This window comes from Muscardinus avellanarius, assembly GCF_963383645.1.
Source record: "Muscardinus avellanarius genome assembly, chromosome: 5".
Taxonomy (NCBI): Eukaryota; Metazoa; Chordata; class Mammalia; order Rodentia; family Gliridae; genus Muscardinus; species Muscardinus avellanarius.
In genome coordinates this window covers 86,732,627-86,804,715 of record NC_137790.1, presented here as the reverse complement: position 1 = coordinate 86,804,715, position 72,089 = coordinate 86,732,627, and the positions used below count along the sequence as shown (strand labels likewise).

The following is a 72,089-nucleotide window of genomic DNA, read 5'->3' as shown; positions in this document are numbered from 1 at the left end:
TAAAGTGGAAAGCAGGAGACAGAACAATACTTAGCATATGAGCCCACTTATATTAAATGTTTAAGTTTCTGGGTATATATGCAACACATGTAGAAAAAGGCCAGAAGGAGAAATGTCTCAAATGGATGGTAGTGGTCTCTCTGAGAAGGAGAGATTTGGATTTGAGAAGGGTAATTTTTCACACTGTACTTGATTATGTCTATATATTTGAATGCTTTCAAAGAAATGGTGTTCACCTTATCACTTGTGGGATACATTTCTTTGTGGGGGTACAGGGGACTAAACCCAGGATCTTGTGTGCACTAGGCAAGTGTTCCATCACTGTGCTACATCCCCAGCCCTATGTATTTTATTTTATTTTGAGACAGGGTCTCACTAAGTTGTTTGGGCTGGCCTCATGCTTGTGACCCTCCTGCCTCGGCCTCCTGAGTAGCTAGGATTGCAGGTGTGTGCCTCCATGCCCAACTTATGTGATATATTTTTAAAGGGCAGAAACCATAAGAAAAAATGGTGCTTATTGGTTATTTTAAGCCTTGTAGTGCTTCACAATATACTATATAGTAGGTATTTACTGCTTTATTTCCCTGCTTTTTCTGTTCCTGAAACTATGTCGATTTTATCTGTTCTAGAGAGGAGGGGAAAGAACAGGTTACTATGTGGACTTCTCTGTGAGGAACTGCTCCATGGACCATTTCCACAGACACCCTAAAGTGAGTATAACAAAGGTCTACAAAATACTAATTATCATTTACAGAATGCTTTCTACCTGCTAGGCACTCTTCTAAATGCTTTATGCATATATTAACTTATAAACATGAACACTACCCTATAAAGTAGATACTCTTTTGATCCCTGATTTTCAGATGGGGAAATTGAGGCACAGAAAATTTAAGGAAATCATTAGAATATGATTTTAGAGAACATACCCAATATACAACTACACCTAAAACTTAAGTTTAAAAAAATCCATTAGGAGTAAAGGCTTAGTTAAAACTAATACCCATTGTGTATTAAGCCCCTCCCCACCCCATGCTCTTCTTCTTGTCATCGCCGAGGCCACAGGGATCCCATTTCACAAGTGAGGAGGGAATAGGTTAGACAAAGGAAGGGTTTTGCCAATGTTCACAACTGAGCTGAGATCAGAATCCAGTTATTCTCATGCCCAGTCTCATGGATTTTTTCCCCTGATCATTTACAAATTAGTTCATGTACCTACTGGAGGATCTTGTTAAAAATATCTGACATTTGCATGAGAGTTTGCAGTTTAAAAAACACCACCACATACATTATCCTCTCATTGGATCCTCGTAATAACCCCACTGAGAAGGAGAAGCAAGTGTCTGCCTCCATTTCTCTGGGACAAGAGGGCTTAGAATTTTAACCGTTTGCCTAAGGGCACTCAGCTAGAAAGTATCTGGATGCAGAATTTTGATTTCAAGTCCAGGTTTTTTTTTTTGTTGTTGTTGTTGAACAACACGTTCTCTCTGACCAGAAGGGAGATGTTTATAATTTCCTTCTCTGACTATTCAAATTTTCAACCTGAGTCAATTCTAGAATCCTGCTTAGTGGTCACCAGAAAAGAGCTTCCTGTTCTGACACCCCCAACAACCTCTTAGATATCTTTGTGTGGCTAATAAAAACTCAATGCAGAACCAAGAGGACAGAGAAATGAGCTTTCTCTCATTTAATGAAGCCCTTTCACAATCAGTGGGCAGATAGCATTATTTTACAGACTGAATTTCAGAAATTTTGTGTGACTTGTGTAAACTCACACAACTAGTAAATGGTAAAGCCAGGATTAACATAGGGTTGCTGACTCCAAAAGTATATTCAGGGCCTTAATACTTAGTTTGTTATTGTTGTTGTTGTTGCTGCTGTTGTTCTGGAACACAATTGTCTTCTCAACCCAGTGTAACTTTGGAAGCTGGGCTGGGATCCTCTGTGGCATAGGAATGCAACCTGTTGTGTTCCTCATACTTAGGGTGGGACCAGTAGACACTTTCCCTTGACAAGGTCTGTGCAAACCCATCCTTATACTGGCTCCCTTCCTCCCAGCTCTTTCAAGGAAGCAGGTAAAATTATGCAAATTCATCTTCTACACCATTCCTCACTCTCTCCAGGCACTGGCAACTCAGATCTTCAGTGCAGAAGTGCTGGCCTAAGGAAAAGCAGCATGGCATGAGCAATCACCACACACGGGGAAGCCTGGTGCTGGAGATGCTCAGGGAAGAGAGCCCCAACAGATTGCGAGGAAACGTGCTTTCCCCAAGGGTCCACTAGGAAAGGTTGTGAGATAACTGGTGGGGATGCCTGATAATAGTACCCCCATTTTTCTACAGCTCTTCTTCCTTTCCTGAAGTCTGGAAGTTCAGAACTCTGGCTGGTATTTCTCTCACACACACTTCCTTCTCCTTTGTAGGTCTTTGGATTCTGCAGAGCAGATTTGTTATATAGCGTAGAAGACTCTGACTTGGAAACCCCAGAACGCCTTGATGTAAACTGCGAAGTCTTTGACTTTGAGGTAGGCTGTCTGAGTGTGCTTTGTCATGAGCCCTGCCAGGCTAAGTGATATTTTCACATGCATAGTACATTTGGTTCTTAGAGCTGTGTATGTGTGTGTGTGTGTGTGTGTGTGTGAGAGAGAGAGAGAGAGAGAGACAGAGACAGAGACAGAGACAGAGAGACAGACACAAAACAGGCCCTTGGGGAAAGGAGTGTCATTTTTGACACAAAAACTAATAAAATTTTTCCAAGAATTGAGAAGGGCTAAGACTTGGACAAAAACTATAATAAGTAAAATTCAGCTGGGCGTGGTGGCACACACTTGTAATCACAGCATTTGGGAGGCTGAAACTGGAGGATTGTGATTCACAGACAGCCTCAGGTACTTAGGCCCTTTGCAACTCAATGAGACCCTGTTTCAAAAAAATAAAAGAATAAAAAACAGGGCTGGAGGTGTACCTCAGAGGTAAAATGCCCCTGGGTTCCATCCCCAGTACCACATACACACACAAAGAAAAATTCAATGAACTTTGAATAAATTTGAAAACAGTCCTTATAGTCTAGATGTCAGTGCCAAGATTAATAAGTCTTAGCTTTTATTATTAAGACATAGAACGTAAGAGGAATTAGACTCAATTTTATCATATACAGGTATACAATGTAACAAACATACAAAACAATACTTTACATTTGTCCTAATGCTACTTTATAAGACAACAGAATGATGTCCTTCACAGTGATTTTTATAATAACAATAAATAAATTAATAAATAATGAAAATGACAAAAAGGATAGGTTTGTCACCACAAACATGGCTCCACAGATTTTTTTTAAAGTTAAAATCTGGGCAAGTGTGGTGACACACACTTTTAAACCCAGTGGCTAGGGAGGCTGAGGCAGGAGGATCACAAGTTGAAGGCCAGCCTGCAACTTAGCAAACACGCTATCTCAAATAATAATAATAATAATAATAATAATAATAATAATAATAATAATAATATAATAACTATAATAATAGGTCAGGTATATAGTTCAATCCCCAGTACTGAAACAAAACAAAAGAGAAACAAAAAAATAATTGGAGTCTGATCAAGGAGAGTGAAGAGGCCAAGTGTACATCCTCAAGGAGCAAGGGATGTTTTTATCATCAAGTGTGAGAACTCTGTTGAGAATATCAGTTATGAGACAATAGTTTTCCAAATATCAATCACAGGTGGGTACAATTACTTAATGTAGTTTTACCACTTTGTGTTGGAATTAAAAAAATAAGAATAAAATAAAGTATTTCTTAGTATAGCATGGTTTACGTCTAAAGGATTATCCTTTACTCTGAAATTATCTTCTTGACTCCTGTTGTCAAACTATTTCTTTTGTAAACTATGATGGCGTTAATGATAGATTTTGTTTGTATTTTAAATATTAATTTGGCTAGACCCAAATTAATATTTAATTAATTTTAATCTGATTTAATTAATTAACTTTAATATTTAATTAAATTTAATATCTAATCTGAGTCCCTTTCTTGGTATCCTACTTTTTAAATTGGTTTGTATAATACAAAAGTGTGGGAAGCACTGCTATAGATCAAGCGAAACATCTAATTTCTGCTTTTGTGTTATAGAATGATATTCACTTTTCTGTGTCCTTTACTAGGAACATAGAAATTTCAGCAGTGGGCGACCCCATTGGGGCCATCCCCACCATTCTGGAAGGCATGGACATTTTGCTGGCAAGCATCCATTTAAATCCAATGGATCCAGAGGTCATGAGACCCATCAACACCCTCATAATCATAGTTCCAGTGATCAACATCCCCATGGACCCCGTCCCCATGGACACTGTCCTCATGGGCCCCCTCCCCCCGGGCCCCCTCCCCCGGGGCCCCCTCCCCCCGGGCCCCCTCCCCACGGACCCCATCACCATGGGCCTCCTCACCATGGACCCGATCACCATGGACCCGATCACCATGGACCCGATCACCATGGCCCCCCTCATCATGGACCCGATCACCATGGACCCGGTCACCATGGGCCCCCTCATCATGGACCTGGTCACCATGGACCCAGTCACCATGGGCCCCCTCATCATGGACCTGGTCACCATGGGCCCCCTCATCATAGACCCCCTCCCCATGGTTTCCATGACTATGGACCCTGTGACCCACCACCCCATAGCCAAGGTCCCCAAGATGACCATCATTATGGCCATGGCCCACCACATAAACACTCAAAGAAAAGAGGTCCAGGTAAAGGCCACTTTCCTTTCCATTGGAGACACATTGGATCTGTTTACCGACTCCCTCCACTAAATAGAGGCGAGGTTCTTCCTCTTCCTGAAGACAACTTCCCCAGCTCCTCTTTTCCAGGATGCAACAGTCAGCCAGAGGTTCAGTCCTTCCCTGAGTCAGCCTCTGAATCATGTCCAGGGAAGTTCAATAGTGAATTTTCACACATTTCCCAGTTTTTTGCATAAACATTTCTGAAATAGAATCTGAGTTCTTGATGTAGATAAAAAATAATGCTCTGAGTTAGAAGCACAAGTAATATGTGATTGAAATAAATGAAAAGGGCAGTTATTTTAACCTCAATTTCTTACTCAGAAGAGGGCAAAATGTGGACGGTGAAGGAGATGGCACAAGAATAGGCAGACAAATGGAAAAGGAAGGAAGATCTCACTGCTGCAAATCAGAACTTAATTTTGTCACTGGCCACTGCCAGTGTCTCATCGCTTAAGACAAATTTGGATCCTCAGAATTCTTTTCATTCTTGGACTTCTCTAATTCTAGAGTATATATTACTGCTTGTGCCACAGCTAAATATACTAACAATGTGTCATTAATTAAAGAGTTGTTATAAAAGAGACTAGCTTTTATTGTCTCCTAGTGGTTATTTCTAGTCATCTAAATTTTCTTTTGGAAAATAATTTCTAAATTCAGTTATGAAGCAAATAAAGCCCTGTCTATAAATTGAAAAAAAAGTTGAAGGCATGAATTCTGACCATAAATTCAGGTGCACAATAAATATCACTTAACTTTCAAAACAAACTAAATTGTACTTGAGATTGTCATCCTACTGGGCTAACTGAAATTTAATCCTAGTCCTTCGAATCCTTCTGCCCTGCTATCACACAAAGTTTTGTCTCAGTCTTAGAATTTCTAGTGGTGCCAAGGGTGGACAACAGGAAGGTCTGATTCTCGGTACTGGCCCAACAGGTCCCCTGTTGAAGGATACTCACTACCCTGTTCACATTGCTCTTTAAGACTCGTTCAGCTGCTACTTCTGTATTCAACTAGTGTAGATGGAAGCCACATCCCAGCATAACCCCAGAAGGATGCGGATGTTCTGCTGAGAGGCCTGGTATGATCTGCATATGGATCAAGTCAGGACAGAAAGAGCTTCAGACAGTTCTTAGTAGTGGCAGAATCTCCTCAAGGATCAATAAGAGCAAATATCTGCCTGAGACTCATGTGAAAGGCAAAGTTCTCATGCTGTATTTAGTTACTTAGAAATGTAACCAGGAGCTGGGTGCGGTGGCGCACAGTTGTAATTCCAGTATTTGGGAGGCTGAGACTGAAGGTTCACGGCTCACAGATAGCCTCAGCTACTTAGTGAGGCCCTCTGCAACTCAGTGAGACCCGGTTTCAAAAATAAATAATAAAAAATAGGGGCAGGGGGTGTAGCTCGGAGGTAGAATGCCCCTGGGTTCCATCCCCAGACTGGTAAAAAAGAAAGAAAGAAAGAAAGAAAGAAAGAAAGAAAGAAAGAAAGAAAGAAAGAAAGAAAGAAAGAAAGAAAGAAAACCAGGTAGTTACATATGGTCTCCAAATAGCACCAGAAAAAGTTCAGTGGAATGCCCTCTGGAAATATTTAGGTCAAAAGGTTCAAATAAGAAGACATTGTTTAAAAACTGAATGATTTTCAGAAACTCTTAGGTGATATTAATTGGCTGCATCCTTCTTTAGGCATTCTCACATATCTGTTTCAAATTTTGGAAAGGGCCTCACAATTGAATAGCTCTAAACAATTAACCCCAGCTGCTGAGGAAGAACTAAACTTGATAGAGAAAAGAATACAAGAAGCACAATTAGATTGCATAGATCCCTCAGGCAATATCCTTTTGCTCATTCATCCTACTCTTCATTCTCCAATAGGGCTGTGTGTGTGTGTGTGTGTGTGTGTGTGTGTGTGTGTGTGTGTGTGATACTGGGGTTCATGGAAACCCTTCTACCTCTGGGCTATACTCCCAGACGTATTTTATACTTTTTATTTGGAAACGGGGTCTCTTAAGCCAGCGTGGGGATTACAAGTGTGCGACACCATGCCTAGCTCCAATAGGGCTTTTAATTCAATCTGAGAATATTATACAATGGATACTTCTTTCTCATAAAATTACAGAAAGGTTAGAGACATACTTACAAAAAATGTCACCTGATTGTCAAAGGTCATTTGAGATTAAGACAACTCATTGGACAGGATACTCAAGATATAGTTGTTCCCTTTACAACTAAGCAAGTAAAAGATCATTGGCAATTATCTGAAGATTGGTAAAATGCTCTTAGTTATTTTTTTAGGAAAGATTCACAATCATTATCCAACATCTAAAATATTTCAATCCTAAAAAAAAAAACAACATGGATCTTACAAAAAACAAAATCTTTAACAACTTTTAAAAAAAAGCAAAAACTTTCTGTACCAATGCTAACAAATCAGGAATGGCTGGTTATACTAATTTAAAAATACCCGAGGTTGTGCAATCTAATCTCCCTTCAGTACTGAAAGCAGAATTATATGCTGTTATTTTGCTCCTGATATTTCTGACATATCTATAAACATTGTAACTGATTCTCAATATACTGCTTTTGTTGTACAAAATATCAAAACTGCTACCATTCTAGATGATAATCTTTAAAATCACTGTTTTTGCAATTATAAATTTTCACCCATAAAAAATCATTTGTATATTACTCAAATTAGGTCACATATTTCTTTGGTTGGTCCACTGGCAAAAGGTAATGAGACTATAGACACTTTGGTTGGATTGTTTCTTGAGGCTCAGAGAGAACATCAATTATACCATATTAATGCAAACACTTTAAAATCAGTTCATGGCATTACTTGGACAGAAGCAAAAACTATTGTGAGAACTTGTCCTATTTGCAATGTCATTCTCTATATAGCACTCCCTATGGGTACCAATCCCAGAGATCAACTAATGCATTGTGGTAAATGGATGTTATGCAGTATGCTCCTTTTGAAAAGTTAAAATATGTCCATCATTCAGTAGATACATATTCCCATAAGTCCTGGGCTACTCCCATGCCTTCAGAGTGTACTGATGCTGTCATTATTCATTTATTAGAAGCTTTTGCAGTTATGAGAAAGCCTTCTACAATAAAAATGGGTAATGGCTCTTTATCTTTCAAAAAAAAGTCAAGCTTTTTTTTTTCTTTGTATAATATCAAACATATTACAGGGATTCCTAGTAATAGCACAGGTCATGCTATCATAGAACGCCAAATCAGAACTTTAAAGAAAATGTTTGTAAAACAAAAAGGGAAGCTGGACATTGTGGCACACACTTGTAATCCCAGAATTCAGGAGACAGAGACCAGAGGATCAGGGTTCTTAGACAGCCTCAGCTACTTAGGGAAGCTCTTTGCAACTCTGAGACCCTGTTTCAAAAAGTAAAAGGGACTTCCAGGAAGATGGTGACTGAGAGAAGCAGCATTTACGAGTCCTGCTGACACCTCATCTCCATTGCCTCAAAAACAGCATTCTGCAAAGCCAGAAAATACTATTCCTCAGTAGAGGAATAAAAATGATAAATACAAGAAACAGAGAATAAGAAGATTAGAAGACTGACTAGAGAATAGAAAAAAAATCTACTTGCCTTGCTGCAGCAGGCGCCATGCCAGTACCATCTTTCTTCACAGCTCCAGACTCTAGAAACGAAAAGGAAAACAAGGACCTGAACTGAGCAGCTGCAGATCCACGGGTTATACGTCATCAGTTCTTGCACAAATACCAGCTACAACTTTCAGCACCTGAGCTCACCAGCCCTCCAGGGATCCAGAGCAGAGCTCAACACCAGAAAAGAAACTCGCACCCCTCGTGGCCAAGGATGCGGCAGCAGTGCCATCTTACCAGTGGCAGCTGAGCTCACCACGCCCACCAGAGATCCAGACCAGTGTGCCCCAAAATAGTAAGTAAAACTGTGGTCCCTATAGGAGAACTCCCATCACTGTACCCCTCCCCCTCCAGAAACTCATGCAGCTGTGATACTCCCTGGATCTGAGGTTTTGTGGTTTAACCCACTGAAGGAGTAATGGCGGCTGAGAGTACCACACTCTCCAGAGATTCAGAGTGGCTCTCAATAACACCATAAGTGAAGTCGCGGTTCTGTGGGAAATCACCCATCCCGGCACCCCCAGAGTCTCCCACAGCCCAGATAAATTCCCTAAATCTGAGACTTTGCATTACAACCCAGAGAGGTGGGTTAGACATAGAAGAGGCTCAGAGAGACTCAGGCTCTCATCAGTTGAAAGTGTGGGGTGAGACCTACGCTTAACACCAAACCCAACTATTAGGATCTCTGGGATCACTACAGATCTCCCAATCATGGCAAATGGGAGAAGTGAGACAAGCCCAACTTTAGCTGTGGAGAACAGAGACTCCTCTGCTTACCTGCTGATGCCTCTAAATTCCTACTACTAAGATTGGATCAGATATAATATCCACAAAAGACAAGATGCCAAAACATCAGGAAAAAAATCCTGAGAATCCTGAATATATGAGAACAAGGAACAATGAATAAATAATGGAAATCATGAATACTGACCTACAAGAAATGCAAGAAGAATTCCAAATCCGGATCCTCAATATAATGAAGGCCTCAAAGCAAGTGTACAGAAAATGAAAGAGAAAATGGAGACACTAAAAAAGAATCAGAAATAGGTCTTGAATGAAATGAAAGAATCAATAAATAAAACGAAGACAGCAATAGAAAGAAATTCTAAAGATTAGATAAAATAAAAAACAGAATATCACTTTTAGAAGACAGATAATTCAAAACTGAAAGCACAGTCAGCAGTATACAGAAGTCATTACAGCAACAAATCCTAAATATCCAACAACTATGGGACAACATGAAACGTCCTAATTTACAGATAAAAGGCATTGAAGAAGGGATAGAGGTTACAGACAAAGGGTATTCAAAAGGGTATTCAAAATCTCATCAGAAAAATAATCTCAGAGAATTTCACAAACATGGAAAGAGATTAGGCTTACACATTTAGGAGACACAGAGATCACCATTAAAACAAGATCAAAGGAGGACTTCCCTATGCCATGTAATAATCAAAATAACTAACATAGAGGCCAAGGAAAAAATCTTAAAAACAGTGAGAACAAAATACTGGGTGATATATAGGGGAAAAACAATAAAAATCACCCAAGATTATACAACTCAAGTCATGAATGCCAGAAGAGACTGGTATGATGTGATCCAGACCCTGGAAGAAAACAACTTTCAACCAAAATTTTTATATCCAACAAAGTTATTATTCAAAATTGACAGAGAAACAAGTGTTTCTCAAAAAATTATTGAATACAAAGCCAACACTAGAGAAAATACTTAAAGAAAAAAGTAAAGAAGAAAAAAGAAACAAATTTCAGAACCACAGAAGAGATGAAATTGATCAGTGGGCCATCTAAGTAAAGAAGAAATAACATTATACCAAACAGAAGATAGAACACAAATGACAAGAAAAAAAATCATATTTCAATAATAACTCTGAACATCAAAGGACTTAACTCACCAATCAAAAGACATAGGCTGGCAATGTGAACAAAAAAACATAACCCAAATATATGATGTTTGCAAGGAACTCACCTTACAGCAAAGATATTCACAGACTGAAAGCAAAAGGATGGAAAAAGATATATCATGCTAATGGAGACCCAAACAGGCAGGGATAGCAATGCTAATATCCAACAAAACAGAGTTTAAGCTAAAACACATAAGAAAAGACAAAGCAGGGCATTTCCTTTTATTAAAAGGAACAATCCACCAAGACAATATAATGATAATAAATGTTTATGCCCCAAATGTGGGTGCAGCCACATTTGTAAAACAAGTCCTCCAGAACATCAGATTTCAAATAGACCCAAATACAATATTAGGAGACTTCCACATACCTCTCATGCCTCTAGATCAATCTTCAAGGCAAAGATGAGTAAAGACTTCAGAACTAAAGAAAACTATAAACCAAATGGAACTAATAGACACATACAGAATATTTCAACCAGGAACAGCAGAATACACATTCTTCTCAGCAGCCCATGGAACCTTCTAAAAATAGATCACATCCTGGGGCACAAAGAAAGCACCAGCAAATTCAAAAGATGTAATATAATTCCCTGTATCTTTTCAGACCACAATGGAATGAGAGTAGAAATCAACAACAGGAAGACCAAAAGAAACTTTAAATGCATGGAGATTGAATAACACACTATTGAATGATGACTAAGTAAGATCAGAAATAAGGGGAGAAATAAAAAATTTCTAAAATTAAATGACAGTAGAGACACAACTTATCAAAATCTATGGGACACTTTGAAGGCGGTGTTAAGAGGAAAGTTTATAGCATTGGACACACACATAAGAAGAACAGAGAGTCACCAAGTAAACAACCTAATGACATCTCAAGTATCTAGAAAGACTGCAACAGTCTAATCTGAAAGGCAGAAGAAGGCAGGAAATTATTAAAATTAGAGCAGAAATAAATGGAATAGAGAACAACAACAAAAACAAAAACAATTAAGAGAATCAACAAAACAAAAAGCTGCTTCTTTGAAAAGATTAATAAGATTGAGAAACCCCTGGCCAACCTAACCAAAAGAAAGAATCAACTCAAATTATTGAAATCAGAAATGAAAAAGGAAGCAACACCACAGGCAGTGGGGAAATTCAAAGGATTATCAGAAACTATTTTGAATATTTATACTCCAATAGACTGGAAAACATGGAAGAAATCAATAGATTTCTAAGCACATATAACCTACCTAAATTGAGCCAAGAGGACATAGCAAGCCTAAACCAACCAATAGCAACCAAAAGGAAAACCATCACAAACCTAAAGAGAAAGCCTACAGAATGGGAGAAGATCTTTACCAGCCACCACTCCAATAGAGGGCTAATATCCAGAATATAAAAAGAGCTCAGAAGACTCTACACTAGCAAAACAAATAATCCAATCAAGAAATGGCCTGATTAGACACTTCAAAAAAGAAGAGATACAGATGGCCAATAGATACATGAAAAGATGTTCTACATCACTGGCCATCAGGGAGATGCAAATCAAAACTCCACTGAGATTCCATCTAACCCCAGTCAGAGTGGCAAGCATAAAGAAATCAAACAACAAATGCTGGTGAGGATGTGGGGAAAGAGGAACTCTTTTACACTGTTGGTGGGAGTGCAAACTTGTTCAGCCACTATGGAGATTACTGGGAGGTTTCCTTAGACAACTGAGAATAGATCCACCGTATGATCTGGCTCTACAACTCCTGGGTAAAATTCCAAAGGCATTGAAACCAGAGAACTACAGTAACATATGCATACCCATGTTCATAGCAGCACAATTTGTAATAGCCAAAATAATGGAACCAATCTAGGTCTCCATCAACAGATGAATGGATTGTAAAATTATGGGAACTACACACAATGGAATTCTATTCAGCTATAAAGAACAAAATCATGTCATTTGCAGGAAGATGGAAAGATCTGGAGAACATTATGTTAAGTGAGATCAGCCAGGCAGAGAAAGAGAAGAAACCTGTTTTCTCTAATATGCTCAAACTAGCAAGTATTAGGAATACCAGAGGGACTCCAGATAATAGAGGGGAAACCTCAGCAAAGCTTTTGCGCTTCCTGATGGCAACATATGGTGTATGTGCAGACTTGCCTGTTCTCTCCTGGATGTTCTCAGATTGGTTGACATTTTAACTCTGGCTAAAGAATATTTTGTTTAATCGAGGCTATCTATGCCTGACCTTGCAGGTCAAAACTGAATAAAAGCACAGCTGGTAAAAATAAACTTGGCTACTAGCCTGAGCGAGCTATAGCCAGTCCCAGTCCCTTTATCCCTCAATATGTACATCAACATTTTTTATGGAAGTTGGGGGCTTCTTTACATCTCCTCCATACTTTGAGTAGTCATCTTGAGAATGTTCCAGAAAATTATAGTTTGACTTTTCGAGTAAACATAACTCATTATGTAAGATCCAGCGTTAGACTTCCTTATCTTTTACTTACAGGGAAGATTGAATGAAATGAGTCCACCTAGAGCCATAACTTATAAATACATACTTAATCTACGTGTTTAAATTCTACTAGCCTTTTTTGTTATGCTTTAAAAATTACTGCTAAAACAAAAAGGGGGAAGTGTAGATGGAAGCCACATCCCAGCAAGACACCAGAAGGATGCGGATGTTCTGCTGAGAGGCCTGGTATGATCTGCACACGGATCAAGTCAGGACAGAAAGAGCTTCAAACAGTTCTTAGTAGAGGCAGAACCTCCTCAAGGACAGATAGGAGCAAATATCTGCTTGAGAGGCATGTGAATGCGAAGTTCTCATGCTGTATTCACTTAGAAATGTAACCAGAAAGTTTAAAGGTATCTCCAGTTTGAACTGATGGTTTCTTGGCTTATTCTTCACTGCTTATGCTTTGTTAATTGTTCTGTGTAAGAATAAAAGCTAGAATGAGACTTGGAGTTTTGCTACGTGCCTAAGCGAGCTGTAGCCCTCCGCTCATCTTAAAGACATCTTGCCTGCTGACTCTTCCTCAGCGACCCCATTCACCTGCTGACCACCAGCATATATGTTAGTAAAATTGATAGTGAAACCTTGTATGAATGTAACTCTGTCTGAATTGTTCTCTTCCTCAATTCATTTTTTCTTCCCTCCTCTCTTTCTCAATCCCCTTTCACTATTTTACTGTTTTCTCTCCTCATTTGACTGAAGTCAGTCCCTAATTCCATTCATTTTCCTGCAAATGATATGATTTTGTTTTTCTTTGTGGCACAGTAAAGCTCTATTATGTGTATATATTACAATTTTATTATCCATTCATCTACTGATGAACACCTAAGTTGGTTCCATAATTTGGCTATTGTGAATCGGGCTGCTATAAACATGGGTACGCATATATCATTATAGTACTCTAACTTCAATTCCTTTGGAAAGTTTCCAAGGAGTGGTATTGCTGGGTCATATGGGTGTTCTATTCTTAAACGTTTGAGGTGCCTTCATACTATTTCTAAGGTAGTTGCACTAATTTACAATCCTACCAATAGTATATAAGAGTTCCTATTTCCACACATTCTCACCAGCATTTATTACCATTTGTGTTCTTTATCTTTGCCATTCTATTTGGAGTTAGATGGGATCTCAGGGGATTTTTTTTTATTTGCATTTTCCAGTTGCTAGTGATGTGAACATTTTTTCCTATGTTTGTTGATAATTTGTATTTGTTCTTTTGAGAAGTATCTATTCATTTCAGTACCCTTTTTGTGTTAAACTTTTTAATTCTTTATATATTCTAGATATTAGTCCTCTCTAACAGAAATAGATGGTAAAGATTTTCTACAAATTTGTAGGCACTCTCTTCAGACTCTTGAGTGCATCCTTTGCTACACAAATAACTTCTATATTTCTGCTGATACTCCTTTCCTTTCAGCCTAAAAACTTATCCATATCTCTTTCATCCTTGATGTTCCTACACATCCCTACACTGGAATCTGCTTTCTGCCTTACTATGTATCTGAAAGTACTTTAGTAAGTCTGAAATTCTTACCATTCCCTTCTAATATTAGATGCACTTTATAAGAATCAATGCCAGGCCCTGAACATATGTTATTTATCTAACTCCTAAAAACAATCGTACTAGGATATTATGATTTTCCACATTTTACAGGTGAGGAAACCAAGATGAAAAGTTGTGTGACCTTGTCTTGCTCAGGGTCATATAGCAGTTAAGTAGTAAAGGGGCCTGCAATCCAGTTTGGACTTTCTATCAAAAACATGTTCCCACCATACCATTACATGGGTCATCCAGCCCACATTGACCCCTACTTTTCAGGGGCCCCTATTGTTCTTGATAGAATAACTAGCTTAGAAATGGTGTCCACCTGGAAGGCCACACCTGCAATCCTAGTACTTGGGAGGCTGAGATAGGAAGATCTTAGGTTGAAACAAACCAACCTTAGCAACTTAGCAAGACCCTTAGCAACTTAGCAAGGTCCTCAATAAGTTAGAGAGACCCTGTTTCAAATTTTTTAAAAAACTATGGCTAGGGTGTAGTTCAGAGGTAGAGTTCCCCAAAGTTCAATCTCCAGTAGCCAAAAATAAATAAATAAATAAATAAAAGCCCAAACAAAAACAACAACAAAGAACTCAGCATAAACATTCTTTTTCCCTTTTGGTTATACTTGAAAGCAAACATCTACTGAGGGCTAAAAAATATCTTTAAGCTGAGTATGGTGGCACATGCATGTAATCCTAGTACTTGAGAGGCTGAGTCAAGAGGACCACTGGTTCAAGATCAGCCTCAACAAGTAGTGAGACTCATCAAACTAGGAAGATTCTGTTTCAAAATAAAATTTAAAAATAGGGCTGGCAGTGTAGCTCAGAGGTAGAATGCCCTTGGGTTCAATTCCAAGTACTACACATAAACACACACACACACATACACACACACACACACACACAGAGAGAGAGAGAGAGAGAGAGAGAGAGAGAGAGAGAGAGAGAGGGAGAAATATCTTTAACCTTTAATCTTTCCAAACAATCCAACTTTATCAAAAAGATTCTTTAGGCTTGGTAATGAAAGACACCCATATCTACCAAACCAGAAAAAAAAGAAACAAGGATGGGGCTCCAGTCAACCCATCTATTCTTATCCTTTTCTTATCCCCTCCATCCTGGAGAGAATTTTCTTATATAGAACAAATACAGTTGAGCACAGAGAAGATAGCTTAGCCAGAGACCAGATAAGATGCCCATAGTTTATTTTCAGTTCTGCCAGTGTCCTAGGTAGAACTCTCAGAGCCCAGTTCATGCCCTTATGATTGGGCTTCCTAGGAGCCCAATTACATATGCCATATATTCGATAGCAATTTGCTTTTGTGCAGACAGATATCCTGCAAAGAAAGTCTGCACATTGTACTCATTGTTATATTATTTACATATGTAGTGACCTTCAGAAATGACTTTGGGTAAGTCACAAGGGAATAACAGAGCTACTTGGTGAGTTTTTTTTTTTCTTTCTTTCAGTGAGTTCAACTCCAATTTGCTATACAAAGTTGCACAATCACTTGGAAATGGGCCACGTGCTCCTATGTGTTTCCCAAAGGCAAATAGGAGGTCAACAACCCCAGTGTTGTAATGTTCCAGCCTGGAATCTGATTTGATACCCCAAAGAGCCATTTGTCCTTTTGGAAGAGAGCAAACAGTGCATGGCAGCAGGGATCAGAGTGTTAAGGCCCCAAAAGTTGAAGCGAAGAAAGAAGAGGACAAGACAAGAGCCTGGAGACTCCGACAATCTGAATCAGAGTTGCTACCAGATTCTGATGAAAGCATCTTTCAGACTCTAGAGGGAGACTATTGAATCATGAAGCTAATTACTATCCTTTTCCTCTGCTCTAGGCTGCTACCAAGTTTAACTCAGGAATCCGTCACCGAGGAAATTGATTGCAATGATGAGGATGTGTTTAAGGCTGTGGATGCTGCTTTGAAGAAGTATAACAAAAGGAATGAAAATAGCAACCAGTTTGTGCTATACCGTGTAACTGAGGTCACTAAGATGGTGAGTAAGCTGTGTTCTATCTTAAAGTCACTTGGGAATTGTGGTATCACTCAGGAAAGAAGATCTCTTTGTGTCACACACACATGCATGCACACACACCACTCCCACCAACCCACCACCATCACCATCAACAACAACTACCAGAGAGCTGGTAATCAAAGGTAGGAGCTTACTGCTTTTAGAAAAGGCCAACACTACTCTGTCCTAAAGGTAGAGGCCAGGGTAGACTAGTCCTTGAGCAATCAAGACTGGCTTCCTGTGCTATCAGAGAAAGCCAAAGCCTAGAATTAAATGAAACAGAGGCAGGAGGAGAAGGTTAAAACTAAGCAGAGAGGAGAAGCCTGGTGTTCTGTTGGCCCATAGCAAGAAGATTCACTGGTTCTCTGGCCCTAGACTGAAACACAGAGACCTCTAAACCTTAAATGAAAGGGAATTCCTTGTTGGTTATGTCTAAGAGGAATGATATCATCTAACCAGGAATGATATTATCCTGGTTCTACAGCATTAGACAAAATATCGACCTTAAAATCTTCCTGGATAAATGCATCAAGCTTAATAGCAATGTTGTGGTGTATTTTTAATTTACTTTTGTCTCTACATTGATGCACTCAATGTTTCTCCTACAGGATGTAGGAGATATGTACTGACTAGATGCATGTATTCACAAAATACAAGCCTTTCAATAATTTGTTTAAATTTTACTATCAAAGACTATATTTCTCTGAGTTAGTTAAGCAACTGGTTACTTCCCAGTACATGTAGTTTTTGTTGTTCTTTGTTTTTTTTTTTTTTTTTTTTTTTTTGGCTTCGCGGTCCAGTGTAGTAGAATAAGGAAGTCTGCTTCTTAGTGCTCTCAGGCAGAGGTTTATTGGTGGTGTCTTCATCAGCTGACATTGTGGAAAGTGTGGGTTTTGTTCTAAAATGTCCACATCGTCCTGTTTCATATTTACATTGCCATGTGGGTACAGCTGCCACCACCTGCTGCTTCTTAGACCTGCAGCATTAGCAAAGTGGAAGGAAGCTTGGAGATCATCTCCATTGATTTGATTATGTCCCAGATACAAGTACTGTGTGCAGGCAGGCTCTGGGACCAAGGATGTGGGGCAGGCTCTGCCTCCCTGAGGTTGTGAGGCTGTCTGGGACATGCCCTGTCTATATGGGGACTCCATGCTCTTAACTATAAAGTGAAACAACATACCCTCCGAAGTCCCTCACTACTCTGACCTGTCAGGATTCTACATTTGAAAACACATCTAAGCACCTTTGTACTCTAAATCTTATTGTATGACATCTTAGAAAACTTAGGTCACCAAAGAAGGGAACTGACAAAGTCCACAACATCTTACATTACTCAAGGCTATGCTTTGAAAATATACAAAGTGCTTTCAAAGTGTATATGGCTTCTTTAAGCCATATACAAGGAGCACATGTTATATGATTCCATTGCTATGGAATGTCTAGAGTAGGAAGGTACATAGAGACAGAAAGTAGGTTATTGGTTTCCAAGGGTCTGGAGGCAAAGAAGAATGGGAAGAACTGCTAATAACTGCTAATGGGCACAGAGTTTTTTTGGGGGGGCAATAAAATAATCTATAATAGATTGTGGCAATAGATTGTGGCAATAGCTGTAACTATAAATAAATTAACTGTATACTTCAAGTGGGTGAATTATATGGCAAGTGAATATTATCTAAATATAATGGAAAAATTAGAAAATAAAACAGCAAATAAACATACTATAATCGCTTATAATTAATCCTACCATATAAAGATAACTGTTATCATTAAAAAAATAAACATATGTGTTCTTTTTTTGTAAAAGTAATATATGTTTATTAGGGGGGAAAGTCAAACAATTTAGAAATGTTTGTTTAAAGAAGAAAGTGCAAGATAATTATAATCACATCACTGAGAGACTAACATTGTAACTGATTGCTGCAATCTCCCCAAACTTTTTTTTTGGGGGGGTGGTCTGGGGATGGAACCCAGGGACATTCAACCTCCGAGCTACACCCCTGCCCTATTTTTTATTCTTTATTTTGAGACAGGGTCTCACTGAGTTGCAGAGGGCCTCACTAAGTAGCTGAGGCTGTCTGTGTACCGCGATCCTCCTGTCTCAGCCTCCCAAATACTGGGATTACAGGTGTACCCAGACTTTTTAAATACCTAAATGTACATATAAATTTTTTATTACCAAAAATGGGTTAATACTATGGCAACTGCTTTGTAACCTTGTGTGTGTGTGTGTGTGTGTGTGTGTGAGTGTGTGGTACTGGGGATTGCACCCAGGGGCATTCTAACCTCAGTGTATACAGCTATCTATTTTCACTTTTTATTTTGAAACGAGGTCTTGCTAAGTTGCTGAGGCTGGCCTTGAACCTGTGATCTTTCTATCTCAGCCTCCCAAGTAGTGGGTTTACAGGCATCCTGTCTGGCAATATTTAGATTTTTAGTGAATAGTTGGCTCTCACTAAATGAAATCAAATTAAGATTGATATTCATAACTCCACCAGAATCCACTCATATTAGTAGTTGTTGGGTCCACTAGATGAACTCTAAATATCATTGACTGCTTTCTTCAGGTTGGCTCTGAAACATTCTATTCCTTCAAGTATCAAATCAAGGAAGGCGACTGTCCTGTTCAAAGTGGCAAAGCCTGGCAAGACTGTGACTACAAGGACACTGAGGAAGCTGTGAGTAGCTGCTGATTCCCCAGCTCCCACGCTCCAGCTGCTGGGGGATTAAATTTAAATTTTATTAATTTAAAAACTGATACAGTGGGCGTGGTAGTGTATGATTGCAATTCCAGCATTTGGGAGGCTGAGACAGGAGGATCGCAGTTTGTGGACAGCCTCAGCTACTTAGTGAGGCCCTTTGCAGCTCAGTGAGACTCTTTAAAATAAAGAATAAAAAATAGGGGGCTGGGGGTGTAGCTCAGAGGTAGAATGCCCCTGAGTTCCATTCCCAATACCGCAAAAAATATATATATATAAAAATTTTTTTTGAAAAACCTGATACATAAAAACAAACAAAAACATGTACATGTTTATGGGGTACTATTTGAAGTAATACATGCACGCATTGTATAAAATTTAAATCAGGGTAAACATCTCTATCTCTTCAAGCATTTGCCATTTGTTGATAGTGACAACATTCAAATTCTGTTCTAGCTTTTTGAAATACATAGTATACAGTTATCTACTGTCACCCTGCTGTGCAATAGCAAGCCAGAACTTCTTGCTTCGTATCTAACTATGATTTAATACCCAGCTATTGACCCATCCTGTCCCTGCCTCTCTGTTCCTCTCCCCAGACTCTGTTAACCACCATTCTAGTCTCAAGTTCCATGAGATCAACCTTTTGAGATTCCATGTGAGTGAGTGCATGTGGTGCTTGTCTGTCTGTGCCTGCTTTACATCACTTCACATATGATTTCCAGATCTATCCAGCCATTCATGTTGTCACAAGTGATGACTACATCCTTTTTTTTTAATGGCTGAACAACATTCCATTGTTTGTCTGTACCACATTTTCTTCTTCCATTTATCAGTTTTGTTTTTTTTAACTTGTGCAGGGATTATTAATAATGTTGAGATCATTTATGAGGGAGGCTTATAACCCTTCAAATGTGTAGAAAAGTCAGAGGCATAATATCTTGTGTAGATAGACAAATCATATAGAAGTTAAATAAAAATGCCCTCCCATGGGAAGGGATCCTAGTGACCAACCAGTACATGTGAGTGAGACCCCAGGGAGACAACATATCAACATTTGGGCTGAGCTCAAGGTCCGATGAGATGAGAAGGTGGTGTTTCAATTATGCAGTCCTCAGTATGAATCTTCACTTTATCTCCACCTAGCTGGGTGAAGGCAGGACGACTGCTTGACCTCTGTGAACTGGTGTTCTCCCTAATGAAAGGGAGAAAATGTAGACCTCATCAAGCTGTTGGAGGATAAAATTAAATAAGTTAGGCTAAGGATCTTGTCAACAATGGCTTTGTTAACCAAATGCCAAACACATGCCAGGCATATCAGGGCTGGTTATGTTGCTTGGTTAAAGAAGGTTACAGTTAGCACCTGTTGAGAAACAAGCCTCTTTTTGTAGTTCATGAATTCCCTTCTTTTATGTCAGAATATTGGAGCTGGGCCTGGTGATTCATATGTATAATCCCAGTACTTGGTAGGCTGAGACAGAGATTGCAAGTTCGAGGCCAGCTTCAGAAACTTAGTGAGACCTTGTTTCATATATATATTTATATACATTTTAAAAATCGGTGCATTGTAATTATTCATCATACTGAGGATTAGAGTGATGGTCATGTACATGCACAGAACTTTGTTGTTTCCCTCCAGATCCCACCTTCTTCCTCTCCTTCCCTGTACATATCATTGAGAGTGATAATTTTATATACACACAGAGCACTATATAAACTGTTATCTCCATTATATCTCTATCCCTCCTCCTTCCTCTTCTAAAACCTCTCCATCACTCCAGTGGATTTTCTACCTTTTTGTCTTCATTTCCCTATTTCTATCTAGCTTCCACATATGCAAAAAAAAAAAAAAATACAACTTTTTCCTTTTGGAGACTGGCTAATCTCACTTAACATAATATTCTTTCAAGCTCCATCCATTTTCCTGCAAATGACAGTTGAATTGATCACAAAACTGTGGTATACACACATCATAGAATTTTATTCAGTGAGATTCTATTTCAAAATAAAAAATAAAATATTGCTGGAGGCATAGCTCAGAGGTAGAAGGCCCCTGGGTTCAATTACCAATATGATAATAAAAAAATAATGATATTCTCTGTGTGTTTTGAACAAGACAGTCACCTGCAGTTATGAACAGGCCTCGGAGTCTATGTCAGGAGAGCAGGGTGGTGGTGCTGGTTCCACCCTCAGTGAGCTCGTCTGGCAGGTGGGGGTAACCAGCTGCTGTGCCCAGTACTGCCTGCCTCAGGGCTGTGGGGATGAAGAGAGGGGCCTCCACCCAACACAATAGTGTCTCTGTGAGTGAAGAACGACAAGACAGAACAAGACAAACACACTTAAAGGACAAGTGGACAGCTGACGGCTATTAGTGCCTATGGTGTGCTGGGCCTCCATTGGGAACCTTTGGTGTGTTTGCACATTATCTTCATAACAATCCTGTGAAAATGAGGTAAAATCTGTCCCAGAAATGTCAGCAACAGTGCCATTTGCAGTGTGGGGAGCACGGGCTAACTGAGTAAATTGACTCAGAGCGGCAAAGGGACTGGACGAGGTAACAGCTAGAATCTGCAGAGCTGGAGCTGACGACACTGATGCCGGGGTCCTTGCTCTTCTAGCAGGTGAAGCTGAAATTGATGTGAATTGTAGTAACCCACGCAAACTGAGAGGTGGGGTGAGCGCAGAGGTTAGCAGGCTGGTTCTGAGCGGTGTGTGCATTTTGGTGCAAAAGAAGTATCTCTGGGGCTCTAAACATGTGGGCCTGAAACCCTTACCATTTATACAGCTCTGATACATTGTGAATAGCATGGTCCATAAAAAAATAATTGCTAGGCTCTTGTGTCTTCAAACTCTGTTATGAAATTATCTTTGCAAGTTTTTGTTCTTCATAGCCATAGTTAGCCACAGTTCTAGGTGGACTTCTCCACTGAACAGATAAGGGTAAATGGTCTCCGTCTTTTCTTTTAGGCCACAGGAGAATGCACAGCAACCGTGGGGAAGAGGGGGAGCACGAAATTCTCCGTGGCTACCCAGACCTGCCAGATCACCCCAGGTATGATACACAAGGTGGACTGCCTTGAAGGTGGGGAGGGAGATCCACCATTCCTAGGTATCAGACACATGACCAGGCTTGTCCCCCTTCCAGAGGGCGCCATTAATAGTGCCATTTGCTCTGTGAGGGAGTGCTGGGATGTGGGTAGAACTGCAGAGTCCTGCGAGGGGGCCAGGTTTCTGTCCTTGTCACCTCAGAACTATTTCCACACTCTTCCTCGTGCACCACGTTGTACCGGGTGTGCGCCAGGACAAAGGCTGAGGAGACACAGCCTGCCTTCTGTTGTGGGTGGCATCCTAGACTGAGGTAGGCACAGGCCTGAGTCAGCCCTGGCCTGTGGCCCTCACGGCCCCTTTCCACCTTCTTCACCTCCTTCCTTCTGTAGAGAGGAATGTAATAGTGGTTCCACCTCACAAGGTTGGTGTGAGAGAATGAGATGGGATACTTGATGGCACAATGCCTCTCACTCATGATGCATTAATAACCTGAGCCAGGAGTGGTGGTGCACCACTGTAATCACACTACTTGGGAAGCAGAGACAGGAGGATTGCAGGTTGGAGGCCAGTGTGTGGTAACTTAGCAAGATCCTGCTTCAAAATAAAAGGAAATAGGGCTGGGGTATATCTCAGTGGTAGAACCCTCTTGGGTGGAATCCCTAGTATTATTACTACTACTACTAACTACTACTACTACTACTACTAATAATAATAATAATAATAATAATGACCTGAATAAAATGATAGTTAACATCTGTTGAGCATTTTTGTGCCAACCATGGAACTAGGCAGTTTATATGTATCCAATTATTTAATCCTCACAACAACTCTATGAGTTATGTATTGATATCCCCCTTTTTAGATGAAGAAACTGAGGTCTAGAACAGTTAAGTAACTTGCCCAAGATCCAACAGATATTTAGTCATAGTAGACTTTCAGTAAATGAAAATATTTTAGAATATAATTATGGAGCAACTTTACAACCATAGTTAGCTCTTTGCAAATGTAGCAGAAGTGCAAAAGAGCAGGGGACAAGGATGTCTAGGTGCTTTGAAGAACAAAGTCCACCCTGGGATTGACCTCCTGCAAGACTGAGTTTTAGTACATGAGGGATCTGGAACAGTTTCTTCGCAGCCTCTGTTGTATACCACCACAGTGGCAGGTGTCCTGTATACTGGTCTTATTCATTCATATGGAACCTACAAAGGTTATATCCTTTGAGTTCCAGTTCTCACAAGAGGTTGCCTTCACAGAAAGCAGTCCAGAGCAGAAAACAAATCACAAGTAAATAAAAATATTTATTTATTTTATTTTTATTTGTGGTACTGGAATTGAACCCAGGGGCATTCTGCCTCTGAGCTACATTCCCAACTCTTTTTATTTTTTTTATTTTGAAATAGATTCTAGCTAAGTTACTGAAGACCTTACTAAGTTGCTATGTCAGTGCTTAAACCTGCATTCCTCCTGGCTCAGCCTCAAGTACTGAGATTCCTGGTGTATACCTGGCTATTTTAATATTTAAAAAATTTAATATGCTTCTAGTGGTGTATTGTCTCACATCATAATGTAGTTCAGAATGATAGGGACATGCAGGCATACAGTACTTGGTAAGCTTTCCTGTACTACAGCTTCCCCTACACTCCCTCCCCTTCCCCGATACTTCCACCCCCTTTCCTAGACCCCCTCCACCACGCCGCTGTGGTTTCTCCTCCTTTATCTGAAGTCCCTCGTATATCCCAATTGCTCTCTAGCTTCCACATATGAGAGAAAATATATGACTGTTCACTTTCTGTGACTAGCTAATCTCACTTAACATAATGTTCTTTAGGTCCATTTATTTTCCCGAAAATTATGTAATTTTGTTCTTTATTGCTGAGCAGAATTTCATTGTGTGTATATCCCATATTTGTAATCCATTCATCTGTCGATGGACACCTAGGGCAGCTCCCTGATTTGGCTATTGTAAATTGTGCTGTTATAAACATGGACATGCATGCATCATTATAATATTCTGATTTCAATTAAAAAATACCCAGGAATTATATAGCTGGATCATATGGTGGATCCATTCCTAGTTTTCTCAGGGATCTCCACACTGATCTCCATATCAGCTGCACTAATTTGCAATCCCATCAACAGTGTATAAGAGTTCCTATGTTCTCGCATCCTCACCAGTATATGTTGCTGTTTTTATTCTTGCCAGTTGCCATTCTAATTGGGGCTAACAAAAAAAAAAAAAAAAAAAAAAGAAAAGAAAAGAAAAGAAAAGAAAACTCAACCAAAAGACTTCTAGAGCTGATTAACAAATTGATCAAAGTCGCAAGATACAAAATCAATCTACAAAAATAATTAGCTTTTCTATATGCCAATCATAAATCCACTAAAAAAGAAATATAGAAAACAATTTCACTCATGATAACCTCAAAAACAAAAAAATACCTAGGAATAAATCTAACCAAGGGGTAAAAGACCTCTACAATGAAAACTATAAAACATTTAAAAAAAAAGAATTTGAAAATCTTAGAACCTGGAAAGACTTCCCATGCTCTTGGATAAGCAAAATAAATATTATCAAAATGGCCATTCTACCAAAAGTGATCTACAGAGTCAATGCAACCCCTATAAAAATACCAATATCATTCTTCATAGACCAAGAAAATTTTATCATAAATTTTATATGGAGAAATAAAAGACTCAGAATAGCCAAAGCAATTCTCAGTAGTAAGAACCAGGCAGGAGGTATCACAATTCCTGACTTCTAATTATACTACCGAGCTATAGTAATAAAAACAACATGGTATTGGCACAAAAACAGACACATAGACCAATGAAGCAGAACAGAAGATACAAAAACAAATCCACAAGTCATTTTAATTTTTTGAAAGATTTGATTAAATAATTTTATTGAAAGGTATATCCTTTCTTACAAAACATGAGTTAGTTTATTTTAATTTTTTTAAAACAGCTGTATAAATGTTAACCGTCGGGTAGAAAATCAGTCACCTAGATAAACTGAGTGAACATCTTTTTTTGCTCTTCTCACATCAAAAGTCTGTCTTCCCTTCTTATTCCCCACTCAGTCACCTAACAAAAGCTGGCCTGAGACAAAGCAAGTCATCTCTGGTTTATCTCCATCTCCCCTTTGACCTGTATTCATCATTATTTTCAGTAACCATCAGTGATTCTCCCACCTTTCCTATGAATTCCCCTCCAGATTTTATTTTTTTTAGCTTTGTTCATTACTCCAATTCAACATACCTTCTCCAAAGAGAGGAGGGCAAAAGCTATGTATATTTATCCAGAAAAGATTTTTCTGATGCACATTTATGGAGAAAAATCTGAGAAAAGGCTGGGAGGAGAGTTGTGTTGAGCAGCTTTCCAGCGAGCTTTGTCTAACACCCTAGGCCTCCTGTCTGTTTGGATCTACACCCCCATAGGTGAGAAAGCCAGGGACTCAGAAGCAGATGCCCAGCCAGGTGCATCCCTCATTCTACCATTCCGTCCCCCTTTCTCTGGCGTTTGCCTCAACTGAACAGCATGTTAGGGCTTTTTTTTTTTTTTTTTTTTTTTTTTTGGTGATACTGGGGTTCCTGGAAGCCCTTCTACCTCCGGGCAACACTCCCAGACCTATTTTTACATTTTTATTTGGAAACAGGGTCTCCTAAGCCAGTGCGCGCGGCTGGCTTTGAACCTGCACGATCCTCCTGTCTCAGCCTCCCAAGCGCAGGGATTACAAGCATGCACCACCACGCCCAGCTAGGGCTCTCTTTTATAAGCATTATTTGATAACTTATTACAAATTATTTTCAAATATTTTACATTCTTTATCAGAAACTCTTCCCTTGTTCCCCATTCTTACAGAGAACCATTCTTCATTCACTTCGGAGGGTCTATGATACCCTGAACTTTTATGGAGAATGCTGAGTACATGCACTTTCCTGGGGAGAAGCCAGGGAATTCATCAGATCCTCCAGGAAGTCCATGACCCTTCAAATAGAGCTAGTGACTTCTGGATATAGTTGGTAACCCCCAGCCCAGAGCACCGCAACCTCTCTGCTGACTATCCATAAAGCTCTGGTAAAATGGGCCTGTGCCACGTCCCACAGTGCTGCACCTCAATCCATCCTGCTTTCTCAGGAGCCATCCCTCTCTTCTCCTCAGGCCCTCACAGCTCAGGTAACACCTCAGGTCACCTTCATCCATCTTGGCTCAGTAATTTTTTAATTTATTTTTCTCAGAGTCATCCCTGCCCTCACTTTTACTGAATCACAATGAAAGGATTCATCTGTATTTCTGCCTCCTCTGCCCTTAATAAAAGTGACTGTTACTAACACCTCAGTGTCTCCACATAGCCCAGCTCAGCACCTGTCATATGACAGCAGGTGCAAACAAATTTCAAAAGAAGGGGTGTGACTGGCTACCTTTGCCCCGTACATAACGCACTATTTCACTCGCTTTGACCAAAGAGAAAGCCCTTTGCTTTCAGTGCTATCGCATGAAAAAACAAAAGAGCGCCTCACTACCAGATGTGCAACTTTTTCCTCCCAATTGTTTATTTTAGGTGTCGAAACCCAAAATATAAAAATCAGAGGAGCTGGGCATGGTGACACACGCTTGTAATCCCAGCATTTGGGAGGCTGAGACAGGAGGATCACAGTTCAGGGACAGCCTCAGCTACTTAGTGAGGCCCTTTGCAATTCAGTGAGACCCTGTTTCAAAATAAAGAATAAAAAATAGGGCTGGGGATGTAGCTTAGAAGTAGAATGCCTCTGGGTTCCATCCCCAGTATTGCAAAAAAAAAAAAAAAATCAAAGGAATTTAACAATATTGTATCACCTAAAAAATTAAATACCAAGTCTGTCTTTGGATTTTTTTTTTAGTGTTCTAAGAGCAAAGAACATGTTTTTCAGGTCAACATGAAATAAAATATATTAAATCCTGAGCTAGTATTTTTATATACAGTATTGTAGTTTTATAGAAAAGGACAAATTCATGTATTACTTTAATAATTAAAAATGCTTTCAGCTGGGCGTGGTGGCGCACGCTTGTAATAATCCCTGCGCTTGGGAGGCTGAGACAGGAGGATTGCGCAGGTTCGAAGCCAGCCTCAGCTACTTAGTGAGGCTCTAAGCAACTTAGTGAAACCCTGTTTCCAAATAAAATATAAAATGAGACTGGGAGTATAGCCCGGAGGTAGAAAGCCCCTGGGTTCCAACCCCAGTACCACCAAAAAAAAAAAAAAAGGCTTTAAAATAGCCAGGTCTGATAGCACACACTTGTTATCCCAGTATTTGAGAAGCTGAGACAAAAGGATCACAGAGGTTCAAAGCCAGTCTCAGCTACTTAGTGAGGCTCTCAGCAAGTTAGTGAGACCCTGTTTCAAAATAAAGAATAAAAAATAGGGTTGGAGTATAGCTTGGAGGTAGAATGCCCCTGAGTTCAGTCCCTGGTGCCGCAAAAAAAAAAAAAAAAAAAAAAAAAACCCTTAAAATAACTATTAAAATAACTATAAAGAGCCAGGCATGGTGGCCCACACTTGTAATCCCAGCATTTGGGAGGCTGAGACCAGAGGATTGCGATTCGCAGACAGCCTCAGCTACTTGGTGAGGCCCTCTGCAACTAGTGAAACCCTGTTTCAAAGTAAAGAATAAAAAAATAGGACAGGGGATATAGCTCAGAGGTCAAATGCCCTGTGTTCCATCCCCAGACCCAGAAAATAAATAAATAAATAAATAAATAAATAAATAAATAAATAAAAGGGCTGGAATATAGTTCAGTGGTAGGACTCTTGCCTATCATGTAGGGGTTCAACAGTTTTCAGCAACATGCACACATAATGAAGTAAATTTAAAATAATTGTGCATGATATTGTATATATAAAATGTTTCTGAATGAACGGTAGGATTTGTTTTCTCTCTGACTAATAAGCAGTCTTGTGTTCTTGTTTTTTCTAAGGCATATAGGGTTAACTGGAAAGTTTGTTCATCGAGTGCGTCTAAATGATCTTGGTTTACGACTGTACCAGATGCTGGTTTTGCTTGTTAACGCTGCCTTTTTGCCTGCTCTCCGTTAAGCCGAGGGCCCTGTGGTGACGGCGCAGTACACCTGCCTGGGCTGTGTGCATCCCATATCAACCAAGAACCCTGACCTGGAGCCCGTCCTGACTCACGCCATTCAATATTTTAACAACAAGACCGATCATCCCCACCTCTTTGCTCTTGGAGAAGTGAAAAGAGCCCAAAGACAGGTTTGTTTGTTTTTTTTTTTAATTTTTCATATCACATGATATGGTTAAAAATCCCTAGGATCTTTATGGGTAGCATTTCATCACCAAAAATAAACCATTGGTGGATAGAAAATGTCTGATTGTGAAGCTGCATTCCACTCAAGTGAAAGGTTTTCTCTTGGTAGAAGTGAGTGAGATAGTACAATATGTAAAGGAAGAAAGGTTGCTCATCACACCTCCTTCTTTTGAAGATTTTTTTTTTTTTTTGGTGGTACTGGGGTTCCTGGAAGCCCTTGTACCTCCGGGCTACACTCCCAGACCTGTTTTTTATATTTTTATTTGGAAACAGGGTCTCACTAAGTAGCTGAGGCTGGCTTTGAACCTGTGCGATCCTCCTGTCTCTGCCTCCCAAGCGCAGGGATTACAAGCGTGAGCCACCATGCCCGGCACGAAGACTTTTTTTTTTTTAATGAACAAGCAGTCATTGTTATATATTCTTCCCAGAAATGGTGAAATGGTAAAGTCATTCTGCTCTCAAAATTTTAAGAAATCCTTATCAGCATCTTGATTTCATGAGATAAACTTGTCCCCCACATATTAAATTGTATCTAAAAGAGGCTTTTATGACTATGTATCTCCTAAATTATAGCTTGCATATCATCAGAATAAAAAACATTATGTGTGTGTGTGTGTGTGTGTGTGTGTGTGTGTGTGTGTGTGTGTGTGTGTTACTGAGTCCAGGGGCATTCTACCCCTGAGCTATACTCCCAGACCTTTTTTTTTTTTTTAAACAAGGTCTCACTAGGTTGCTGAGGCTGGTCTCCAACTTGTGATCTTCCTGTTTCAGCCTTCCAAGTACCCAAGTACTGTTATTGCAGGTGTGCACCAAAACACTGGGTATAATCTAGTCTTTTCAGCTTCTTATGAGTGATTCACTTTGGTGAGTAACATTCTCTGCATTTAATGTTATGATTTAAATGGTAGGGTTTTTTTTTTCTTATTCAACTGAAGTTTGTTGAATAGAAAAATTAAAACTAATAGGCAGCTTAGTGCAGCTTTAACAAGTTTTTATTACAGAATCAGTAGGAAATAGAGAAGAGAAGGAAAAAGCAGCATGCTGACCCACAATGCTGGAAAACCCGAAAATGAAACTCTGACCGTTTTCGGGACCCCAGCCCTTAAGTAGACTTACTATTGGTATCTTCTTATCAGTGATACCAAGGCAATGGGCTAGTAACTTATTTCTTAGCCAGGTGGTGCTTCTATTGGTTGCTCATCAACTAGGGTGCTTCAAAGCAGCACATGGAGTTTACCTTTCCATACCCAGGCCAGGTTACAGAGGAGAGGAGGTAAACAGAGGCATTGATTGCCTTTATATATGGGCTAAAGGCTTCAGTTGACTCTAAGGCTTTTACTATAGGTTAATCATTAGGATGAAGGGCAAAGAGAGAAGGGCAACTCTGCATTGTAACAGCTGCAGCCCCCTCCCTGCCTGAGTGTCAGCACAGCACTCAGGCCATGACTATATTTTACATTTTGGAAATTGATACCAAAGCAATTTTTCAATACCGGCACATTCCCCCTATTTCTATTAACTTCCTGACACCCATCAGGCCAAAGAGAATGGGAAGGAAGAAAGTCAATCTCGAGCTACGTCCATGCTGAGGGGTCGAAGTGGGGTCCCCGGCCTTGAGGATGTGAGGAAGTCACTTGAGAGGGTTAGATCAGCTGATGTTTTAGGTGTTCATGGCTGTCCAAGGGGCTCTGGCAGATTTTTATCTGGGATTTTATCTGGAGCATCATCTGGAACTTGATGGCTTTAACTCTGTTTTTTAATATTCTGCCTCAGACAGTTGTATTAGCTAGGTAGGGATAGAAGCCTAAAACTGCCAATAAATCAGAGATAGCCACATACCAATTATTCTAAATTTTGTACAGGGGACCATTAACAGCATATGCTATGTTAAGTGACAGAAGAAAGGAGTCAAGGACATTGGTCTCTGTAGGAATTATATGGGCAGAGCCGATTGGAGACTAATCTGGAGGCAATAGGACCCTGAGGATCCCAGGCCCCTGGAGCTGCACCTAGAGCTGTCTGCTTGGCTCTCAGAAGCAAAGTGTAGACTGTAGCCTTTCAAGCTCCTAAAAGCAAAGCTCAGGCTCCAGCCCTCTGGCCGCTGCGAGTTCAGGGCTGCTGGTGTGTGCAAACTACCAGGGCTCGCAGGCCAACGGGGTGCGCATGGGCCACACTGTGAGTGATTGGGCGTTAGAGTTAGTAAATATAGTAAACTATATTGGATCACAAAATCTAATAAAACTTTTTTTCTCTGCAGAGTTGCAGAAGAAATATTTGCTAGGTCTTATTTAATAAAATATGGTAACTCCATTTATTTTTTTTTTCAGATGGGGTGTGCGTGTGTGTGTGTGTGTGTGTGTGTGTGCGCGCGCACACACACACATGCATACATGCACACTGTGAGAGTCTCAAAGTGTTAAATATTTATTCAGTAAATGACTTTTGGGCATGGTGGCGCATGCTTGCAATCCCAGCATTTGGGAGGATGAGACAGGAGGATCACGGTTCATACCAGCCTTAGCTACTTAGTGAGGCCCTTTGCAACTTAGTGAGGCCCTGTTTCAAAATAAAGAATAAAAAAAAATTAGTGCTGGAGGTATAGCTAGGAGGTAGAATGCATCTGGATTCCATCCCCAGTACCGCCAAAAAAAAAAGAAGAAAACTTACTTTTGTCAGGCAATAATAGTTTATATATTTGAGAATTTAGTATACGCCATTCAGTGTTTTAAACTCCTCATGATTTTTTTAAATCTCACTGTGAATAATGTTTAAATGCTTCTTTAAATAATCCCAAACTCGTTGCAGGTGGTGGCTGGATGGAACTATGAAGTTACATACTCCATTGTGCAAACGAATTGTTCCAAGGAGAAATTCCTCTCCTTAACTCCAGAATGCAAGTCCCTCCTGAATGGGGTGAGTAGGCAAAAGTTTAATTGTAAAGTTCTTAGCACTTTGTTTACACAATTTCAAGCATTTAGGCTGTCACTGAAGCATCGCTGACATTCCGCAGACACATGCACAGGTACTCAGGATCCCTGAAGCTCACATCCCTGGAAAGCTCGCTTACCTGGTCAAAGAATCTAAACATCTAGCACTAAGTGTTTACAAACTGTGACCTGGCTAGGAATGGCCCAGAGACAAATGATGGAATTGTGAGGTTTGTCCTTCCCATCTCAAGGACACTGAGCTGCAGACCTGTTTTATCTTCCATGTGCTCAGTGGCCTCTGGTGCTCTCTGCCCCCAGGACAGCCCTCCCTTCAGACTTTCTCTCCTCCCCTCTTATATCTTTATCTTTTGTTTTGTTTTTGGTACTGGGAGTACCCCTGGACATTCCATCTCCAAGCTATCCTTATCCTTTATATTTTTTGAAATAGAGTCTCCCTATGTTGCTAAGGGTCTCACTAAGTTGTTGAGACTGACCTTGAACTTGGGATCCTCCTGTCTCAGCCTCCTAAGTACTCCCAAGAATCCAGAAGTGTTCTATCTCTGAGCTACACCACCAGCCCTATTTTACTTTTTATTTGGAAACAGGGTCTCACTAAGTTGCTGAGTCTGGTTGTGAACTGGGATCCTCCTGTCAGCCTCAGCCTTTAAACACATTCTGAATCTCTAACCCCTTGTGGCCCTTCATAGGACGCAATCTCATCATCTCAGCCACCATTATGCTAAATGGCGCCTCTCATGGTGACAGTGGCTAGAGGATGTTAAGATGGTTAAGCATCCCTTCCCAGGGATGTTTGCATTTTAGCAGAGATTGTCATTTATCCAAAGAATTCCTGAAAGTCTAATCTAGTATTCTGCTCCTGAAGTTCTATTATTTGGGGAAAACAAAGAAAAATCCAGACCACAAGATGTTAATTGTTAATTTTGGTATTATTTTTAATAGGAAAACATTAAAAATAAATTTTATTTTTATTTTTATAGTTTTATTGGTGCATTGTACTCTCACATCATAGTGCAGTTCCTAGTGATATTGATATACATGTACATAGCACTTGGTGGGTAGGCTTCCCCTTAGCTCCTTCCCCACATAGGATATTGAGATTGACATTGGTCATTGGTATTCTCACACATATATATAATGTTGGTGGAAGTAATTTCTTCATTGATCCTCCCTTTCCCCTCCCCTCATTTCTCCCCCAAACCACCTCCCTGGCTCCACTGAAGTTTCTCCTTCATTATCTCAAGTCCCTCTCATATTCCAATTACTCCCTAGCTTCTACATATAGTAGAAACCATATGACCTTTCACTTTCTGTGTCTGGCTAATCTCACTTAACATATGTCATCTGCAGGAAAATGGATGGACCTGGAAAATAAATTTTATATGCACGTTAGGAAGTAGCTAGGAAAATTATAATATATCCATATGGTAGAACACTGTTTATAGAGCTTTTGGTGACAGTAAAATGACGGCAATATGTTAAGTAAAAAGGAAAAAATGGTCAGGATACAAAACTATACATAGAAATTCATCCAAATCTACAAAGTACATTTAAATATAAATATCAAAAGTGATGGAAAACAAATATGCCAAAAATATAATATAATCAACTTTAGGATTATGAGTCTCTTTTCTGATTATTATTTCTGACTCTTCATACTTACAGAATTCTGGGTGCTTTTTTGATTCTGTATACTTTTTGGAATTCCTCAATATTTCTCAAAATTTCAAATTTTAGTTAGTACACTAACTATTTTATTTATTTATTTATTTTGGTACTGGAGGTGGAACCCAGAGGCTTTCTACCTCTGGGCTATACTCCCAGACCTTTTTTATATTTTATTTGGAAACAGGGTCTCATTAAGTTGCTGAGAGCCTCACTAAGTAGCTGAGGCTGGCTTTGACCCGTACGATCCTCCTATCTCAGCCTCCCAAGCGCAGGGATTACAAGTGAGTGCCACCACGCCCGGCTGAGCATGTACTAACTTTATAATGAAGAAAGAAGTAAAAAGAAATGGTGAAATGGCAATCTATAGAATGAGAGAAAATATTTGCATATAATCTATCTGATAAGGATTTAATATGCAGAATATATGCCGCACCCCTACAATTTAACAACAAAAAGATAAACCAATTTAAAGATGGACAAAGGACTTGAACAGACACTTGTCTAGAGAAGATAGACAAATAACCAATAAGCACATGAGCAGATACTCAACATCATTAGCCCTCAGGGAAATGCAAATTCAGACCTCAGTGGAATGCCATTTCAAACCTAGTGGAGGGCTATAATCAAAGAAAGTCAAATAAGCAGTGTTGGAGAAGATGTAGAGAAATTGAAACTTTCAGATATTGCTGGAGAAAATATAATAGAGTACAGCCGCTATAGAAATAGTTTGGAAATTCCTCAAACAGTTAAACATAGAATGACACAAAACATAAAATTACTATTACAATATGACTTAGCAGGTGCATTTGTAGATATATGTTCCAAATAAATGAAAATGGATACTCAAATAAATACATTTACATGCATTCTCATAACAGCACTATTTATCCATAATAGCCAAATAATGAAAACAGCCCATATGCCCAATCAACAGATGAGTGGGTAAAAATGTTATATATACATACAATAGAATATGCTTCAACCATGAATAGGAATAAAATTTTGACACATGCTACATAACATGGAAACCTTGAAACATTATGCTAAGTGAAATAAGCCAGGAACAGATTAACAAATATTGTATGCTTCCAAACATTTGAAATATCAAGAATAGGCGATTAAAAGAGATAGAAAAAAAGTAGATTAGAGTGTACCAGGGGCTAGGAGAAGGCTGAATGGGAATTTATTGCTTACTGAACACAGAATTCCTGTTTGGGGAAAGAAAGCCTTTGGAAGTAGGTAGTTGTGATGGTTACAGGACTTTGTTACTGTGATTAATACCATCGAATTGTATGATTTAAATTGATTTAAAAAGGCTAATTTTATTTTATACATATTTTCCATATTTTCTTTAATTTTTTATCAGCAAGAAAGGAACTCTCTAAAATCATATTCTCTAGCTACTGTTTAACTTGGTCAGTTTGTGATTGGTTGGGCCTATGAAAGCCTTCTGTGTTTTATGTTTACTTAGTTATTTGAGGCTGTATAGATTTAAATGTTATATAGCATTAATCATCCTGTATCTGTAAGGCTTCAATTTAGTTATCTCTTTGCAACAGTAAGAAATTTGAGAGTTGTTTGAAGTCACAAAGCCAGTCGGGTTTTTGTTATAACTTCTCAGAGACTCCATTTCCTTATTTGTAAAGTAGAAAATGGTAGTAGCATGGATATCATAGACTTCTTATAATAATTAAAGAAAATAAGAGATAAATAAAAAAGGATTTTCTCCACAATTGGTACGATTTAAGACCTTGCTGTGCTATTCAAATTGTTCCATGGGCCAGAAGCATTCGCATCCCCTGGGAGCTTGTTAAAAAACCAGTCTTTAACCCCTAATATGCACTGAATCAGAATCTGCTTGCTAAACCGCATCAACTTGCATTCTATTAGCAATATATAATAGAATAACTCAGTACTAGTTTTAAAGGACAGTTAATTTTATAGATAAAAGCATTTTTAGTTTTAATTTTGAAACCATAATAGTTTCAAGCAAGTGTTAAAAATTATATGGATTAAATTTACAAATTGTCATCTATATCCTTTCTGAGATAAATTTTAGTAAACTGGAAAAAATTTAATTATTAAATATATCAGTGCTTTGCCATATTTTCTGTTTTTACCTTTTGGATTTCATTATGGTATGTCAGACTTAAAAATAACTTGTTGCCAGCTGGGAGTGGTGGCGCATGCTTGTAATCCCAGCATTCGGGAGGCTGAGACCTGGAGGATCGCGGTTCACCGACAGCCTCAGCTACTTAGTAAGGCCCTCTGCAACTCAGTGAGACCCGGTTGCAAAATAAAGAATAAAAAATAGGGCAGGGGGTGCAGCTCGGAGGTCAAATGCCCCTGGGTTCCATCCCCAGACCCGTAAATAAATAAAATAAATAAATAAATAAATAAGTAAATAAATAAATAAATAAATTGTTGCCAGGCGTGGTGGTGCACGCTTGTAATCCCCGTGTTTAGGAGGCTGAGACAGGAGGATCCCACAAGTTTGAAGCCAGCCTCAGCTACTTAGTGAGGCTCTCAGCAACTTAGTGAGACACTGTTTCCAAATAAAGTATGAAATAGGTCTGGGAGTGTAGCCTGGAGGCAGAAAGCCTCTGGGTTCTACCCCCACTACCACCAAAACAACAACAACAACAACAACAACAACAACAACAACAACACAACAACAACAACAACATCACAACAACAACAACAACAACAACTTGTTTATTGGTGGGAAATCTACCAATATTTTCCTTTTTAACTCACCATTTGCTCAGCAGCTGTATTATTTTTTCTTAGTTTGTCTATGGCCAATACTTTTAATATAGTTTTCAAATTTATCCGAAATTTTTGTATATTTTTTTGAGGTATCTAAATTTGTTTTTTCAAGAGAATAGCCAAAATCTCACATCTCAATATTCTACATAAATTTATGGCAAACTTTATCCCATAATGGTTTCTCATAAAAAATCTGGTCTTTATTTTTGTCCCAATACTATCATGTTTTAATAGCCATATAATTGGATTAAGTTTAAATATGTGATTATATTATTATACTAATGTATATATATTTATTTTTTATTTTTATTTTTTGGTGGTACTGGGGTTCCTGGAAACCCTTCTACCTCCAGGCTACACTCCTAGACCTATTTTATACTTTTTATTTGGAAACAGGGTCTCTTAATCCAGTGAGGCTGGCTTTGAACCTGCCTGATCCTCCTGTCTCTACCTCCCAAGCATGGGGATTACAAGTGGGCACCACCATGCCCGGCTTTAATGTTTATATTTTCAAAACAATCTTGGAACAAATTTATTTAAAAACTTATATTGTCACACTGGTTGGAATAGTTTTACTTTCTTTCCTAACAATTTGAGATCAATTGGCATATATAAAATATTTTGTCCTTTTAGCAAGAATTTGCTATGCCTTTTTATTTCCTAAAGATTATTTTATGCACTACAATGCATCAATAAAATTTTTTAAAGATTATTTTCTGCTTGTAAAGTTGAGTATATTATATATATATATATATATATATATATATATATATATATATTCTTTATATATACCAAGAACAATTCTCTACAAAATTATTTGTAGATTTCATATGGGTTTTTGCTTGGTTTTCTATCAGGAATTAAATTCCATTCTTTCTCTTTTTAATAAGTAGTGATTATATACAGATGTATATTTTATAGGTTTACCATATATCTAGCAAATTTACTGAATTATCTGGTCAATATTAACAGCTTTTCAGTTATCCATTTGATTGTTCTAGATAGATAACAACATCCTATGCAGATGACATATTTACCTCCTCTTTCTTGGGATCACTTTTTTGTTTGTCCTGTACCTCATTGAATTAACCTAAACTTCCAAAGATAATTTTTTTTCCAAAGATAATTTTTGAAATAACAATCATTACACTTTGCACACGCTTGTAATCCCCGCACTTGGGAGGCGGAGACAGGAGGATCCTGCAGGTTCAAAGTCAGCCTCGCTGGTTTAAGAGACCCTGTTTCCAAATAAATAAAAAATATAAAATAGGTCTGGAGGTGTAGCCCGGAGGTAGAAGGGCTTCCAGGAACCCCAGTGCCACTAAAGAAAAGAAAAGAAAAGAAAAGAAAAGAGAAGAAAAGAAATAACAATCACACTTTTTTTTCTTGATTTTACTGGAAAATAAAATTAGAATTTTCTAAAATTTTATCATCATGTATATTATTTTATGTAGGTTCCAGACAGAAATTCTTTATCATGTTAAGAAAGCATCTTTATATTTCTGTTCTCTAAAGATGTTTTGTTTTGTTTTTTGTTGTTGGGTGGTGGTGGTGTTTTGGTACTAGGATTGAACCTAGGGGTATTCTACCTCTGAGGTATATCTACAATTCTTTTTTCAAATTTTTTTGTTTTGAAGTAGTCTCACTAGGTTGCTAAGAGTCTTGCTAAACTGCTGAAGCTGGTTTCGAATCTGCAATCCTCCTATCTCAACCTCCCAAATACTAGGTTTACAGGCATGCACCACCATGTCTGACTTAAAAAGTTCTTTAAGAAAATGGTTTTAAAAGGAATGGTTGCTGAACTTAGCAAAGCCTTCAGAATGCACAGTAAAAACATCATGTAATGTTAATGTTTTTATAGTTTAATCTGCTATATTGCTGTGACAACTTTCCTAATAGTAAACCATAAATCCTTACACTCAATTCTATTTGTTTTGTGTTAGCTATTTTTAAATATGCATTTGGATTATATTCCTGGTTTAAGAATTCTATAAGTGAAAGTGGTTTATAGTTTTCTCCAAGTTTGTATATACATGCTATTTTATTTTTGGTACCCAAATTATAAATTGTGTTGAGTAGTTTGCCATTGTTTTTATATTCCAAAATAGTTTAGAGTATGAAAAATATGTATCTTTAATTTTTAAAAATATTCAGCTACAAATGTCTATGTTTGAAGGTGAGAAGTCAGGTTTTCTTCTTGATCTTGCCAGTGTCTACCATTTATAATTTTCAAAAAGAAGTATCTGTTTCTTAAGAATTTAAATTAGTATGCACTTGATCATAATACTTTATTATTTTTCTTTAGTATATGCTTTGCTATGTTGTCTTTTTATGCATTTGACTTTTTTTCCTTTTTTGAGAATCATTTAAGTGTTTTGATTCATGCAATGCATTTTATTTTCTGTTTCATTGATTTTGCTTTTACCTTTATAATGTCCTTCTTCCTGCTTTCCTTATTTATTATTTATTCTTATTTTTTGTAGCACTGGAGATTAAACCCAGGAGCATTCTGCTTTGAGCTTCACCCCAGCCCTATTTTATTCTTTTTTTTGAAACAGGGTCCTGCTAAGTTGTGGAGGGCCTTACAAGTAGCTGAAGCTGGCTGGAATCTGCCAACCTTTTGTCTCAGCCTCTCAAGTACTAAGATTACAAGCATGTGCCAACATGCCTGGCTTTTATTCTTTTTTATTTTTAACTTCTTGAGATAAACACCTAGTTTAAGAGTCTTTTGTTTATTTTGTCTGGCTTGAGACTGTATCTTTAAAAAATAAAATTAGAGCTGGGCATGGTGGCCATGTTTGTAATTCCAGCCCTTGGGAGGCTGAGATGGGAGGATTGCACAGGTTCGAAGCCAGCCTCAGCTACTTAGTGAGGCTCTCAGCAACTTAGTGAGACCCTGTTTCCAAATAAAATATAAAATAAATCTGAGAGTGTAGAATGGAGGTAGAAAGCCTCTGGGTTTCATCCCAGTACCACAAAAAAATTTTTTAGAAATAAATAAAATTATTTCTTTTACCACCTTTATGAGTTTTTATTACCTTGAATTTTACTTTTTGTTACTTTGAAATTTACTTTATTAATATTTTATTAATAACATTCTAGCTCCTTTTTATATATACCTCATATAGCTTTGCTTATCCTTTATTTCTAAATGTTATCCTTTTAATTAAAAGATATTATCTTTAAAGTTATATCAATGTTATTTTAACTTTTTTAAAATCTCTTTTTAACTCTAAAATGATTTAGAAAGCACACATTTTATTTTTAATATTACTAGCTGTTTAAAGATTCTTAAGAGTGTTTTTAATTTTGCTTTTTAAAAAAACAGGATATTGGTGAATGTACAGATAATGCATTCGTGAATCCTCAGCTAAGAATCGATGCCTTCTCACAGAATTGTGACATTTATCCAGGTGAGAGAGAGCACATGTTGGCACCCCAGGAGTGACATAGTGGCCCTAGACAGGGGGCTAAGTCTTTCATATAAACCCTGCTTTTCCCCGTGGCTCAGCTCAAGTGTGCATAACCTGCAGCTTTCTGAGACCTCTGCACTCCTTGCCTGGCCACTCCTGTTGCAATGAGGCAGCTGAGACAGCCCTGCAGGAGGCCAGGAAAGAATGTGGCCACTGAAGGGCAAAGCTGGCCTCCAGGTACCAGCCAGCAGGTCTGGGTCAGGCACAAGTTGTTCTTAAATCTGGTGGGGTAAGTTCAAGATTACTGTATCTCATTTTAACTACTCAGAATAAATCCTCCCACTTAAAGTTGGGTGGGATGTTTTGCATATTTTAATGGAGGAAAGGGAAACAGTGTGAGTTTAGTGCTTGTCAAGTCATTCCTTCTTATAAAGAGTTGGCTTTACTCATCTTGGAAGATACTTGAGTCCGTTCTGCAGTGGGACGCTTAACTGAAGCTGCGTGTTCTCCAGAGCCACAGACTTGAAAGGTTTCCCACAGTAGAGTTAACCCTTGAAATTAAGCATTGTTTTTTACAGTTTCCCAAAAATTCCAGGCAAAGTACAGCACATTGATTGAGTCACTACCACCCTCTGCCTGAGTCTGTCGCCTTCAGGGCTCTGCGGAGGAGACCTAAGAGAGGCAGGAAGTGCAGGGGCACAGGCAAACTTCTGCACTGCGGGGCCTGGGCTGCCATGCGGTCCCCTAAACATCAGGACGCTGGCTCCTGTATGGAAAGGTGCTAGGCTGTAGCTTCAGTGCACATGCTGAATTAAAACCTGATTTTTTTCCCCCCCAGGGGAAGACTTTGTACAACCACAAAAGATTTGTGTTGGCTGCCCCCGTGAGATACCTGTCAACAGCCCAGACCTGAAGGAGGCCCTTACACATTCCATTACAAAGCTTAATGCAGAGAACAATGAAACATTCTATTTCAAGATTGACACCGTGAAAAGAGCTACAGTGCAGGTCTATAAATTATGCTACAAAAATGGGGATGTTGTAGTCCATGTGCCAATCACTTGCTAATTTTGCCACTGATCTTGGCTCTGGGTTGGGAATCAGTATGTTTGGTAATGGGATTTGGTTAATTTGGTAGATTTGAGTCCCAACTCTGCTGCATGCTTGTGTGATCTTTTCACGTCTTTAAAAACATTCTGCCTGGTAAATTACTGGGGTGAATATCAAAAAGATTATGCATGTCAAACCACTTCTTAAACTAGAAAATACCATATAAATACTAGCAACTACTTTGCAATGAATGAAATCCAACGCCAGGAAAATCAAGACTTATTCTGTGCCTTTAGGGACTTAACAAGAACCGTAGTGCCTGGGCTCTGCATACCAGTCGGTCTCATGCTTGGATGCTCCACGCTTTCCAATCTCCATGTTGGTTCTCTCACTATTGCCTCTGCCTGGGGTGCCCATCACTCTGACAGGTGTTTCATTTGTGGGTTCATTCACCTTCCTTGCCCTGTCAGTACAGGAGAAAGTGTGTCCTCACCAGGAGTCAGGAGACAAGCTCCACATGGCACCTGCATTCACATCCTGGGTGGCCCCACATCATCTCAACTTAGCTCTTGTGGTCCATCTGTAAAACAGGGTTGGGGCTAGTTTAGAGGAGTTCAAATCCCAAACAATTCCAACAGTCTATGACTGTCATGTTGAGGGACGGGTTCCTATTCTAGAGACTCAAACTGTCTTCCTTAACTACAAAGTTAAACAAAAGTGAACGAAATGGAACCAAGTTGTTACAGCAAGCCATGATGATTTTCATAATCTGGGGAGGAAATTCTCAATCTAAAGTTCATATTTTTGGCTCAGTAATTGGATTTCTAAGAATATAAAATGTTAGTCCTCATATACTTAATTATATTCACTGCAGTTTTAATTATAAGAGAAAAAAAATAAGACCCATTATGGTAGCACACACCTTTAATGCAACTACCTGGGAGACTGAGGTAGGAGACTCAACATTAAAAAATCAAAGGGCTGCGAATGTAGAATTCTCAGGGTTCAATACCCAAAAGTGCAAAAAAAAAAAAAAAAAAATATATATATATATATATATATATATATATATATATATATATATAGTAGGAAAAGGGAAAAATGAAAGAAAAAAGAAAGAGCAAAGAAAAAGGTAAACTAACAGAACTTCTCAGCAGGGCTGTTTGTTTTGCTGCCTCCACTCCTGCTGACCCTGAGGTCATGGATTTTCCTCCCTGCCTCAACTCAAAGGAATAGATGTCAAAACTCTATGTATGCATATTTGGAGATTTTTTCTTTGATAAAGTTCTAGAAATGTGAAAGAATATGTCTATATCTGAGACTTTATGCTAATTGCCCAATGACCAAACTTTTTGCATATGCCAATTTACGTTCACTACATCTGGGTAGAAGCCACTGCTCCAGGATCTTGACTTGAATTCTGTTCTCACCAGTGGCAACTGAGGCTGCACATTCCCACACCTGACCAACACCAGCTGCCATCTTTGCCAACAGGGAAGACCCAAGCTGATGCCGCACTGCTTTTCAGTTGTGCACAGCCTAGGTCATTAGGAAAGGTACCATTATTTCAGGCTTGAAATGCACTTTAACTTCATGCCAGAAATACCTGTCCAGGCCCTTTGTCCATTTTTTGAAATTTTGGTCTAAAATATGTTTTCATTTTTCATCTAGACAAGTTTGAACATTTTCCCCTGACTTCAGGTTTCCTTCCTCTATTTTTCACTTGAGAAAAGTGTTCTACATATATATAAATGCAAATATATATTTATATTTCCCTACTCATTTTCTCTGTTTAAATGCATTTGGAATTTATATTATTATTTGGTATACTCTAGTTTAAAAAAAAAATTCAGGCAGGATGGGTTTAAGCTGGGAGGAATGGCACTTGGTACTGATGGTAATACGGATATGGTCTTGAGATCCCAGAATGGAAGATACTATGAAATCTATTTAATTTCTTTAGCCCTAAACAGAGTTAAGTCACATCACCAGCTGTAATTTGCATCACAAATTGTTAACTTCCTTAGGTGAAGTGCATTGATAAACATTAATGTCAAAGGTGAAAAAAAAAGTTAGATTAAGTTGCACACTGAAATGAGCAGGAGAATCCATGAGCACCAAAGTATAGACTCTCCAGCCTTCCTGGAATCCTCCTCCCAACTTCCACATACACTCAGATTTTTTAAGTTAATTAATAAGTTTTCTTTAAAAACTTATCCAGAAAAGAGAAGAGGAATTGAATTCTTCCTATGACCCTCCTGTCCACACCCTTCTTTCACCACACATTTCTCATGCTATTGTCAAGCATAAAGAGACAGAAAAAGCTTGTAGGTAGCTGTTATGAAAAGGGGATTGCTCTATCACTTTATAACCTACCTTTTTTTTTATAATGGCTGTCTCTCCAGGTAATTAGAGATGTCATACATTTTTAAATAGCTGCATAATATTAGGAATATACACACACATACAAAACATACATACACATGCACATTTGAAACCTATAATTAAATGCTAAATAATTTGGTCAGGAAATTGGGCTAAAAATGATTAAAGATAGCACTGTGTAGAAATTAAGTTTTTAGAGATTTAAATATTTACTTTTTTATTTAAAAATCTAGGTATGATGGCACACATCTCTAATCCCAGGTACTTGGGAGGCTGAGGCAGAAGGATTGCAACGTATTGAGAAATGTTTCAAATAAAAATAAAAGACCTGGGAATATAGATCAGTGGTAAAGCACTTGCCTAGTATTCATGAGGCTGTAGGTTAAATTTTCAGTACCACAAAAAGAAAAAAGATTAAAAAAAAATAGAAAATCCAAATCGATTTTCTAGTTACATAATTTGATACATATCATTTCTGTACTGGTGCTAATTCTACTTAACTTATTTATGATTTGGCAAGACAACAGGACATGTTTAAAGAAAATATTAAAAATTTTTCCTATATCCCTCAGATTATATTATAATTTGAGTTCTTAAATTAGCTAGTGCAATTTGTAGCTGTTGAACAATAAAATTCAGAAAAAATAAAATAAAAATCATAACCTGTTTTATTTCCATTCAGAAAAGGAAATGAGACCAACCAACAGTCAAATATATTTAAATACATACAAACTGAATCTTTTTTTATAAAAAACATTTGTACTTTCGGGGGTGTAACTCTTCAAGTTGTTTAGTATATAATTAAAATTTCTAGTTTCTCCCTTAAAATTTCTTAGAGTAGCTGGGCGTGGTGGCACATGCTTGTAATCCTCGCACTTGGGAGGCTGAGACAGGAGGATCGCATAGGTTCAAAGCCAGCCTCTGCTGGCTTAAGAGATCCTGTTTCCAAATCAAATATAAAATAGGTCTGGGAGTGTAGCCGGAGGTAGAAGGCCACTGGGTTCTATTCCCAGTATCACACACAAAAAAATAATTCTTAGAGTAAAAAGTATAATTTATTATGAAATATTTATTAAGCACCTGTACTAATTAATTTTCCAGGTGGTGACTGCGAAGAAATATTCTATTGTTAAGTACCTGTACTAATTAATTTTCCAGGTGGTGGCTGGGAAGAAATATTTTATTGAGTTCACAGCCAAAGAAACTTCATGTTCCAAGGAAAGCAATGAACAGTTGACTGAAAGTTGTGAGACCAAACAACCTGGCGTGAGTAGCAACACAACTTTTTCCTTTAACTAGAAACTTACTTGATGACTTAAGAATCACTTATTTAATGACTTCATGAGTAACACCAGTCTCTCTTTTGGCTTCTATTTTTATGAATAGCAAAGTCTAAACTGCAATGCTGAAGTTTATGTGATACCTTGGGAGAAAAAAGTTTACCCTACTGTCAACTGCCAGAGAATATTGGTATGATTACATTGAAAGTCTGCTTGGTGTCAATTCCTCCCATTCTGAAAAGCCATATTTGGGGGTTGAAAAGGAATCATGACTGAAGTGCTCTGAGGGACTGTCATTTTTATTTATTTATTTATTTTAATTTTTTGCAGTACTAGGGATGAAACCCAGGGGGCCTTCTGCCTCTGAGCTGCACTCCCAGATCTATATTTTTTAGTCTTTTATTTTTTGAAACAGGGTCTTACTGAGCTCCGAAAGGCCTCAGTTGAGTAGCTGAGGCTGAATGCAAACCATGATCCTCCAGTCTCTGCCTCCTGAATGTTGGGATTACAAGCATGTGCCACTACGCCCAGCTTGGAACCGTCATTTTTAAAAGAGGAAATACCTCATTATTCTGTGCTGATTTCCCTTTTTTTATTGTTGGGAAGGAGAATGGCAACCCTCTGATCACTTGTCATACATTATCACTGTCCCTGGAACCTTCTGTGGGCAGTGGTGGGCTGAGGTCTCTGCTGTGAGGCTCTAATTCTGGCCAGTCCCCTTCAAAGCACTCCTGAGGCAGGTCCAGTGTCTGCTGTGCCCTGCTTACATTTAGGAAACTTCATGAGAAATGCAGCTTCTCTCCCATTCCGTATTTCCTGAATCAGAATTTGCATTTTTTTAAAAAAGCCCTAAGTAATTTAAATTTTGGATTACTTAATCCAATGTTTGAATCCCTAAGTAATTCAAATATTGGAGTCTAAAAAGCATTAGTTAACATCATCTTTTTAAGTCTTAAAAGAGCATTGAGAGGTAAGGAGCACTTTGGCACCAAAATTTAGAAAAGATTCTGAGGTGTCAGAGTGAAAAATAACAGTATTAAAACCTTTCTCTGTCCCAGACACTGTAAAGAAGACCTTACATACATTTTCCATTACTGCCCCCCATAACCCTCTGGAAAATATATGGTTATTATTCCCTTTTTTGAAGAAAAGTAAAGCTAGTGATACTCAGAACTGAGTGTAGGTCAAAGATGCTGAATAGGAAAAGGGTCTGGCATGATTCCCGAACCAAGATTCTTTTGGTACCCAGTGCTGCCTTCAACCATCACATTCTTGCAGGTAATAAAAATGTAAGTAGAAATCACCCAAAAGTTCACATCTTCAATGTTGTATCTTCAAACCCATACCTTCAAAAGAAGATGCCTCCTAACACCTTTTCTCTGATTGAGGTTTTTGTCATGTGTGTGTATGCATTTAATCTATCACAACATTACATGAAGGCTGCATTTCAAGCTTGTGAATATGGCATAACGTGCTTTGGCCCAACAGAGTGATCATCAATATATACTCTCTATAAACCCATTTACAGGCCTCTTAGGATAGAAACAGCAAGGGTGGTAATAGAAATAGTATTAATTAACAAATAGTATATACATACTTAAGAAAATGCTCTGAAGATAATGTAGCTCAATCACCATTTTTAGAAGTAAAGAAAAAACTTTTCATCTTATTTTAGAGTGTTATTAAGAACACTCAGCAATGTCTACATATTATAGGATCAATCAAAAGATGAAAAAATAGTCTCTGCTTCTGGAAGACTAATATAACATTTAAAATCTGGCAAAGACCTATCTGTTCCTTTGTAAACCAATATATAATGTTCTTTATTCCTTGATACTCTGGTCATTGTAGTAACATGTTCCCCTTAATATTTCCTGTTTAGGTGACGTTGATGAGAAGGCCTCCAGGTTTTTCACCTTTCCGATCAGTACAAGCACAAGTAGAGAAAGCAGAAGAAACAACTGTAAGTCCATTCTACACTTCTATGGCACATGTTCAAAATGAAGAACAGGACCCAGAAAAAGATCAAGGACACACTGATGGGCATGATGGGGCACGTGAAAAGCAAAAACAACATGGGTTTGGTCACGGTCATAAACATGTACATGAGCCAGGTCATGGGAACCAAAGGGGACATGGGTTTGGCCGTGGTTATCAAAAACAACAGCAACATAGCCTTGGTCATGGATATCAGCCCGAACTAGACTATGCTCTTGAACATCAAAGAAGACATGGCCTTGACCATGGACATCAAATAGGACATGATCTAGTGCCTGGACATAAACATAAGCTTAAGCTTGGTCATGGCCATAGAAAACCTAAAAATAAAGACAAAAACAATAAAAAGCACAATGACTGGATGCCAGAGCATTTGGCAAGTGTTTCTGAAGATAGTATTACATCTTCTACACAGACACAAGAGAAGACAGAGGGGCCAACACCCATCCCTTCCCTATCCCAGTCAGGCCTACTAGTTACCATTTCTGGTTTTCAGGACTCAGATCTCATTGACGCTGCTATTGAAGTTGCAACGCCTACCACATCACCACCTCCCACAGACAGTGATGACGATTGGATCCCTGATATTCAGATAGAACCTAAGAGCCTTTCATTTAATCTGATACCTGATCTTCCAGAAACAACCTCTCCCAAATGTCCTGGACGCCCCTGGAAGCCAGTTCATGGAAAGAATCCAACCATGGAAATGAAAGAATTTTCTGATTTCGATCTCTCTGATGCTCTTTATTAACTTGTGCAGCCATGGATAACTCTTTAATGCTTTATCAGCCCCTCCCCCCTTTACCCAAATACAAATATCCTAATATAAGGCACCAAAACCCAAGAAGCTACAGAACAGCCTAGAGAGATGTGCTGAGACTCCTAATGGGGACATCTTCAATCTCTAGGAGCTATATCTGTGTGCCAGAGTTCAAAATAATTTCTGAGGCTTTCTCAAAGTTTACTAGTAGCACAGAACAAGGACAAACTCATGTGCCTTCTGGTCTACCACCACTGGCTTCTCTAACTGTGAATGTGTGTCTTAAAATATACCTGATCCATTTTCATACAAAGATTCTTGCCATTCTGAGAAAAGTGTGGCATCTCATTTCTTCAGTGTGTATGAAATTAAGGAAAGTCAAGAGACTGGTTACTGAACTTTTCAATGGGGTAAAAGTGAGTAAAAACTTCCAGACATCCAAGAGTGATAACAAGAAAGAAAAACAGGATGGTGGAAGGGAAGGGGCGTGGAAAGTCAGTTAACTGGCTTCTGATTTCAGAATGGCCTAGGTCTGGCCAGTCGTTGCTCCAGCTCTCCTACCAAGCTGTTCTGATCATTCCTTTACTTGGTGAGATTGTTTGTCACAAGTCAGTAGCTTCTGTGTCCTTGTTAACCACTCTTTGCAACATGGCTTTCAAACAGGAGTTTTCTGTATACTGTTGGATCAGGTTAGATTAAGTCTTAGTTTTCAGCACCTTAGTGATTAATGATAAAGATATAAAGCAAAGGAACTGATATAAAAGCAGCTTTCAAAATTAGGCAACCTCAGCTGGGTGTGGTGGTGCACACTTATAACCCCAGCATTTGGGAGGCTGAGACAGGAGGATCCAGGTTCAAGGACAGCCTCAGCTAATTAGTGAGGCCCTTCGCAACTTCGTGAGACCCTGTTTCAAAATAAAGAATAAAACATAGGACTGGGGGTGTTGCTCTGAGGTAGAATGCCTCTGGGTTCCATTCCCAGTACCACACACAAAAAAATTAGGCAATCTTGTTTTCATAATTAACAAGGGAGTATTATGAAACGTGATAGAAATTTGTTCAGAAATTATATGAGGATATTTGTCTTTTGCCATACTTTAAAATTACATCATCTTTTTGCTATGATATTAAAGACCATTAATATTTGCAAGAGAGAATACTATGATTGTCTTTTACCATCTTCTGGTGCAAGGAACTTTTATAATTCATTTTATACATTTTATAACTAGTGCTTTAGTTTTGCCTAGGGAAATAAGATATGGCCTTAAATAGCTACCCCCTCCCACACAGAATATGTATGCCACTGTTATATCAATTTATAAAGCCATGAGTATTTAATTTCAAATATTGCCTGTACTTTTGAATAAAGAACCAATGATATCTGGGAAAAGCCTCACTTTGTCAAATGACTGCTTCACTTTTTTTTAATTGAACAATGCCATCGAATTAATAGAGTTTTACTGTACTTACAGAGGCTCCTAAGGTCCTGCGAGTACAAGGGCCGACCCCCAAAAGCAGAGGCAGAGGCAGCAGCAGAGACAAAGGCCTCTTGACCAGTGGACAGAATTGTCACCCCTGGCACAATCACCCCAACAGCTTCTGCCTGCACCCTGAGTGGAAGGACAAGAAGAAGCATGGGATATAATTGCAATAGAGAAGGATATTTGATCACTCTCTTCCTGGGAGAAATAAAGTTCAGATTGACTAATTCACAGTGGTTTACTTTCAGCCACTCCCATCCTATAGCATATTCCAGCTCTCTTCAGCACTGCAGCTCTGCCCTGAAGTTCACAATCCCACTCTGGAACCTGCTTCCTCACTGAGGTGGGAACGCTTAGGCTGGCCTTCCTTCCATGAGGAGCATCATGGGTGCTAAGTGAAGGGTAGAGGGTCATGTTTCTGCCAGAAATGCAAGGACTCTGTCTGCTTTTCCTTCTTCACCCTTCTCCTGACTCCCAGTCCAAAGCTAGGAGTAATCAGACTGTTTACTACTGATTTGTACAATCTGGATAATTAAACCAAAATGAAATGAAAAAAGATAACTTTGCGTTACTATGATCTCCAACTACCAACTTGTCATTTTCAGAAATTATCTGAGTTCTAAAAAGTTAAAGAAAATTTTAAATTTTCTACCAGATCCATTTAGAGGAGAAAATAGAAAAATAATAAAAGAAAGCATGCTAAAGATATTCAATTTTCTTTTTTTTTTTTTTTTTTTTTTTTTGCGGGTCTGGGGATGGAACCCAGGGACCTCCGAGCTATACCCCCTGCCCTATTTTTTATTCTTTATTTTGAAACCAGGTCTCACTGAGTTGCAGAGGACCTCACTAGCTGAAGCTGTCTGCAAACTACGATCCTCTGGTCTCAGCCTCCAGAATGCTGGAATTATAAGCATGTGCCACCACGCCCAGCTTCAACTTTCTTAAATAAGCCACTAAATATCTACTATAGCCATTTACTGCACTAAACTATTTATTTATGGCACTAAACTTAATCCTTTCAACACACTCTGAGGCTCTATGGCTGTGTGTGTGTGTGTGTGTGTGTGTGTGTGTGTGTGTGTTTGTGTGTGTGTATGTGTATCCATCTTGAGGAAACTATGGTTCTCAATGCCCTGCCCAGGGTCACACAGTTAATAAGTGACAAGGCTGGTATTCAGACTCAGACCTTTTGAACTCTATTACACCATGTAGTCTGAGGCTTTATAATGAACGTTATCACTAAAAAAAAAAAAAAAAAAAAAAAAAACCACACACACCAAAAAATAAAAATAAAAAAAACACACCAAGATCATTTCTGACTCTGAGATTATTGACCCAAATGTATTTTTGAATAATTCATTGTTGGTGATGTTATTCTGAGTATCATTCAGGTAAAACTCAAAAATACTAGGTCCTGAGAAGAATAAAAATAGATTTTAAGAGATAAATCCTGCCAGATATGGTGGCGCACACTTATAATCCCAGCACTTGGGAGGCGGAGACAGGAGGATCACGCAGGTTCCAAGCCAGCCTCGCTGGCTTAAGACATCCTGTTTCCAAATAAAAGTATAAAAATAGGTCTGGGAGTGTAGCCTGGGGGTAGAAGGGTTTCCAGGAACTCTAGTACCACCAAAATAAATAAATAAATAAATAAATAAATAAATAAACCTTCCCTCCAAACAGTTTATAGTCCTACTGGGAAATCAAGACAAAAGCGTGTGAGAAAGAGACTGAATCCAGAGGTTCTCCTGAGAAGCAATACAGTGAAATGGTTAAAACCTGGGGTTCTCTGGATAGCTTGTGTCCAAAAGCAGGCAATTTACCTTCTCAAAGTCCAAGTTAACATTGGCTGCACATTAGAAAAGTCTCAGGACCTCTAGATTATTTGAATTCAAATCTCTAGGTGTAGTCCTGGGTGTTGATATTATTCAAACAATGTCCACTGATTCTAATGCATCTACTGCTGATGATGTTTGGTTTAGGCCCTCCCTATTCTCTTTTTAATCTTAGCTATTCATTTAAAAAATGACCTAATATGCATATTTCAATAGCTGAGTAAAGAAAATATGCAAATTAAATGTAAAACACTACTGCCTCCCAGCTCAAGTGGAACACAGCCAAAAGATTGAGTCCTTTCATTTCCTTCACTATTTGTAACATTTGCCACACAGACTAGTATCACTAGCTACTCATGAATGAGGCCCATGGGAAGCATGGGGGAAATTGCAATGAAAAGACTCCTTATAAACTGCATGGTGGCACACACTTGTAATCCTGGTACTTGGGAGGATCGCAGGTTTGAAGCCATCCTCAGCAGCTTAGTGAGGCTATCGGCAACTTAATGAGACCCTGTTTCCAAATAAAATACACCTCTGGAGGTGTAGTTGAGAGAGAAAACCCCTGGGTTCCATGCCTAGTACCACACACAAAAAAGTCTCTTTATGATATAAAAAAGGATTTAAAGTAATAAAATTATTCTCTAAATGTAATAATAACTTCTGTTTCTATTCTTGAATTAGAAACAGGACCTAGTAAATGGCCTTCGTTATAGCAACAACTTTTTGGTCTTCTCTGTAACAATTAGAAATAGTACTTTATGTGTGTGTGCGTGTGTGCGTGCATGTGTGTGTGTGTGTGTGTGTGTGTGTGTGTGTGTGTGTAAACAATAGCATTAAGTACATCCATTAGAAGTGGATGAAATAGCTATTGAGGAGAAAACTGAGTACCAGCTTCTTAGGTAAGTACTATTTACCAGCTGGACAATGTTCCACTATGCCAACATCACTTTAAAAAATTGAGTTTTAAGAAGTTACTTTTCTGTATGGCTTGGAGTTAGAATGACCCAAAGGAGAAATATGGGAGAGCTTTGGAAGACATAATGAAGCAGCAGCCAGTCCCCTCTGAAAGTCGCCTCGCCAGATGCAGTGAAAGATGGCTGCCCGAGGGCTCCCCCCTGCCTTCTCTCTCCCTGCTTGGATGCACTTCTGCTGCCAGCCAGGCTCACCTATGCCTAGAGCACACCCTCCAGGGGCAAGGGGCTTCCACAGATTTCTTCCCTAACTCCCCCGTGCCAACCCTCTGGAACCCAGATGTGCCTGTCCAAGTTTGTCTGAAAGTTCTGACTTGTCCAAAGCACCAACACTCCCAGAAGGCCGATTAGAAAATTCACTCTGATCCTCCAACCTCCCTTCTCCGGACTTCACTTTCCTAGTTTCCCCCACAGTGCAGATCTACTGCCTATGACAAGTCCCCAGGTCACGGTGCTCCCATGGCTCTGCTTCTGTGATCCATCCCTGGCGGGATAGAGCACATGCTTGGCCTAGTGCTGGGTTCAACCCACAGCACCAAAACAAAAACAAGAGGGGAAAAAAACCAACCTTGACTGATACACCGGTCTTTCCCCTTATCATTTTATATCAGGAGAATTTGTTCTTTTGTTTTCACATGCAGAACAAGACCTAACAATGCAAGCGCACCTGAGCATCTCCTAAGACAAGGATTAAAGGCTGTTCCTGTCTTCACGGAAATCACAGATTAGTGGGAGACACAGACCTATATAATATATATGAATGAGCACAACGACTACCATGGTGTTGACACCGCAGTGAGAACACAGAGAAGGCTGAGAGGCTGTAAGAAGCTGAGAGGCTGAGGACCCATCTCACACAGCACCGTGTTCCCAGGGTCCAGGCACAGTGCCTGACAGAAAATTAGTGCTCCAGTAAATATTTGTGGAAATGAACTGAGCTAGATTGAATGTGTGCATGGCACAGTATTAAATTCTAGGCATGAACTAGGTAGGCATAAGTATGATATTGAACAAGAGACACAGTTTATGGCTTTTGCTCAGCTTAGGAGAGAGTGCATGCATCAGATATTCTAGCATGCATTGGAAGCATCTGGAAGGCTGATAGAGCAGCAGCACTGGGGCCTACTTCCAGAGTTGCTCAGTTATCATGTCTGCAATAGAATTCTAGAATATGCATCTGTAACGGCTTCCCAGGAGGTGCTGATGCTGCTGGTCTGAAGAGCGGACTTTAAGAACCACCTGGTCAAATGCAATAGTTCTCAGCTCTGGCTACAACTTAGAATCACTTGGGCATTTTCTGTTTTAAATGCTTTGCTGGGAGCATCACCCCAGACCTATTAGATGAAGTTTTGAAAGCTCTGCAGTTGACTTGAATGTACAGGTCAGGGTTGAAACCACTATTATGGCAAATAGTGATATCTGAGTTACCATTAATTATTTGATTGCTATGAACCAGATATGACCCAAAGATTTAATACATATAATCACACTTATGAACCCCACTTAGGATGTGAAAAGGGTGAGGCTCTGGGAGGTGAGATAAACTGGCCCAGATCATGTGAGCAAGTGTTAATGGGGAGACAGGACTGAACCCTGGTCTCTGACAACACAGTCCACTCTCAAACCTGCCCCAGGACAGCGCTAAGTGGCCTCACAGAAACAGTGCACCTGACCTGAACGATGAGGAGACATTCTCAAGTCAAGGGAAAAAGCACTACAGGCGCAAGCCCGGACCTCGAGGTAGGAGGGCAGGAAGAGATGAAAGCTGTGGCCCACCCTTCTCCAAGCACCCAGAATTCTGTAAGGAGCCACGCTGGAAACTGAGGGGGCTTCATTTGTAGAGACCTAAAAGGACCAAGAGGAAAAAGAAAATATATGGGTGTTGATTTTTGCCAGAGGTACCTGAAGGAATAATCAGCAGATGTCCTTTTACTGCCTTTAATCCTTTCTTTTTGAAATTTACTACTGCTTGGTCCTGAAATCTTATCTATTCCCAAACAACTTAATGCTAGTTATCCTCTCTAAATATTAGTAAATAAAAAACAGGGAAATGTAAAAATGGAGCTATATGTATTTAAACATTAAGCTCACTGTTGAAATTCCCCATTAATTATACTCTAAGGTCCCTGATAGTGATTATCTTTCTTTCAGATACTATTTATGGTGTATACCTCAATGTTTAGTATAAAAAGTAGAAAGGATAGAATAATGTAAAGATAACAATATTCATCTCACATCAACAAAAGGAGGCTATTGTTGAAATTTTGAATAAAACTTTCCAAAAATATCTTTTCCAAATGTCTGTAGATATGTTTTCCAAAAAAGGAATCATGCTTGTAAATATAATGCTGATCTCTGTGTATGTGTCATGATCGTTTCTTGTGCCTTTAGATTTGGTTCCCACATTTTTACAAGTATAATAAATATGTGAAAACCATTAATAATGATATACTGCTGGAAAACTGCAATCAGAAAGTATGGTTGACCCGATTATGGGTGGATTTCCCCGCTGCCCTATGTTTCTGTTGCAGGCAAGCCATGATGGACTGCAGGCTGCTCCTTCCCTTCCCTGCCTGCTGTTTGAGCCCAGGCAGCTTCACTCTCTGCCCAGTCTGCCCCAAGCCCTGTAAGTAGGCTGTTACCAAAGCAACGAAGATAAGCTGAATCAGACAGAAAGCTTATGGGTCAGCATGACATGATAAGATGAATGGACACTGAGACCTACGGACCCCGGGACTTCTTTTTTTTTAACAATTTTTTATTGAACATAAATAGTATACATTTATACTATATTTGGTGCCCTCTCCCCCCCGCCCCCTTCCCCCCACCACCAATGGTTGTCCAGGTTAACCATGTCTTATTCATAATTTTACACATGTTCAGGTGTAGACCCTCATTAATCAAGATCGGCCTTTCTCCTCTCCTATCTTCCCATTAAAACTTAGCTAGTATTTCCCCTCTAATATCTGGGGTCCTACTGGTATCCTTTGTGTTTTCTAGTTTGGGCATATTAGAGGAAACATGTGTATCTTCTCCTTCTGTGCTTGGCTGATCTCACTTAACATGATGCTCTCCAGGGCTTTCCATCTTCTTGCAAATGATATAATTTTGTTCTTCTTTATGGCCGAATAGAATTCCATTGTGTGTACCCTGGGACTTCTTAAAGAAGGGGGCTGAAAGACACCACATATTCCCTCACATAGTTGCTAATGGAGTTCGGTGGTGTCAGACCAGAATGGCAGTCCTTGAAAAGATAAGGAAGCATAAGCTAAATATAAGACCTAGGCTCTGGGGCAGGAGTAGGGGGGGTGTCTCTTTTTGAGGCACCTCATCACCTAGTGTGATGCTCTCTTGCTTTGCAATAAACAGCTTTACAATGGAGTTTCAACTCTTTATATCTACACCGAGTTAGGAAAAGAACCCACGGGGTGGAGACACCCAAACCATAACATAGTAATTGCCTTTGCTGTGATTGCTCTACTCTTGGCGGGCATGATGACTGTGGACCCATAAAGTATGTGGAGTCCCACCTGTGAGGCATTGCTAGCTGACTTACAAGAAGAACCACCGGTCCCTACTTTATGAGTAAACGTTTCCACTCTTGAGTGGTGATTCAGCTTAAAAGGTTAATCCTGTTCAGGAGAGTGAGGATTCTTTTGTGCGCTTGGAGCCCTAGTAGAGTGTTTCTCCTCATCGCTAATAGAGTGGGAGATGGAGTGACTCCAGGAGGCCGCCTCCTTTCCCAAGGCTCCTGTCCCTCCTTTGCGGGGAACTGCTGCCCTCTACAGGATAAACGCGTGAGTGAAGGTCTTCAGGGCTGCTCAGGACTACTAGAGTGCTTCCTCTGTTGAACGAATGTGTTTCATCCTTTTCTTTCCTGTTAGTATAAGACTTCTGTGTAATTTTGGTTCATCTAAGAGTTTTCTAATTTATTTTATTATTCAGCTGAGATGTTTTCCCCTCCTAAGACCCACATTTACCCAGGAGGAGCTAGGACCCAAGAAGGGACTCTAGCATAAATTACTAAGAGTTAAATTCTAATTAATATGTGATCCTATATATAAAAGATTAAAGAATTTTTAAGCTGTGTTTTGACCTAAAAATTGGTCCACCCAGACCTGTAAATTGTTTACTTTATTTTATTTGTGTGTGTGTGTGTGTGTGTGGTACTGGGGTTCCTGGAAACCCTTCTCCGGGCTACACTCCCAGGCCTATTATGTTTTTATTTGGAAGCAGGGTCTCTTAAGCCAGCACGGCTGGCTGGCTCCGAACCTGCGCAATCCTCCTGTCTCCGCCTCCCAAGCACCTGCGCAATCCTCCTGTCTCCGCCTCCCAAGCACTGGGATTACAAGCATGCGCCACCACGCCCGGCAACCTGTAAATTGTTTACTTTAAACCAAGCCTTAAAACTTTTAAAGGGAAGCCAGCCAGGCATGGTGGCGCACGCTTGTAATCCCTGAGCTTGGGAGGCGGAGACAGGAGGATAGCGCAGGTTCGAAGCCAGTCGCGCTGGTTTAAGAGACCCTGTTTCAAAAACAAACAAAAAAAAAGTATAAAATAGGTCTGGGAGTGTAGCCTGGAAGGAGAAGGGCTTCCAGGAACCCCAGTACCGCCAAAAAAGAAGAGAAAAAAGCAAAACAAAAAAAACCCAACTTTTAAAGAGATGGGAGGGACCGATCTATATGGATTTCATATACATGTGGCGTGATACATACTTTTGAAGAGATTTGAACAGAAAGAGCAAGAAAATTAATAGCAAGGAAAAGACATATTTCATAGAGAGTTTGTTCTTCAAGTATTAAAAAAATCGTATGTTGTTGAATAAAATAGTTGTAGTTCATATCATGGGCCATCAAAAAGGGGGAAAATTGAAAGCTCAAGGAAATAGGATGGCTAATGAGGCTGTTAAGAAAGCTGCCCAACAGTCTGAGATTCCTATCTTCCACCTGACTCCAGCTTTGTCTCTTTAATGTTTAACAAGTAACCAAACTAATGGTGGAAACAAACTGCCTTGGATGAAACGTCCTCCCTAGTACCCTCCTGGGGTAAGGACTACCCAGGAAGGACATAGCACTATCTTTTTATGAAATGCTGTGCAGGTTGCCATACCTGGGAAGATCAGCTGAGCTTCCCACACTGGAGACCAAAGATCAGTTTCTTAACAACCATATATTGGGTATGTCTTCTGCTCTGTTTTCTCTTAGGCTAAAGGGCTTTTGTCCCCAACCCCTCCTCTTGAGTTAACAGCTCACTGCCATCAGGCCGAAGACTACATCCTAATAAAGATTTGAAAGGAAAACAAGCTCGAGTCAATTTAGGAAGGACCAGACCAAGTGTTGCTAACAACCGAAACAGATGTTCACCCCCCTTCCCCCCAAAAATATTGGACCCATTATACCTGAGTAAAAAGGTCCATAGTTCTTGACCAAGAGAAACAATGAGTCACCATGCCAGGTACAGATGCCACTAAGTTGACTTATATTTTCCCTGTAGAGATTTAACCACAGACAAATTACAAATTGCAATCAAAGGCAATTACAAACCAGTGGGTATGTATGTGTCCTGAACCTATCCCTTCTCAGGGACTCAAATATATATTAAATCCCTGTCTTTTGGGGACGTTTGGTAGACCACCCAATATCCAGGTTACGTATCTTCTGGTTGATGGCAGAATAAAAAGTATAACCATACTGAGAACTTATGGCCTGGGGCAGATTTTTCAGGACAGGATGGCCTAGACTGCTTTACCTTAAGATTTTTTAAAGAGGCTAACTCCATGATCTCTCCAACCCCAAACCCTGATTCAGTCCCTAGGAAGGGACCTAACGTCAATCTTAATAGCCCAAAAAAGATGTTTTTTGTTTGACATTACCAATTTAAGACAAACTATAGAAATAGAGATAGGATATCATGAGACAATTGCTAGGGTAGAATAGACCCAAAATTCTGTCTGCGATTTAAGTAAGAGCAACTGTTATGCTTGCATGGCAGGAAGATCCAGATGGTTCCCTTCCCACTTGGATGAGACAATGCTGGAATGTCCTGCATGTTGGCTTTGTTTCAAGATGAAACTGCCTGGGGAAAGGAGAGTTGTACTCAACTCTAAATCTCTTCCCTAAAGTTCTGGCACCTCCTGAGGAACCTATACGGATCCAAGCTTCCAGAAATGTAAACTATATTTCTGCTTCTCTGGGGTTTGGTCCATATTTTTTAGGTAATTGGTCCAAGTGCATCCATATGTTGCTCTCATTTAAGGCCAATTTCTCTACTTTTTTGGGGGGAGGGGGGTCTGGGAATGGAACCCAGGGGCATTTGACCTCCAAGCTACATCCCCTGCTCTATTTTTTTTTATTTTTTATTTTGAAACAGGGTCTCACTAAGTTGCAGAGGGCCTCACTAAGTAGCTGAGGCTGTTCGCGAACCGCGATCCTCCAGTCTCAGCCTCCCAAATGCTGGGATTACAAGCATGTGCCACCACGCCCGGAAAATTTCTCTACTCTTAATGTTCCATGAGCTGATGTCTGTTAGTGTGGTGGGGAAAATGAAATCCTGATCATCGTGCCTAAAGATTGAAGGGCACTTGCACTCTTGACCAAGTGGCTATCCCTTTGACCCTAGCATTTCAAAATTTTAGTAATCTTAAGGTAAAACTCAACAAAATACCCTGGAAGTATCATTTGACCCATACATAGAAGTGCCATTGGAGTACCTAGGGGAATACCAAATGAATTTGAAGCAAGAAATTCAGATGGTAGTTGGATTTGAATCAATTCTCCTTTGGTGGTTCACTAGTAATAAAAATGTAGATTAGATGTGTGTGTGTGTGTGTGTGTGTGTGTGTGTGTGTGTGTTACAAACAGAGGGTTGTAGATTATACAAGGGACACAATAAAAGGCATAGTTGAACTAGATGCTGCAAGAAGGATGACTTGGGAAAATTGTTTAGCTCTACATATGATTCTAGCTGAAAATGTGGAGTTTGTGCCGTGATTAATATTAAGCGTTGTACTTTCCCCAAAACACAGCCCCAACGATGTAATCACTAAAGTCTTACTGGGATTAAACACTTAATCAAACAAACTAGCTAAAAATCAAGGAATTGATGACCCCTTTACAATTCTAATGGAACAATGGTTTTGAAATTGGAAAGGAATAATGACCTCAATCTTGACATCCTTCATCAAAAAATATCGAGAGTAATGACCCTAGGAGGATGTTGAGTTATGCCCCCTGGTGTTAGGGGCATAATCCAGGAAATAACAGGGATAGATCTCAAAATAACTTCTTGTTAAGACACCTTTGAGAGCAAAAGTGGCCATATGCTAACAGAATTTGAAAAGAATAGTAGTGTATAATAAAGGGGGAGGGGAACTGTTAGAACATAATTAAATCCTTTCTATCAAAGGATTAGCTTTAAATAACTCCACTTTATAAAACCACCATTTTGTAACCTTGTATAAACTCCTGTTTCTTTGTAAGTTTCCATTTCCTGAAAACTGCAGATGTGAACCCCTCCCCTTTGGCATTCCTTTCGGGATGAATTAGCCAATCACCTAAGACTGTGAAACCTTGCTCCCACCATTACAGAAATGTGTGCTACAGAAATCTGCATTAGAGACTAAAAACAAGGTGAACTTCCCACTCAGTGTGGTTGCTTGCCGGGATTGGTGGCATGCTCTTTTTGCAAAAAGTACAAATTGTCTTGCTGAAGCTAGGGAGTATTAGGGATACTAGAGGGACTCCAGACAGTGGAGGGGAAACCACAGTGAATCCAGGAAGAAAGGGTAAAGGAGGAAGAAGGCTGAGGTTCATTAATGGAAAAGCTACATTCAACTATGTGATGGGAATATAACATTGCTAACCTGGACACTCAGTATTGGAAGGGAGGGCATTGGGGAAGGGGAGGCACCAGGTACTGTGTGACTACATGCCTTTGTCAACATGACCCACGTTATGATGTGAGACTATAGTGCACCAATAAAAATGTAAAAACCTAATAAAAAATAAATAAGAATAATTCTTCTTGCTGAGTAACCAGAGTATTTGCTCCTTTTATACATTTCCCACAATCCCAAGCCCTTTTTATTTTTTAAATTTTTTTTCTTTGAGACAAAGTCTTCTAAGTTGCCCAGGTTTGCCTTGAATTTCTGATCCTCCTCCCCAAATTACTGGGATTACAGGCAGTCACCACCATGCCTAGCTTCTGATAGTTTTTAAATTGTTTTATATATGTACACTGGGGCAGACTGGATTTATATTAGAATAAACAACCTACTAAAGGACTGCGGTATTGTCTTAGGGCACTCCCTAACTGATGGCCTAACGGAGGCGTTTATCTGTTTATCACTTGATTGCAAGGTTCTGGTAAAACAACAACAACAACAACAACAACAACAAAATCTGTGAATTATCCATTTAATAAAAATATGGTGATTCCATTCCTAAATCTATTATCAAAGGTTCTCAAAGTGTGGTCCTCAGACCCAAGCAAGCATTACTGACCCCAAGCATTATCCAGAAACTTGTTAGAAATGCAAATTCCCAATACTATGTTTTAACAGTACTGGGTAATTCTGAAGCCTAAAGTTCAAAAATCTCTGATTAAAAGAATTGTTTTGAAGATTAAAGGGAGGCAGGGAGGGTAGGACTAAACAAGCAGGGAAGGTGTAGCTCAGTGGTAGAGAATTTGCCTACCATGTATGAGACCCTGGATTTGACACAGCACCAAGAGAAAAAGAAAATTCCCAATGGGACAATCAGCCTGCCTATCAGCTAACAGGAAAGTCTTATTTCAGAGCTTACTTTGTTTGTTTGTTTGTTTAGTGGTACTTGGGATTGAAGTCAGAAGCATTCTATCTTTGAGCACATCCCCAGCCCTTTTTATTTTTTACTTGGAAACAGGGTTTCAGTAAGTTGCTGAGGGCCTCACTAAGTTGCTGAAGCTGGCCTGGAACCGGAGATTCTCCTGTCTTAGCCTCCCAAGTATTGGGTTTACAGGTGTGCACCACCATGCCTGGCCTGTGTGTTTCTTTAATTAGGTCCTGCTTTGTTTCCCTTAAGCACAAGCTTGCCTTTGTGATGCATCAAAGCACCTTTGACTTGAGTGAACTGGTTGCAAAGACATAAAACAATTAACACAGAGCCACTATACTGATAATCTCTTCTCTTCTACCAGAAGCCAATTTAACAACTGTCTAGTTAGGAAATAATTACAATATAAACTATCCTCTCTTTGCACGGTTCCAATATGCACAAATTTCAATTAACATGGTTGAGTTAAGTAAGAGCAGCTCCCCTCCCCCATGACGTGATGCCAATGCCACTTGCTATAGCCGATGTATCACTAAGCACTTACAGAAAGGACAAGCTTCCCTGTCCTCAGATCTCTCCATATATAACATGTGTGATATGATCAGTGACCAATGAAAACAGATTGGGCTGCACATTAGTTATTCAGTCCATGCCCAGACTCAGGGGCATTCTAGCTCTGAACTATACCCCTAGTCCCATTTCTATTTTTTATTTTTATTTTTTTTTATTTTTTGGTGGTACTGGAGTTCCTGGAAACCCTTCTATCTCTGAGCTACACTCCCAGACCTATTTTATATTTTTGAAACAGGGTCTCTTACACCAGCGCGGCTGGCTTCAAACCTGCACGATACTCCTGTCTCGCCTCCCAAGCCCGGGGATTACAAGTGTGTGCCACCATGCCCGGCCCATTTTTATTTTTATTTTTGAAACAGGATCTTGCTAGTTTGATGAAAGCCTCACTACTTGCTGAGGTTGTCCTCAAACCTGTGATCCTCCCATCTCAGCCTCCTGAGTACCGAGTTTACAGGTGTGTCACCATGCCTAGCATCTTTTTATTTATTTATTTTTTTGTTTTGAAACAAAGTCTCACTAGGTTTCTGAGAGTCTTGCTACATTGCTTAGTCTGTGTTTGAACCTGCAATCCTACTGTCTCAGCTTCCCAAATGTTGGGATTACAGGTGTACTCCACTTTACCCAGCTGGTTGTCATTCTTAATAAAAGAAACTGAAGCCAGGCGTGGTGGCACATGCTTGTAATCCCTGTGCTTGGGAGGCTGAGACAGGAGGATCGCACAGGTTCGAAGCCAGCCTCAGCTACTTAGTAAGACTCTCAGCAACTTAGTAAGATCCTGTTTCCAAATAAAATAGAAAATAGTTCTGGGAGTATAGTCCATAGGTAGAAAGCCTCTGGGTTCCACCCCTAGTACCAAAAAAAAAAAGAGAAAGAAACTGGTCTAGGGATGAGATTCAATGGTAAAGCATCTGTCTAGCATGAGGCCCTGAGTTCTCTGCAAGCAATTATATAAATAAATAATATATATATGTATATATATATGTGTGTATATATATATATATATATATATATATATATATATATACACACACACACACATTTGTGGTATCTTCTGAGATAAGTCACAGGAAACTCAGGAAGACATTAATAGCCTCAGAGCAAAAACAGCCTGACATGGCTGTTAATAAATTTGCAACCCCACCCCCCATCATAACTCCTCTCCTATCAGCTCAAATCCCAATCCCACCAGGCCTGACCCCTGGCTGACCTCCCCTAGTGTGACACCCATCATAGCCCTAAGGCCTGGGGATCTACTGTCACTAAGAAGTCCTGCCCACTTCGCTGTTCTGAGGTGGCCTGTTGAGATGGGGCTCCCCTCTTCCCCACGCCCCTGCTCCAGACTCCCCTATAGCCTCCCTTGCCTCGGGCCTCCTGTGCAACCAGAGAAAGTATGCCAAAACACAGACCTCTTGGTCAGGTCCCTTCACCAGACCTTGATGGCTGCCCACTGCATGTAGGAAATTGTTTAGGCCCTCAATCATCCAAGATTGCAGCTCCCATGTTGATCATGGGTTTCTAGCAGCCTGGAATACTCTTCTCTGGCTCAGGATGAGAGAAGGTATGAAAGAGCTGGCTATCAGGCCAGTTTTAGCAACTTAGTGAGACCCTGTCTCAAAAATAAATAAATAAATAAATAAATAAATAAATAAATAAATAAATAAATGGGTTGCTGGTGTAGCTCAGAGATAGAACACTCCTAGGTTCCTCCCCAGTACTTAAAACAAGCAAAAAAAAAGTACTACTTTAAGAGCTAGGAGCTATATAAATGAGCTGTGAGGCTTTCAGGGAGTTAGGCATTGAAAAATTATGTATTAGGTTGGAGATACATTAGATCCAATTACTGTGTCTCTGTAAATTACCTTTATCTGCTAAGGTTTGATTTTTGTTGGTCATAATTATTTTGTGTGTGTGTGTGTGTGTGCGCGTGTGTGTGTGTGTTACTGGGGTTCCTGGAAACCCTTCTACCTCTGGGCTACACTCCCAAACATATTTTATATTTTTCATTTGGAAACAGGGTCTCTTAAGCCAGCGAGGCTGGCTTTGAACCTGCGCGATCCTCCTGTCTCCACCTCTCAAGCATGGGGATTACAAGTGTGCGCCACAACGCCTGGCACGTTGGTCATAATTTTTAATAAACAAATGGTCTAGGGATGGGTATAGTTCAGTGCTAAATAGCCTGTCTGGCATGAGCAAGGCTCTAAGTCCCATATCCAGCACTGGAAAAAAGAAAAAATAATGTGTACAGTGAGGCAAGGTGGCATGTGTGTGCAGCTCCAGTCACTGACTGGGGAGGCCGAGGCAAGAGGCCCACTTGAGCCCACAAGTTCTGGTTACCAAAGCAGAAGCAATGCATGCAGCTAGGATGGGGCTCAGGCCCTCCTTGTCTCCCAGTGGAGACACAGTGGGGAGCCAGAGTTGTTCCCCAAAATGCAGTCTGTGCACATCACTGGATTGGGGCTGATAGCCCCACCTACTTGGTTCCTCTCTTCCACATCCAGCATAGATTTATCAGTCCCTGTGTCTCAGGCTAGCTCTCCTCCTATGTTTCTATGGAAACTGTTTCAAGAGTAGAGACAAGTAGGCCAGGGAAGGTGCTGATTGTTGGTCACTATGAACAGATTACCAGCATGACCCAGAGGATGGAGCCTCTATCCTGGCTGAGCCATGACTCTAGGTTAAGTGGAAGAGACAGTTCTCAAAGGGGCCCATGTTTCTTAGAAGGGCTGCCTCAGTGCCTCTGCAGCTGCTCCCTGCTTGGGTGGGGAGAGTTTGATGGAGGAGTGATTTATGTATGGCTCAAGCCCACCTGGCTGATCCACTGGCTGACTGTGAGGCCCTGGGCAATATGCTGCCAGTTACTGCATTTTCCTATCTCTAAATAGGTCTAGAGTTCCAGGAGCTCCTGGAATTTATCAGGATAACCCTCAACATCTGGAGCATAACGCCTGCTCCTTGCTTGTGAAGCATCAGTCTGATTCAGGGGGTTCCTGCAGCCTTCACCACCCCTTCCCTGCTGTGTTCTTTTCCATAGACACAAAGACTTGGTGCTTTTATTTCCTTTCCTTGGATTTGTGTTCCAAATGTCCCCCAAAGAGATGTCTGACCGCATATAATGACAACATCTGGCTTTCAGGTGGCACATGGCTCAGGAGCAAACCTGTGATCTTGCTCATGGCTGGGTCCAGAGTTTAGTTAGCAGGCATGGCGTACCTGGGTGTGACACAGGCCACGGGCTCTTGGAGGACCAGGTGTGCTCTTTGTCCCCATCAGGGAATGCAGGAAGTTTTGTTGGCTGGGATTCCTATCCATCTCCATGTGCAAATATTAACCACTGTATATGAGCATGCTTCTTTCAGTTCCCTGCCAAGGTTGGAAACACCTTTCTATCCCTTCCAGTCCAGAGACCAGGTCTTGCTCAAAGCATGGAAAAGACAGGGATGTGAGCAGCAACTGGGAAAAACGTGGAAAGGACCTGTAATGTGCTTCTGACCTCTCGTGCACCCCGAAAACTTGCTGGGGTAAACCCTGGATCCATCACACCTGAATAAAGAAGTGCCCTGAAGATTTAGCAAAGCTTTCTCTCCTGCAGGAACAACATTCTCCTTTCCCAGAGGACATAAATTACTTGTTTTTAAAATGAGATGAGAAGGCCGGGCTAATCCCAGCACTCTGGAGGATCATGGTTTGTGGACAACCTCAGCTACTTAGTGAGGCCCTCTGCAACTCAGTGAGACCCTGTGTCAATATAAAGAATAAAAAATAGGGCAGGGGGTGTAGCTCGGAGGTCAAATGCCTCTGGGTTACATCCCCAAACCTGCAAAAAAAAAAAAAAATGAGATGAGAAATCTTAGATAGTTACTAACTCTATCTCTTTTTCCTATTCACTCTCTAGGTTGGAGGCATGAAAATTTGGTTAGAATAGCCCAGACCTTGGCATTCTCAGCCAGTGCAGTTGATTGCTGGCTGGGTCTGTCTTTCAGGAGCTGGGTCTGCTATAGACCACCACAATCCCTTTGTATTTGGTCAATATCTTCACTCAAATCCTAGATAGAGACTGGACACCAGGTCAGGACCTCAAAATCCTTACAATCATATCTTGAGTTCAAGTAGTAAACTACCCAGCTGAAAAGGCTCTTAATGTTCCCTGTATTACTTTTCTCTTATTGCGGCTAATAACACTTATACAATTCACAAAAACATATGAATTCCAGAGTATTTAGAAATAGTATGTCTCCTGGACCAGGCCTATAGAATAAAAAGCAGGAATTGACTATTCTTTCCAAACTCATCCTTGAATGGAGTCTTCTAAGTTTTTATAACCATCCTAGTTGTGATTGCCCATGTATATGTCTTTCTATTTACATCTCTGTTGCATTTTGTGTGTGTGTGAGAGTGTGTGTGTGTGTGGGGGGGGGGTACTGGGGATGGAACCCAGGGGCATTCTAACTCCAAGCTACACCCCCAGCTCTATTTTTTTCATTTTTTTAAATTAATTTATTTTTTAAATTGGTGCATTGTAGTCATATATCAATCACATTGGAGTACAAGACTTGAGAGGATATACAAGCACACATCATCCAATTAGCCCTCCTCCAGCCCCCATCCCATTCCCTCCCCCTCCCTCCATCCCACACTTCTTTGGTGATTTACTTTGATACATTTGTTTATGTACCTCCTGCGTTTTAAAGAGGCTCCGTCCTCCAGTATTACATACCCTCTGATTGGTCACATTAGTTGCTTCACTATAGGGCCCTTTCTATAGCTCAACCTCTTCCTGTTGCCCTTTTCCTCCTAGTTATTGCTGATTAAGAGAAGCGTCTGATTTATATTTTCTGCGATATTCCTCTGTGCATGCTGCGTTGCAAGTACCAATCCCACTCTTGATGGTCCCAGTAGTGGCCTGGCTACTCAGTGGACTGATCCAGACCTCGCTGGCTCAAGCAGCGGCCTTGCCTCATGGGAGGCCCGAGTTCTGGTCTCGCTGGCCCCTGAACCGGTCTAACCCCTAAGCTGGCTTTGGTCCCGACCTTGGAGGCCGCAGGAGTGAACTTGTCTCACGCCAGGCTCCGATGCTGGCCATTGGCCCCTGCACCGGTCTAACCCCTTGGCAGGATTCCAATCCCGGCCTCGGAGGCCCCAGCACCGGCCTAGCCTCATGGCAGGCTCGAATGCCGGCCTCGTTGGCCCCAGCACCAGCCTAACCCCTCGGCAGGCTCCGATCCCGGCCTCGGAGGCCCCAGCACTGGTCATGCCTCAAGGCAGGCTCTGATGCCGGCCTCGCTGGCCCCAGCACCGGCCTAACCCCTTGGCAGGCTCTTATCCTGGCCTCAGAGGCCCCAGTACCGGCCTTGCCTCAAGGCAGGCTCCGATGCCGGCCTCGCTGGCCCCAGCACCGGCCTAACCCCTTGGCAGGCTCCGATCACGGATTTGGAGGCCCCAGTACCGGCCTTGCCTCAAGGCAGGCTCCGATGCCGGCCTCACTGGCCCCAGCACCAGCCTAACCCCTCGGCAGGCTCCGATCCCGGCCTCGGAGGCCCCAACGCTGGTAATGCCTCACGGCAGGCTCCGATGCCGGCCTCACTGGCCCCAGCACCGGCCTAACCCCTCGACAGGCTCTTATCCTGGCCTCAGAGGCCCCAGTACCGGCCTTGCCTCAAGGCATGCTCCGATGCCGGCCTCACTGGCCCCAGCACCGGCCTCACCCCTCGGCAGGCTCCGATCCCGGCCTCGGAGGCCCCAGCACTGGTCATGCCTCAAGGCAGGCTCCGATGCTGGCCTCACTGGCCCCAGCACCGGCCTAACCCCTCGGCAGGCTCTTATCCTGGCCTCAGAGGCCCCAGTACCGGCCTTGCCTCATGGCAGGCTACGATGCCGGCCTCGCTGGCCCCAGCACCGGCCTAACCCCTCGGCATGCTCCGATCCCGGCCTCGAAGGCCCCAGCACTGGTCATGCCTCACGGCAGGCTCCGCTGCCGGCCTCGTTGGCCCCAGCACCGGCTTAACCCCTCGGCAGGCTCTTATCCTGGCCTCGGAGGCCCCAGTACCGGCCTTGCCTCACGGCAGGCTCCGATGCCGGCCTCACTGGCCCCAGCAGCGGCCTAACCCCTCGGCAGGCTCCGATCCCGGCCTCAGAGGCCCCAGTACCGGCCTTGCCTCAAGGCAGGCTCCGATGCCGGCCTCGCTGGCCCCAGCACCGGCCTAACCCCTCAGCAGGCTCCGATCCCGGCCTCGGAGGCCCCAGCACTGGTCATGCCTCACGGCAGGCTCCGATGCCAGCCTCGCTGGCCCCAGCACCGGCCTAACCCCTCAGCAAGTTCCGGACCCGACCTCGGAGGCCCTAGCACAAGCCTTGCATCATGGCAGGCTCCAATGCCGGCCTCGCTGGCCCCAGCATCGGTTTAATCCCTCTGCAGGTTCCAATCCCGGCCACGGAGGCCTCAGTAGTGGCCTTGCCTCACAGCAAGCTCCGATGGCGGCCACTGGCCCCGGCGCTCGCCTAACCCCTCAGCAGGTTCTGATCACTGTCTCTGTGGTTATTATTTCAAAGGTTCCAGTTGTAATGTATCAGATCTCTGCCTCCCCCGAATATTGGCCACTGGCATTGCCACTGCCTCCACCGTTTCAAATCCTTCCCAGGCTCTTTTTCCACTCTGAATGTTGTCCAGTGTTCCTAAGCATGCGTGATGGTAGCATTCGACATTTGGTGTAGTTTCTCCAAAAAAATAAAGTTGGTAAGATTCGGTTTCTGCTTCTCCTGAATACAAGTCTCCACCACCATCGCGGAGAACTCTTTCAACACCGCATTTCTCCTTGGTCTCCGCTAAACTCTCTCCTTATATGTGATGTCTGAGATTCTTAACAATATAGAGAAATAGCAGTCCTCTTTCACGGCGAATTTTTCCATAAGTTCCAGTGCATTTAGATAAGTTTTGTCTGCATCTCCAGTGTCCTGGCATCCATAACGGCTTTCTTACCACCTCTCCGATATTTTTCTTTATCTTTTTCTGTTCTGGGCCCGGTTTCTCCAGGGGTCTGGCGTGTTACTCGCAGTTCGGCCCGGGGCCCAGAGTCCCGCGACCCGGGACCCAGCTGGCGTGCCCCACGCGCGACCCCTGCCCAGAACCCAGCATCTTACTGGGCCTGGTTTCTCCAGGGGTCTGGCGTGCTACTCACAGTTCTGCTTGGGGCCCAGAGTCCCGCGACCCGGGCCCCATCTGGCGTGCCCCGCCTGTGACCCCCGCCCAGAACCCAGCATCTTACTGGGCCTGGTTTCTCCAGGGGTCTGGCGTGCTATGCGCAGTTCGGCCGGGACCCAGAGTCTATTTTTTCATTTTTGAAACAGGGTCTCATAGAGTTGCAAAGAGCCCAATTAGTTGGGGCTGTCTTCGAACCTCAGTCCTTTACTCTCAGCCTCCCAAATGCTGGGATCACAAGCATGCAGGCACCACACCAGGCTTGGACTGTTTTCTTTTTGTAAATGTAAGACCAAATCTCTCTACTGGCTCAACAGGAAAAATGACAATAGGTAAAAAGCTTTCATTCAAATATCTCTCTGGGCAGGGTGTGGTGGCGCATGCTTGTAATCCCTGTGCTTGGGAGGCGGAGACAGGAGGATCACGCAGGTTCACACTGGCTTAAGAGACCCTGTTTCCAAATAAAAATATAAAAATAGGTCTGGGAGTGTAGCCCGGAGGTAGAAGGGCTTCCAGGAACCCCAGAACCACCAAAAAAAAAAAAAAAAAAAGTTCGAAGCCAGCCTCCTTGGCTTAAAAGACCCTGTTTCCAAATAAAAAAATATAAAATAGGTCTGTGAGTATAGCCCAAAGGTAGAAGGGCTTTCAGGAACCCCAATACTACAAAAAAAAAAAAAAAAAAGAAAAAAGAAAGAAAAAAAAAAACATCTCTGGGCCGAGCGTGGTGGCGCATGCTTGTAATCCCAGTGCTTGGGAGGCTGAGACAGGAGGATCACACAGGTTCGAAGCCAGCCTCAGCTACTTAGTGAGGCTCTCAGCAACTTAGTGAAACCCTGTTTCCAAATAAAGTATAAAATAGGTCTGGGAGTATAGCGCAGAGGTAGAAAAGCCCCTGGGTTCCACCCCCACTACCACACGCACAAAAAGTCTCTCTGGATGCCCCTTTCATAGATATGAAAGGTAGATATTGACAATGTGGAAATCTAACTTACAGGGGCCTCCTTCTGACCTTGGCAGCTAACAGACTGTTTCAAAGCTGGCATTTTCCTCCTTCTGTCTTTTGTTTTCTCCCTCTCCTTTCCCCCACCTTAACAATAATCTGCTCTTATCAGTTTACTGACCAAAGAGGTGAAACCCTGGTGTCTGTGGATCTGGGAAACAACCAGCTCAAGGAGACTTAGAGATGAACTGTGTCCCTTCTGTCAAGCAGAGCAGTGTGATCCTGAGAACGTAAAGAAGGGCCAACATGACTTCATTTTGTATAAGACTCTGTTTCTGTGGAACCCTGTTTAACCTTTGCACTGTCTTCCTGAAATTGTGACTACTCCTTGAATGGAATCACCACTCTTCCTCCTCTCCTAGTGCTTGAATGAACCGCAGGTAAACTGCTCAGTTCAAAGTTTGACCCCTCCCCTGAGAAAACCTAAAGAAGACAAACTGTTTTCTAGAAATTAAGGGGGCTCAGCCAATAACGAAAAGGTCATATATAGTTAAGGGTTTTATGGTTTTTCCTTTATTGAAAAGGGGCCTGGCTGACTGGTTGGGCACACAGCTCTAATAATTGGCTCAAGAGCTGTAGCCCCAGCTAGCTGGTAATTTTGCTTTTTATGCTAAATTCTTTAATAAATTGTAAAATAAATTTTTTAAAAATTTTAAATTTTTTTACAAATTTAAAAAATAAATTTTTAAATAATTTGTTGGTGTATGGCTCTCTTCATCCCCCATAATCCCGGCCCAACAGTAACTCTTAAAATGGACTTGATTCTTTTGTTTGGGGAGAATCCAGTGCTTGTTCCGGAACATTTAATGTTACAGATTGGGAAACTGTCCCCAGGGATCTTTGTTAGACCCCTGGGAATAATTTCCTGAAAACTCCCCAAAGAAACAAAAAAACAGAAAAAGAGGAAAAGATAGAAATAAAGAGAATAGAAATACAGCTCCATATCAGACTGGCACGGAGGGGTGACTCAAAATGAATACAACAAAGGAATTACATGTGGACTCAGCCTTTTATACCCATGACCTCCATCTTGTTTGCGTGACTCTGACTTATGTAGTATACGTCCCTGTAAGGTACCTACCCTAGCAAGGTGTGGTGAGGTGTCTCCTTTCATGAAGGTCGACCCCTCCTACCATCTTAGCTAGCTTATCCAATCATGTAGATCTGTCTTTAGAGAAAGGCCTAGTACTTCTCTCTTAAGATCTGTCTTTACATAGAGACAGGCCTAGTTCTCCTTTCCTATTGACTGGTTAATTACTTTGAGCTAGGTTAATTTACATTGGAATAGCCACCTATTTTAGGCAGAAATCAAGTCCTTTCTTTACCCATGTCTGCCATCATTTTGACACAACTATTTTGAAATATATCAATTATTTTCTTTTGAAATATATTAATCAGAGCTTTCCCAAATCTTCCTAAGCCATTCCAATACTGGTACATTTAAGTTCACTAGATTTTCCATTTGCTAACAAATCGATACATTTCTTTTTTCTTCTTCCCAAAGACTTGTCCCAATTATTTGATTTGGTGAAATGGGGCAGGTACTGGAATTTGGTTTCACTTTAGCCAGAAGCATCTCCTTTGCTTTCTGAAGGTGTTTGCTGACTGATTTCATCACAGGTCCACCTGGCTAAGAACTAAGCTTTGAGGAATAGTTAAGATTTAAGTCTATTAAAATCACCGTGTTGGTGCACGCTTGTAATCCCCTTGCTTTGGAGGTGGAGACAGGAGAATCTCACAGGTTCGAAGCCAGCCTCCCTGGCTTAAGAGACCCTGTTTCCACATTAAAAAAATATATATATAAAATGGGTCTGGGAGTGTAGCCTGGAGGTAGAAGGGTTTCCAGGAACCCCAGTACCACCAAAAAAATAATAATAATAATAATAAATCTATTAAAATCATCTTTTAAAATTTACTTGCATATCTAGCAAAAAGACAACTAGACACAGGGGTCTAGGATTTTTTAAATTGATTTACAAAAGAGACATGAAATTGTATAGACAGATCATATTAAATCAAGCCTATTAAAGTTCACTGACAAAGTAAGTGAACAAATTCCATTTTACATGACAAACATATTCTGAAACAACTCAAAGTTTTATTTGCTTTGCAATACTAGAGAGCTTTAACGTGAATGAATAACCCAGAAAAAACATTAATGTAGTTGGAATATCTCAGGAAAAGTTTTGGTATTTTTATAACACATAACAAAAAACAAGTCTTTTTACCATTAAATAAGACTGTTCTCGACCAGTATGGTCAGCTATAATTTTTTCCACTTTGTGTTTATAATTTATCATTTCAAGAATGGTATATAGCCAGGTGTGGTGGCTCACACTTGTAATTCCAGCCTTCGAGAGGCTGAGACTGGAGGATCACAGTTCGTGGACATCCTCAGCTACTTAGTGAGGCCCTCCACAACTTAGTGAGACCCTGTTTCAAAATAAAGAGTAAAAAATAGGGCAGGGTGTGTAGCTCAGAAGTCAAGTGCCCTGGCTTTGCCTCACGCCAGGCTCCGATCCCGGCCTCGCTGGCCCCAGCACCGGCCTAACCCCTCAGCAGGCTCCGATCCCGGCCTCAGAGGCCTCAATAGCGGCCTTGCCTAACAGAAGGCTGCGATAGCGGCCAGTGGCTCCGGCACCGGCCTAACCCCTCAGCAGGCTCTGATCCAGGCCTTGGAGGCCCCAGCACCGGCCTTGGGTTCTATCCCCAGACCCACAAAAAAAGATTGATAGAATGGTATATAAATGAAATCATGCAGTATGTAACCTTTGGAGGATTGGTTTCTTTCTCTTTTTTGTGCATGAGAAGCCAGTTAATGAAGAAACACATTGCTCTTAACAGCTTATATACCAAAGAACAACAGGGACAAAAACTATTAAAAAAAATACAATAAAGCAAACAAAACAGAAAGATGCATTTTGACCCTATTATTAAAGGTGTGTTTTGATCCTACAGATTTTCCAAATGAACATTTGGCCTTTATAATGTGGTTTCCTCAGGGTTTCCCCCTTAAGGACAGATGCAGAGCAAAACAGAATAAATCATCTTGAAGCATCCTTACTTCCAGTTAAATGCCTATGAGTGATAGATTTTAATTCATTTTCCAGGCACACCTCTTTTACCTACAAGAATGCACAGCAGCTCTTCAGTATTCTCTCTGTGAGCCCCCTCTCCAGTATCCAGTCTCCTCTACTTTGAGGACAAAGAAGCCCAGATATGCCCAACCCTTTGAAGTTGGAGAAGCCATGTGACCTGCTAAAAATATGGCAAAAGCATTGTGTTTCTCCCCTCTTTTTTCTTTTGCCATGTTGGCTAAGGAGCCCAGAGTATGGGCTGAATGTATTTCACGCAGCATAACAGTCTGGATATTCATCCAGGTTGTGTGCATAAAAATAAGTAGATCCTTCTTTTTAATTACTGCATAGCATTCCATAGTATGGATATCACAGAGTTTATCACATACCCACAGACAGACAGCTGGACTGTTTTCAGTTTGGGGTTATTTATATATGAAACTGCTA

General features: G+C 40.6%; 2 protein-coding genes across 2 annotated transcripts in view; both read left to right on the top strand.

Annotated features, from left to right (window-relative positions):
• HRG (histidine rich glycoprotein) overlaps positions 1-4,974 on the top strand; it is a gene marked incomplete at both ends in the record, with an annotated part of 10,516 nt that extends 5,542 nt beyond the window's left edge. The window contains 3 exons of the mRNA XM_080696554.1: positions 630-710; positions 2,420-2,521; positions 4,156-4,974. Coding sequence (XP_080552680.1) covers positions 630-710; positions 2,420-2,521; positions 4,156-4,974 — 1,002 coding nt within the window. The remainder of the gene's footprint in view (positions 1-629; positions 711-2,419; positions 2,522-4,155) is intronic.
• Positions 4,975-16,173: 11,199 nt separating this feature from the next.
• On the top strand, positions 16,174-46,691 carry KNG1 (kininogen 1; the record flags this gene model as incomplete). The annotated part of the gene is made up of 10 exons (XM_080696731.1): positions 16,174-16,368; positions 18,951-19,061; positions 22,050-22,134; positions 28,205-28,377; positions 31,238-31,345; positions 39,143-39,227; positions 40,066-40,235; positions 43,821-43,928; positions 44,049-44,132; positions 45,825-46,691. 10 exons carry the CDS (start codon positions 16,174-16,176, stop codon positions 46,689-46,691), a joined length of 1,986 nt encoding a protein of 661 aa, XP_080552857.1.
• Positions 46,692-72,089: the final 25,398 nt, after the last annotated feature.